Raw genomic sequence first — 72,089 nt, 5'->3', positions numbered from 1 at the left:
CATTTTGAGTATTCCGAAATGAATATGTATGTCAAGAAAATGAATATTTCTGAAAAATATCTCCTGAAAAGTTGATTATAAATTCACGCAGATGGACATGAAAGAATCAAGGTAGTATAAGTATATGACACATATAGTTCATGTTTGCAAATTCATAATATATATATATATATATATATATATATATATATATATATATATATATATATGATACATTAAAATGTAATAGTATGTATGCCAATCGAAATTCATAAGGGGATATATATATATCCTTCACATATGTACCCAAAATATTCATTTTAATCTACATTGTTTCAGGTCTAAACTAGTTGAAGTATAAAGCTCACCACAGCTTGAATTTTCGGTTACCTCAGTGAATTGGGGGGCAGTGATCTCTTCAGGAATTCGTATTTACCAAAGTGAGAGTACTCTCAAAAATATACCTGTGATGGCAGTAGGATTATGTATATGTGTATAAAAATATACATTGTGACCCAGGCGACAGAGACCGGGAGTCAGGAAGTTACATATTTGTTAATTTTGAAAATTCTTGGAGAAGTAAAATGAGAAAATATGTCACAGGTTTTATTATATGTATCTCTGATGAAGCAAAAGGCAATTCCAAGCATACACCATGCCTCTTATCAAATGCCTCTACTTGTATTTTTAGGATTATTTTTATCGATGTTAGGATAAGTAGTCAGAGCCTACAAGGTTATGGATTAGTGTCAGAGATTCAATATTTCACATGGAAAAACGGAAAATGAGTCTAATACATATGGGAACACGTGGCACATAAACATCTTCCACTGTCATCCACCACAATGCCTGGACATTACTATCACCCTAAGGAAGACACAATGAGAGAAGAGGAAAAAAAATCTGTGAATGCATATCTGGAATTGGAAATTCTGAGGAGCTCACAAACTTGGGTGTGGCAGAAGATATCCCAAAAGTAGAGGACAGGGTAAACATTCCACAAACATGGAACTTTGCTGGCCTAATGACTTCTTGACTATCTGCCTCTGACATTCGTCCACTAGAAATATAGCTTTGTGTTTTAGCTTACTTTGTAGTGAGATCATGAAAGCTTGCTCTGAGTCTATGTGAACAGGAGGACATGGGTTCATATTTTCCAATAGGAACAGGAGGCAGCAGAGCTGAATCCTCTCTATGGAGGTAACTGTGGCCGTTGGGGTATGAATGGCTCCCTGGGTGCATTGTGAAGCTTTTGGCTCACGGCCCAGTTTAATGGCATTTCTTACAGCTTCCCTGGAAAATTGGTGTTTGTTTTTGAAATACAAATAGGTCAACCAGGACACAGTGCTAGAGGGAGATCTGTCACATGGGGTGAGTCAGGGTCTGAAGGCAAAAACAAAAACTGGGCTGCTACCCCAAATATCTTTCCCACTTGAACAAAGCAACTTGTTTCTGATCATCGCACCAAATCCTCTCCCCACAACAACATGCCTTTATATTTTTGGGTCTCCTGGCTGCGCCTTGTCAGTAACATGTCATTTGGAAGCCAATGACAGATCCACAGGGGCCCACCACAGATGTTGGATCACACACCTGCACTCCATTGCTCCAGGCCCAGTTCCCTGCTGGCACCTACTCACTGGCATCTCTGTTCTTCACCATGGTCATGAATTCCACTCATTCAAAAATGGCACTTGCTGGTTCAGTCATGATGAGCAACAGGAGATCTAAAGGTTCTCCAGGGAATTCTGGTCATGGGATTCTCAAAAATTTCATGGTATTGGCCTAGCCATATTTCAAGAATGAAGAAGTTGGCACTGTGGGTTTTGATTCATTCTGGAGCCATTAACTGTTGAGGAATGTTTTTTCAGTAAAAGCTCTGGAGATCGCATGCATGCAATGTTCCCAAGGAGTGGCGAAAAGTCACAGGAATACAGGCATATTGGGGTCTAAAATATGAGGTTCCTGTGAGTTTTGGCTCTCAACTATAGCTGAAAAGGCTTTCACAGCAAAATCATGTGAAATCCTGGCTGAGATTCCCAGTGCTGTGAAGAAAGCCACCCTCGGCCTAGATCTCCATTTCCAAAGGCTCCTCTAATGCCTGGCCTTATAAAATCCCAACACAATTTATAGCAATAGTTCTCTGATATCAGTTCCAGAACTCAGTCTCTAATGGCATCACACCAGAGTTAAAGCTGAGGTGGACCCAGTTATGTTTTCTAACCAGCACACAAAAGACCATTATGCTAACACAAACATTCCCACATGGCCCTCATCTTCTTCCATACAGAGACTCATCATAACATTCTGGCTGGGGGTTTCTATAGGGTGAGCAGTCTTGGATGGTGTGCAAAGTAAGCTCTCATGCCCATGATATGCCAATGTCATGGTGGCCTGGACACCCTTCCTGAGAAACAGAATAGATAAAATGGGCCTGTAGTTAATTTTGCTCTGCTTGTCAAATTAGAGGCCTCCTGCCTGCCAGTGTACTGGACTCATGAAAAAAACTCAAACACCTGTGTGCTAGTTATTGGAGGGCTTGCAACAACTCATTTGACCCAGAGGATCCCTGTTCTTACTTCATAGGGGTCAGGAGCCTGACCAGAGGAAGGCAAGAGACTTCATTCAATATTACGCTTCTTTTTCACACTTTTAGATTTGGATGGACACATGGGATTTTTCTTGAGTTTCCTGGGGTGCTGAGAATGTAATTCACAGCCACACACAGGGCCAATAGTCTGATTCAGACACAGCTTTTACAAAGCACTTTATTAAAAGGCACAGATTAGGCCTCTTCATTTCCATTTGAAACTGTTTTCTTGAGGAGTTACAAAGGAGTGCGTGCCCTAAGGCAAACACCTCCCTGACATTCAGGGGAACAGAACAATAGGGAAGAAAGAAGCCTGGAGAAAAACTTTTCTTTAATTGAACACTGTGGCACTGGACAGCTCCTAATCATGCAACTTGGGTGACTATCTATCCAAGCAGGGATTCTCCAGAGAGATTCTTTCCAGTCATGCTAATTTTTGAGTTTTCTGAGATGCTTGGCATGCCCTTCAGCAATCCAGTCCATGGCCATGTCACAGAGCTTGAATGTGGTACACATCTTGGACACAAAACCATGAACCCCTTCAGAGAGTGGCCAAAATTCAGGAAGAATACAGGAACTTAGGATCTTGATAGGTGTTGCCCATCTGCAAGGCAAGCAGCAGTCCATTCATAAATTGGCCATGAGGAGTCCTGCAAAGATTTCCACTAGACAGGACACATTTATGGCTGCATTTTTCTCTCTACTCTCTTTAACCACAAACCCAGTGGGATCCACTGACATAGAAAGACTCACTAGTTAACAGTCCATTTCAAACCAACAACAACAACAACAACAACAAAACGTTTTTCCTTCATGTTCTCATAACATGAGACAAAACGACAAATTGAAACACACACCCACTGAGATACTCAAACCAACCCTGTATATGGTCTGCATCTATCCACTCTCTCCTCTGACTGGTGGGTGAAAATATGTTCCCCAGCAGTGGCCTGTCCTGTCTCAGCTCTGGTCTTCTTGGCCATCTCTGTGTAGTTGTCAGGAGCCAGCAATGAGCCAACACTTCTTTCTCAGGAAAGGCCCCTGTTCAGACCATTCAAGGCTTTTGGCTATTCACACATCACTAGGTGTCATGAAAGAATGACTCTGGCCTTGGTAGAGACAATCAAGTGAGCCCACTGGGAGTGGAACTGCCTCTGGATGCCTCGCCTCCTGGATCCCAAGTTCAGAGAGTTCCATCACCAAGGAAGTGAGGTGAGGTCACTTCCTTCAGGGAAGTGAATGAGGTCACTGCCTTGGCAACCACTTTGTCCTAACAGTTGTTTCCAAGGATCACATGAGATGGAGGCTGCCCCACCTTCCTGTGACATTTTCACAAGACATAAAGTTCTATACACCCTAGGAGCCCGGGATCAGCAATCCACACAGACCTGATTGTGTCCATCTTCCCTGCATTGAGAAGAGAGAGGCTGATTCAGCCTCATCCCTTCATCCTGACTGGGTTCTTGACCATGGAAGATGACTTTAGACCTCACAGGTCCTACCTAGCTGCCTACATTTGCTCCAGGGATCATTTCTGCATCTACCTTTGAGCTTCTCAGCAGCTGTAAGGATTCCCTACATACCTGTATGGCAAGATCAACTCAGGACCTGCTGTTATGTAAAAATATATTGGGGGAACAGAGTATGGTCAAGGGTCATATCATGTTCGATTTGGGTTAAAAGTCATTCTGCTGGATGAATACAGGTATTGGGCAACTGGGATATTTATAGAAATGTAAGGTGAAATGTAAGTATGAAAATAGAAAGCTAGGTAAGATGTGAAGCACACAAGTTTGTTGGGGCCTTGATTTGGATACATAGTTTTGAATTATGTTCTGCAGAGATGAATCCTCTAAATCCATAGACAATTGCCTGAGATCTTGTACCTCAGACTACTGAATGTAAAAGAGAACTTACAGTGAAATGGAGACAATAGGCAGGATTCCAGTGTAGGGTAAGGAAGAATAGTGAGTTTAGGATTTGGACCAAAGGCCGTTTTTGTAATCCAATGAATTTCTTTTAAAGTGTAAATGGGAATGTCAGCACACGTGAAGAGTCAGTCACAACGAGGCACTTGAGGAAATAGATATCAATAAGGATGTTAGTAGATCAGGCAAAGTACAAAATGAGTGATAAGATCAGGGATAATTTCAACAGGGGGGTAGTTGAACACACTATCCTTGAAAGACTCAAGTGTATACTCACCATAGGATTGAAATTTGAAAACAATCAGCAATGCAGATGTAGATGATTTCAGTAATCCATGCTCTCTTTAAAATGAGGCTTTGGGAGAAGAATAAGATAAGTGTGAGTTTTTCATTTTGTGTCCAGAACATGATGTGATGAAAGGAATATATGGATCAGGTGACATGCGTATTTCTTCCACCATTTCCGGGAGCATGTTTTGAAACCCTATCATTTAGAGTTTGGGGATAAAAATAGGTGTACCATGGGTTTATGTATATACAGATGATGCATGAATAGACCATAGGGTGAGTAAAAAATATAATAGGTTACTATTTTAAATAATGGATCGAATTGATATTTTAAAAAATACATGAAATCTGGTATTCATATACAAACATTCAATTCAAGTAGTTATACATGTAGTGGTAATATTAGGGTTACTAATTATAACCAACTCTGTTTGAGTTTTGCTTCAAAAATGATGATGGAATTCAAAAGTTATGTGATATAAAAGAAATCTTGTGAAACATCAAGTAAAGCAACATGGAGAAATACATGGGATCTGATACAAGGAGTGAATGAAAGTGAATCATATGCATATCAATTTGTGAATTGTGGATGAAATGATACATCCTATGATGTATATATACTGAAGAAATAGGAATATAACAAATTTGAATAAAAATTTAATTCAAAATACACATCATATCCCATATGAATATACTTTCATTGATGTTAAACTGCGTCACTTGCTGTAGAAATATTAGGGTTAGTACTCAATATTCACTGAAGTTCATTTTGAGTATCCCAAAATGAATAGGTATGTGAAGAAAATGAATACTTCTGAAAAATATCTCCTGAAAAGTTAATTAAAAATCCACACAGATGGACATGAAAGAATCAAGGTTGTAAAAGTATATGACACATATAGTTCATGTTTGCAAATTCATACTATATGTATGTATATATTTAATAAATTAAAATGTAATAGTATGTATGCCAATCGAAATTCATAAGGGGATATATATCCTTCACATATGTACCCAAAATATTCATTTTCCTCTACATTGTGTCATGTCTAAACTGGTTGAAGTATAAAGCTCACCACAGCTTGAATTTTCAGTTACCTCAGTGTATTGGGGGGCAGTGATCTCTTCATGAAATTCATATATACCAAAGTGAGAATACTCTCAAACATATACCTGTAATGGCAGAAGGATTATATATATGTATATAAAAATACCCATTGTGATCCAGGCGACAGAGACCGGGAGTCAGGAAGTTACATATTTGTTAATTTTGAAAATTCTTGGAGAAGTAAAATGAGAAAAATGTGTCACAGGTTTTATAATATGTATCTTTGATGAAGCAAAAGGCAAGTCCAAGTATATACCATGCCTCCTATCAAATGCCTCTAATTCTATTCCTTTAGGATTATTTTTATCGATGTTAGGATAAGTAGTCAGAGCCTAGAAGGTTATGGGTTAGTGTCAGAGATTCAATATTTCAAATGGCAAAATGGAAAATGAGCATAATACATATCGGAACACGTGGCACATAAAAAGCTTCCACTGTCATCCACCACAATGCCTGGACATTACTATCACCCCAAAGAAGACACAATGAGAGGAGAAGAGGAAAAAAAAAATCTGTGAATGCATATCTGGAATTGGAAATTCTGAGGAGCTCACAAACTTGGATGTGGCAGAAGAGATCCCAAAAGTAGAGGACAGGGTAAACATTCCACAAACATGGAACTTTGCTGGCCTAATGACTTCTTGACTATCTGCCTCTGACATTCGTCCACTAGAAATATAGCTTTGTGTTTTAGCTTTCTTTGTAGTGAGATCATGAAAGCTTGGTCTGAGTCTATGTGAACAGGAGGACATAAATTCATATTTTCCAATGGAACAGGAGGCAGCAGAACTGAATCCTCTCTATGCAGGTATCTGTGGCCGTTGGGGTATGAATGGCTCCCTGGGTGCATTGTGAAGCCTTTGGCTCACCGCCCAGTTTTAATTTCTTACAGCTTCCCTGGAAAATTGGTGTTTGTTTTTGAAATACAAAAAGGCCAACCAGGACACAATGCTGGAGGGAGCTCTGCCATGTGGGGTGAGTCAGGGTCTGAAGGCAAAAACAAAAACTGGGCCGCTACCCCATATATCTTTCCCACTTGAGCATAGCAAGATATTTTTGAGCATCACACCAAATCCTCTCCCCACAACAACATGCCTTTATATTTTCGGCTCTCCTGGCTGCACCTTGTCAGTTACATGTCATTTGGAAGCCAATGACAGAACCACAGGGGCCCACCACAGATGTTGGATCACACACCTGCACTCCATTGCTCCAGGCCCAGTTCCTTGCTGGCTCCTACTCACTGGCATCTCTGTTCTTCACCATGGTCATGAATTCCACTCAGTCAAAAATGGCACTCGCTGGTTTAGTCATGATGAGCAACAGGAGATCTAAAGGTTCTCCAGGGATTTCTGGTCATGGGATTCTCAAAAACTTCATGGTATTGGCCTAGCCATATTTCAAGAATGAAGAAGTTGACACTGTGGGTTTTGATTCATTCAGGAGCCATTAAGTGTTGAGGAATCTCCTTTCAGTAAAAGCTCTGGAGATCGCATGCAGGCAAGGTTCCCAAGGAGTGGCGAAAGGTCACAGGAATCCAGGCATATTGGGGTCTAAAATATGAGGTTCCTGTGAGTTTTGGCTCTCAACTATAGCAGAAAAGGCTTTCACAGCAAAATCATGTGAAATCCTGGCTGAGATTCCCAGTGTTGTGGAGAAAGCCACCCTCGGCCTAGATCTCCGTTTCCAAAGGCTCCTCTAATGCCTGGCCTTCTAAAATCCCAACACAATTCATAGCAATAGTTCTCTGATATCAATTCCAGAACTCAGTCTCTAATGGCATCACACCAGATTTCAAGCTGAGGTGGACCCAGTCATCTTCCAACCACCACACAAAAGACCGCTCTTCCAACAAAAACACTCCCACATGGACCTCATCTGCTTCCATAGAGACACTCATCATAACATTCTGGCTGGGGTTTCTATAGGGTGAGCAGTCTTAGATGGTGTGCAAAATAAGCTCTCATGCCCATCATATGCCAAATGTCATGGTGGCCTGGACACCCTTCCTGAGAAACAGGATAGATTAAATGGTCCTGTAGTTAATACTGCTCTGCTTCTCAAATTAGAGGCCTCCTGCCTACCAGGGGTAGATTCTTTATGTGTACTGGACTCATGAAAAAACCCAAACACCTGTGTGCTAGTTACTGGAGGGCTTACAACAACTCATTTGACCCAGAGGATCCCTGTTCTGACTTCATAGGGGTCAGCAGCCTGACCAGAGGAAGGCAAGAGACTTCATCCAATAGTATACTTCTTTTTCACACTTTTAGATTGGGATGGACATATGGGATTTTTCTTGAGTTTCCTGGGGTGCTGAGAATGTAATTCACAGCCACACCCAGGGCCAAGAGTCTGATTCAGACACAGCTTTTACAAAGCACTTTATTAAAAGGCACAGATTAGGCCTCTTCATTTCCATTTGAATCTGTTTTCTTGAGGAGTTACAAAGGAGTGCCCTAAGGCAAACACCTCCCTGACATTCAGGGGAACAGAACAATAGGGAAGAAAGAAGCCTGGAGAAAAACTTTTCTTTAATTGAACACTGTGGCACTGACAGCTCCTAATCATGCAACTTGGGTTACTATCTATCCACGCAGGGATTCTCCAGAGAGATCCTGACCAGTCATGCTAATTTTTGAGTTTTCTAAGATGCTCGGCATGCCCTTCAGCAATCCAGTCCATGGCCATGTCACAGAGCTTGAATGTGGTACACGTCTTGGACACAAAACCATGAACCCCTTCAGAGAGTGGCCAAAATTCAGGAAGAATACAGGAACTTAGGATCTTGGTAGGTGTAGCCCATCTGCAAGGCAAGTAGCAGTCCATTCATAAATTGGCCATGAGGAGTCCTGCAAAGTTTTCCACTAGACAGGAAACATTCACGGCTGCATTCTTCTCTCTACTCTCTTTAACCACAAACCCAGTGGGATCCACTGACATAAAAAGGATCACTAGTTAACAGTCCATTTCAAACCAACAACAACAAAAAAAAAAAAGAAAAAAAAAAGCGTTTTTCCTTCATGTTCTCAGAACATGAGACAAAACGACAAATTGAAACACACACCCACTGAGACACACAAACCACCCCTGTATTTGGTCTGCATCTATCCACTCTGTCCTCTGACTGGTGGGTGAAAATATGTTCCCCAGCAGTGGCCTGTCCTGTCTCAGCTCTGGTCTCCTTGGCCATCTCTGTGTAGTTGTCAGGAGCCAGCAATGAGCCAACACTTCTTTCTCAGGAAAGGCCCCTGTTCAGACCATTCAAGGCTTTTGACTATGCACACATCACTAGGTACCAACAAAGAATGACTCTGGCCTTGGTAGAGACAATCAAGTGAGCCCACTAGGAGTGGAACTGCCTCTGGATGCCTCGCCTCCTGGATCCCAAGTTCAGAGAGTTCCATCACCAAGGAAGTGAGGTGAGGTCACTTCCTTCAGGGAAGTGAATGAGGTCACTGCCTTGGCAACCACTTTGTCCTAACAGTTGTTTCCCAGGTGTGTTTGTGTGTGTGTGTGTGTGTGTGTGTGTGTGTGTGTTTGTGTGTTTCTTTAATGACCCAGGACTTGAACATAACATGTTTTGACTCAAAAATGGTTGTTTGTGTACCCTATTCAAGTTAAACAGAACCTGTATAGGTATAACACACATTGTTATAATCAGTCCTGAACAAATGTTGTGTCCCACATTGTCACTTTCTGCCTTACAGAAAGTGGCCAGAACCACTGTAAACCTCCTCTTCCTTTTTTCATCATCATTTTCTCCTCCACTCTCCCTTCTGTTTTCAACTTGGGCAGTCTCCTGTAGTCTGACAAAGAACTCTGGATCTACTTTTTGTCCGTCTTCAGGAAGGCTGAGAAATTTAGGTGAGCTTTTGAAGCAGAGTTAGTTGCAGGTTAAGTGGAGAGAAATAAAAGGCACCATTTCGTCTTTTCATTGGTAACAGGGGAAAAACTCTGTAGGTCAGCCCTGGCAGGCCAGTGCATCTGTTCTAACCCTTCTTGCCTCTAGTTCACCATCAAGTTCTTCTTAGATTGGACACATGTAATGTTAAAGCTGGAACAAAGCCAAAAAGTCTATTTGTTTCATGTTCCTTATTTCTGAGATGCAAATAGTGTCTTAACCAAAGAACAGAGAGAATATCTTGCTTGATATTCATGGTCCAAGACTGCTTTTCACTACTTAATTATCTTCTCTAATGCCTTTTCAAATAGAACACAGGTAAAGTGTATGTGAGTGTGTGTGTGTGTGCACACGTGCATGCACATGGGTAAGAACTAGAGAAATGTGTAAAATTTGTCATGATTTAAATAGCAGCATACCATTATTTTCAGTTCTCCTAAAAGCATTTGTTTGAAAGGGGCTCTTCGTATAAAATTCTCTTCCCATACACACTCTGAATTCAGTAAGGATTATTTATGTCTTGTCATCTAGATTTATAATTTTAAAATTCCTTAGGACTTGCCCCAAAAGTTTCTATAAACAACCAACTATATTTTTTCTTTATAAAAAAATGAATGTGGAATGAACATAACACTCTCTTGTCCCTCATATCTGCTATATTTATCTGACCCTTTATGAACATAGAGGCTTACTGAGTACACCCTCACCAACCTAGACACATTTCCATTAGCCTGAGGCAGATCCCCCACCCAGTGGCTGGAATGGAGCACTGAAATCAAAGAGGGCCTCACCACTCACAGCAGCATCTCCCCATGTACCAGAATATCCCTTGATATATCACTGGGAATCATTCTAAGACACGGGAAGTCCCAATTTCAGCCACTTTGAGAACAGCTCTCCATTCTTAATACCTGAAGTTTCCATGCAAGATATCTGTAATGTTTCATTGCTCTAAACTGTTCCCTTTTCTGAATTTCCTTGAATGTACTCCAACCCTATCCTCTCACATGGCCCTATGTCCATCCTTCTAGATTAAGATGTACAGCCATCCAAAAAGATTCTCCAGCTTACCTTTTGGTAACTCCTCTCATATACTCTCCAGTATATGATCTGGAAACCACTGATCAGTTTTCTGTTTCTATAATTTTGGCTTTTCCAAAATGTTTTATAAATGAATGATTTTATTCAGTTTTTATACTTAGGATAATACATTTGAGATTCATCTAAAATTAGTATGGCAAATAAATAGTAGCCTGACTCAACTTCTGATGACTAGTTTTGAGGTTCAATAGAGGGGACCTATAATTTGTATAAAGAGGGAGGTAAGAAAATAACACCAACTTAATGATTATTCGAGGGAGAAAGATCCAAAATTTATAAATGTAGATGAGCTTATAAAAACTAATCAAATTGTGGAAATCACACATGTAATCGAATAGAGGAAAAAGAATCTCCAGTACTACTAAAAACCACCTGCCATACTAGATCAAATACAGCAAGCACATCCTTTCAAATGCACAGCTGAACCAAGAAGAAAATAAGTGAATTCTTCAGTAGGGTGAAGAAAGAAGAATAGAGTGTTAAGCAAGTGCTAAAGTTTCAGTTGCCCTAGAGTTTTTTTTTTTTTTAATAAGAACATAAAAACAAAGGTTTAGACCTGAGAAAGAACATAGGAATTGGGATTCTCCACACAGAGAAGCACTTCTATAATACAATTCAACTTCTGTAATGGGCTAGGGTAAAAGGAAAAAAATCTACTTTCAACAAAGAGAGCCTGCAAGAACAATTGGTTTGTGCCAGCCTTATTTCCAGATGAAGATAAAAAAGTTTCCCCTGAGACTTCCTACAGGTTTGACTTAAATTTACACAACTTGGCAGGGTTTCAGAAACCAGCAGCAAGAACTTGGAGTGCATAGGTCTTTAGAGAGCCCCAGAACTCCTGGCAGAAACAAAAAAAATCCCTATGGAGAAGTACATTCTCAACAAAGGTTCCTGAGGATTCCCACAGAACAACCTTAACTGAGAATGAGCTCACAATCAAAAATTATAAAGTATGTTAGAAAACCTCACTGGGGGAAATGGTCAGTAGCAAAAGAAATAAAAATGAACTCTCCCTTCACCCAGAACTTCAGATGTTGAGAATTATCAGATATGTTTTATACCTAAATTTAAACAATTTAAAAATCAAATTAAAAACTTGAACATGAAAAAACCTGAACAGGGAAAACAGTATATTATATGCAACTGATTAGAGAATTAATTGAAATGAAAAAATTGAAATGAAAAAACCTGAACAGGGAAAACAGTATATTATATGCAACTGATTAGAGAATTAATTGAAATGAAAGATGACTCTGGAATAACTATCCAGACAGGAAAACAGAGGGACTAGCAGACAATATGAGTGTGTAACAACAAAAATTTAATGATATGTCATTACATTAGAGTTAGGAAATGATAGAAAAGAGAAAACTGGGGAAAGAAAGTATTCACAAGATAATGGCTAGGATATTTTTTCTGAAATTGATGAAGGATATGAAACTTCAAATTCAAGAAACATAATGAATACAAAACAGGTTAAATAAAAAGAACATCTTTCATTGTAATGGTTGAACTCATAAGGGGAGGGAGACAGCAACAACTGAAGAAAGCCTATAGGATAATATTTTCAAAAGGTGAAGGAAAAATGGGAAAATATACTCTGCCAAATTATTATCTGAAATGAAAACAAAATGGAGAATTTACCAACAAATTATCCTCTTAGAAAGAACTTATACAGTTTGTATTTCAAATGGAAACAAACAAAACTCAAGGGATGAAGCATGAGAAGGAAGATGATTTGATAAATTACTAAATATAGATAAGTAAAATAAAATAATAGTGTCTAATATGTGTCTTTATAAACATAGACAATAAAAATATAATGCTAGACCCTAATAAGAGATGGTACAAGTTTTGTAAGATTTAAAGCATTGTAATGTTTATGAATTGTTTTCCAGGTGAGTAAAATTAAAATTTAACTGTAAACTTTTAGTTAGATATCCAGAGTTAAATGTTGGTAGGCTGAGACAGGAGATCACAAGTTCAAGAAAAGCCTCAGCAGCTTAGTGAGGCCCTAAGCAACTTAGAAAGACCATGTCTCAAAATAAAAAAAAAATGGGGTCTGTGGATATAGCTCAGTGGCAGAGAGCCTCTGGGTTTAATTCCCAGTACCCAATAAATAAATAAATAAAAGTTAAAGAATCATTGACTTGGAAGTAAAAGCATAAAGTGTGAAGGTTCTTCAAATATCCCTGATGGTTAAAAAAAAAGGCATGAAGTCACCCTGCTGCAAGAGAGGCCATGCTAGCCATAAGTCAGGTACTCTGTGGTGTTCCTGGTGTGGGTTTGTGAAGAATCTGAAGGGCAGTGGGGTTCTTGTGAGGCACACTGCATGACTTGAGTGCAGTCAGTGAACTTTCTCTTCTCTCCCACCAAGAAACCCCACAGAGGGGCTAACTAGGACACCACAGGGTTGACTTAAAACCAGGAAAGCATTTTGCAAGTGTTCTGACCTACATGGGTAAACCTGGAGGAATGTCCTTTCTCTCACCTCAGTACTGGATGAAAGAATTGCTGTTGCTCCTGAGGAGGTTTGTCTCCCTTCCTGTGGCTCCAGCTCAATACTCAAAGCACCGAGAAGTCCAAATGTGGTGTACCAAAGCAGACTTCAGTGTCTTTACATCTGTTCTGTGTTCTATATTCAAATTCTTCTAATTTTCAATAATCCTAATGACTCAAATGAATCAGCCACCTCTTGTGAAGTCACACACAGGGTAATCCAACCCATGTGACCTTAAATGAAGTTGCAGAAAACTTTCAGAAGTATGGCAATACCACAGTGGTGAGCATAAGTGAAGCAATTCCCAACACTGCTTTTCTATTAAGGAAGGTTCTGGAATGGCCATCTGATGATGGTATGCTGCCATCCAACCAGACTGGAAGGTTGGAAGTGTCTTATAAAACAAAGTTTCCTGAGGAACCTGGTTGTGATGTTGCTGTCACTAGGCTGAAGGCCCTACGAGAGCACTAGTGCTTGGTGCCCTTGCATTATTTGAAGGTGGAACAACATATGAAGTTCAGAAGACAAAAGTGAAATAGAACTTTTCTATTATGAGAAGTATTGCCCTAAAATACAGCTGCACTTCATACACAGCAGTAGTCATAGAAGCAACTGTTACAGTCAATAAACTGAACTGTGTTATGCTATTAGCTTGGAGATGGAATTTAAGGTAGGACCAGGTTTATGGTATGTATTAGCCAAATGCAGGCTTACTGAATGATAAGTCTAATGAAACTTCCGTAGGCATATCAGTTATACCAGGCCTCAAGCTTGGCAGAATTGCAACTTCTGTCTTCAAATTATGATCAACTTAGCAGAAAATGCCTTGCTGTCCAATCTTTAAAATGTGCTTGCCCTTTCTATCAACTGACCTGCCTGATTTATGTCTTCTTCAAATCTATGCCCACAACCAAACCTTTTCAATGTGTAAGAAATAAAGAGAGACTAGTAACAAAATACTGAGCATCACATAGAGAATTAAAATCCCACAAGTCATGAACAACAGCCTAGACCTTCTGTGGTCTATCCCCTCAGTCAGTTCACATGTTGCTAGTAAGGCCTGTGTGGCTGTTTGCCTGCTACTTTATGTTTATATCTCCCACATTTAAAACAGTACACATCAGGTTTGTGTAACCGTTGATTTTGTTGGTCTTTGTCCAAGTCTTATGATGATTTCTTAATGTCTTTCTATAAATTCTGTTTTGTTCTGCGATGAAACTTCCATTGAGAAAATCACAAACCTGTAGTTGAAAAGTTCATGTAAAGTCCACATTGTACAGAAGCACATATCTTTAGTGTCTCCAGACAAAAGAAAAGTCTTAAAGTTTAATTTAATATTTGCACTTTTGGGCACAACTTGAAAGAGGTACTAAAGAAAAAGTTGGAGTGAACCATTGAACCATTAAATATTTTTAGCAAAATGTGTTTGCCTTCTGCAGTACATATGCCCTTTAATTTTGTAAATATTCCTTTAAAGTAGAGATGATTTGTGGCTGTAACCAAAATAATACTTAATCATAAATTTTTTTAAAATCCTGTAATTTTTTCCAGATCTATTGAAAGTTGTTTGCCAACTATTTTTGTTAGAAGTGTAACTTTTTCCCTTCTCTTCCCAAACTCTCTTGCAAAGATAGAAGTGAATTTCTACTGTTTAATTCAGCAGATATCTAATACTTTATATGCTGTTGAGCTATGTGATATAATAGCTGCATGTTTAATAGTGTGTTTTGCTGTATAACCCAAAAAAGGCTGATTTATATCGATGTCAGTTTATCTGTATACATGTACTACTTGGAAAGTGTTTATTTGTGATTGTAGTCCTGTGGATGAAATAATTTCTCAGTGTCCTCCAACTTGTAAAAACTTACTACAAGAGTTTACGCTCCTCAGGAAATAATGAAATAGGAAAAAAAGAGTTAAGGATCACTACTAAGTATATGGAAATATAATGTAGAACTTCTAAAATACAAGATGGAAGATATTGAATTTTAAAACTTGATTTGAAAAAAAAAGATGGGGAAAAGAAAAAAGGTAAAGGAGGATAAAATATAATACAAAATTAAGTGGGAAGCAGTAATTCCAAAAATATCAGGAATCACAAAATGTAAAAGGACTAAACTTTCTTCTTAAGAAGACAGGGATTAGATAAAAATTAAGACCAACTACACAATATTTACAAAAGAAACACCTTAAATTTAAGGATATGAGACAATAAAAGTAGGTAGTTGACATAAGGTATGCCAGGCAAATATTAAGCAAAAGAAAGCAGAGGTCATTACATTAATAGGAAATAAAACCCCAAACTTTGAGCTGAGAATATAGCTCAATTGGTAGAGTGCTTGTCTTGAATGCCCAAGGCCCTGGGTACAATCCCCAGCACCCAAACAAACAAACAAAACCCCCAAACTTTAGACAGTTTTGTTAAAGAAAAAAAATTACAATGTAAGGATTAAAGGTTTAATTTACCAGGAAGGTATAACATTGTTAAACTGTTAGGCCTTTAATTACACAGATTTGCAATATATAAAACAAAAATTGATAGTCTAACAAGGAAAGATTGAAAAAAATGTACATCACAATAGGATAATGAGAACAGTAATCATTCTAGCAATCTGATAAGCCACAATTAGGGTTTCAGATAAAACTTCTAATTAGGATAAAATGTAGATTCCCAAAAGTGTCAACCCACACTACTTATGTGGATTTAGCAAGTGGTTCTTACAATGTCCTTATATAGTTTGTCATTTTATAATGTCCTTTTCTGGTAAACAAATTTCTCTTTGCCAGGAAGAAACATTTTAAACCAAACTATTGGAGCTGGAGATTTAGTTTAGTGACAGCAAACTTTCCTAGGATGCAGCAGGCTCTGGGTTCAATCCCTAGGACCACAAAAACAAACACAAATAAAATAAATCAATCTGTTGATCTATTTGTAAATAAATAAACAGTCATCACAGTAACCATTGAACCCATTTGAATCTTCTATACATGAAGATTCAGAGCAGTTTCTTAGACTGGATCTGTGAGGTACTGTCTTTCTTTGCTTTTCTCCGTTTTGAAACCTATATTCATTACCTCCTTTCCTTTTTTTCAATCCTGACCACCTCCCCCCGTAATAATTTCAAATCAATACTAATGAGTTGCATGAGGAGAATTGTGTTGGTCATTGAGAAAAGATGTTTCTTTACTAATTGTGTGCTAATAGCTTGGAGGCTTTCCAAAAAGAAAAAAAAGCCCTCTCAACAGAAGCAACTTTCTCTCACCCGCTCCTAACTGTCTCTGAGGATCAAAGCACATACTGCACTGTGTTGCACAAACTCAGGGTCCTTGGCTGAATGCCCTTAGAGATGCTGGATTGTAACTGAGCAATCCATTACCATCTCTGACTCCTCCTTACTTTGTACTCCTAGAAAATGGGGACAGTTACCTTGTGGACCATAATAAACATGAGATTCTGAAAAATGCCTGGAAAAGTTCCTGAGTAGCTGTTATTAGGAATACTCTTCTTATCAGTATTATGTTAATCATAAGTATTTGATTGCTTCCAGCAGAAAAATAGAGACTCCCTGGAAACCAAGGCAGGACTGGGCTGAGTTTTGCTGCCTCTGGTTTGAAAGCTTATAAAAGACTTCACTTCTGTCCTTTCTTTCTTTCTTTTTTTTTTTTCGATAATCTTGAGACACGTATTTTCTATCTACTGTTGTTTCAACGGTCCTCTTGAATTGATTCTGCCCCATATCATTTCAGCATATCCCCTTTGTTAACCTGTAATATCATGATGGCTGATATTTGTCAGGGGCACTTGTTTTCATACTTTTATATTCAATGCAAGAAAATATAAACTCTTGAAGGATAGGTAATTTTTAGTAACTAGAGATTTTAATAGCAGTGCTATTTTAATTCTCCTAGTTATTTTGTATTAATTTCTTATAACTATATCCAGATGTCTATGCAGTATATAGAGCCTATGAACAAAATGCTGGCAACCATTTGGTAAATTGTCTCTGAAATTTTCTTTCTCTGGACTTAGTTTTATTCATTCTGAAAGTAGCAACCCTTTGCTTACAGTAGAAACATTTTAAATCATTGGTACTATGATACCTAATGTCACTGATACTAGAGTAAATGTCAGTTTGAGTAAAAGATACTCTGAGAACCAGTGTGAATTCAGCAGGTAATTTAAGTTGTCTTCCTGGCCAGGCACAAATTGAAATACAGAAAAATTACATTATTCTTATGTCTTATTTGGTAGATTTTCTTCTTTGGTCTGATTTCTTTTTTGGTTTGTATTTTCAGGCTCAGCTATGTGAATCATGCAGAAGATCTGGCCTCTAAGCTCCTACAGTGTTCCCCATAGAACAGACTATCAGCACAGGCTGCCTTGAGCCATGAGTATTATAGTGACCTTCCCCCATGGCTATGGGAACTGATAGTGAGTATGACACATCTGCATATCCAATCAAAGTACTTTACTATCTATAGAGAACATACATGAGGAGAGATTCATTTGCTTATGTTTGCACAAACACAAGATCATGTATATATGTGTTTGCATTTTGTGTGTGGGGGTGGGTAGGTGGGGGGAGGGAGAGAGAGAGAACAAGCACGTGAGTGCACAAGAGCAGGGGTGGGGGACACACACACACACACACACACACACACACACACACATATATATATATATATATATATATATATATATAGGAATCCTGCTATTCAATTTCTAGCTTACCAGACACAGGAAGAAAATGGATTCCTTCTTTGCTATCTCTGCTCTGCAGTCTGCAGCTGTGCATCTTTGTATTTGATTATGTGTCTGTCCAAAAAATGATCTGAGCAGTCATAAAGGAAAAAAGGAAAATATGATTTACATATTTAGTGCTTTATGCATACAGTACTATTTTAACTGGCTGCAGTACACAGCGGAGAAATGATTCATTTCTGTTTAATTCTCAGAAACCATATTGGTTGTAACAATGACCTTAAAAAGGACTGCTACTCAGTGAGCTGAGGAACAGAGTTGGCAATTGGCTAATGCACTGAATTGACATGTAAAGACTGAAGACATGTAGTTCATTTTAACTGCACATGCTCTTGCTATTTGTACAGACAGCTCTTCTCTAGATCTTTTAAAACAAAACACATTCCTGGGTGGGTTTGTGTTTTGTTTTTACAAAAGTATTCTTTTTTACACAGGCTTTTTCAATTACATTTAAAATATTTGGAAGAGGATTTATGGCTGGGAGGATCTCAGCTTTCTTCCCAAGTGTGAAACAGAATTCTTGTGAAATTATGCAGAACACTGTTGCAGTAGGAATATTTTTGTTCAATGGTGATGCATTTTTTTAAATGCCCATTATATTTTTTCTCATACTCTTCTGATTGCCTTAAAATAACATACTGCCTCTGTGCACAAATATTTGTGATATGTATATTAATCCTTGTGTATACAACATTTACAGTAGACACAAAGCTAATTTCCTTTGTCTCTTAAATTTTAGTTTTTTCCCCTCCTCTTTGCAGCACTGGTTTCTCCTTTACAGTAGCCCTTTACTTTATAACTAAACCCCAAGTAACAACTCCTGTTGAGTATTCCTACCCTAAATCTTTTTGCTATCCCACACTTACTTCCAACAACTTTTTTTTACCTGAAAGTGACTATAGATATATTAATCTACTACTCTCCTTGTGTCTAGCAAATTCTCATTAACATTTCATAATGTCCCTGACCATATTTACTCTATATTCTACTCTACTTCCTTTCTAAAAATCAACCCACTGGCCATCATTATAACAGTTATTCCCCCAAATAAAAAAAGAAAACATGAAATTTCTATGGAAAGTAATGATTTTGTGACACATCTTACTATACTGAGGAAAAAAAAAAGATGTATATAGGCTCATTCATTTACTGCTCACCACACTCAAGCATATGGCTTGTTTTCCCTCTTTTGTGGAACTTGTAACTTGATATCACTCCTCCTTTGTGACATCTCAATCCCATCTGACTTGATGATTGAGTTTAAGCCAGGATTTTGATGGTCTATGAATTCTAAATTCTGTAGTAATACTTTTCTGCTAATATGGACTTATTACCCACTTGCCACTTAGTTTATCAGCCAGTGGTTAAATCCAGTTTCTATCAGTGAGTAAATGCCTACACATTTATCAGCCAGTGGTTAAATCCAGTTTCTATCAGTGAGTAAATGCCTACACATTATCACTCCACAGCAGACTGCCAGTGGAGACAGCCTTGTCCCCATCATTAACAAGCACAATGTATGCAGAACACAAGAGGGGAATTAAAACCACAAAAAATACCTCAGGGTGGTATTTTTAATATGAGAATTTAATTTGTAATTTCACAGATTAAGAATTTTGGCTGCATTAATCCCTTTATCAGCTCACAGCAGGATATTTGCAGAAGCATAACCATAAGGCGATATTCATTGGCAGAAACACGTCTTTGCATAACGTTAAACATCAGGAGCAGTGAAACCTTTTGAACGGGGGAGAATAAAGATGAAAAATCATTATATTTTTAAGGCAAGATTCTACTAAATGCCTCCAGTAACAATTTTGAGTTACAGAAATGCTATTTCTGTGTCTAGAAGATAATCATTATGAAGCATAAATCCAGTCGCAAGCAAGGACAATCCCAGTGTTAAATACTATAGTCATTTCCATTTAGAACAACGCGGCTGTACTTGTAAACATGTTTACAAAACAAAGAATTCCCCGGTTCATAGACTTTGAGCATTATTTCTTTAAGTGAAGTGACTGGTTTTGGTGACTCTCTTGTCTGGGTTAATATTATGCAGACTACGTTTAGAAATTCTTAAAATTAAGTTTCGTGTTACTGTAGTCTTATGAAAGTTCTCCATCTGACTCCATGGCAGCCACAGTAGCAGCAGCTGAAAGCCCTCAAGTACTTCTCTTCCAAAGGGAGTTGGAAGAAGGTCCACATGGGAGGAAGAAGTGTTGCAGAATCAATAAATGGATTGTCTTAGCAACCAAGTCATTGTTCAGACTCACCAATTCCAGGAATCTCGCAGTCTTCATCAGCTCAGACTGCTATGACAAAATACGACAGAGTGGGTATCTTAAACAATAGACACTTATTACTCACAGCTCTGGGGATGGGAAGTTCAACATGAAGGTGCCCACAGAATGATTCCTGCTGAGGTCTCTCCTTCTGTCTGGCAGAGGGCCTGCTTGCTGTGTCCTCACAGAGTAGATAGAACACTTCGCTCTTCCTCTTCTGACAAAGCTACTAATCCCATCACTAGTGACCCACCCTTCTGAACTCCTTTAATCCTAACCACCTCTGTAGGCCCCATCTCCAAATAACATCACGTTGAGGTTTAGGGCATCAATACCTGGATTGGGAATGGGACTCAAATCGGTCCATAGCATTCTCATTCTCTAAGGTGGCTTATAGCCCTAAAAAGAAAAACTTATTCCAACAAGTAGTACAACCAGGTTAAAATAAAAGACTATAGGCATGGTGACACATGCCTGTAATCCCAGCCACTCAGGAGGCTGGGGCAGGACAATCCAAAGTTTGAGGCCACTCTCAGCAAATTAGCAAGGTTCTAAACAAACAGAGTATGAGACCCTGTGTCAAAATATGAAGGACTAGAGATGTAGTTCAGTGGTTAAGTGCCCTTGGGTTTAATCCCCACTATCATAGTAATATAATAATCATAATAATCATGATAATTTTAAAAAGAAGGTGGGGAACAAAAATATTAGTGCCCCCTAGCCTTCTTGGTGTGCTCTGATCTGTCAGACCCTTGAGAAGAGCATCTGGGTTATTGTAGAATAGGTACTGCAGGGAACGGCAGCTGTTTCATAGAATTGTATAAAAAAATAAAGTGTTATGCTTATGCTAGATTCTTATTTGCTTTGGAAGAAAACAATAATGTAATATCTTTGATATTTGACTATTCCTAAAAACTCATCAAGTTACTGATGTGAATGGAACTTTCAGGTTTCTTTATCAACTTAGAGGCCCAGGCAGTAGAGTACTCACAGAGGTCCACCTGCATGGGTCATTTCACAGAGGCTTTACCCTCAGGAGACAAATCTCAGAAATGGCTGCAGTTATACAAACACAATGTGAAATTTTACAAGTTCTAGTACTTATAGGTCCTGAGGGGTGCACTGCATGCCTGTAGTACAGAAGTCAGGGAGCACAGTCACCAAGAGGAGGGGACACTGAAGTCAATACCTTTGGGTAGTCCAGGGTTTTCTTCCAAACAGATTTTCCTTGGGGAGTTTTAATTGGCAGATTTAAAGCAAACAGACAAGAATTCCTTTTGTCTTATTGTAACTGGTGGTGGCTACTACATATGTCCCCACAGTCCATGCAGGGTGGGAGAGTCATGGGGCCAGTCCAGCAGGCCATGCCTGGATGTCCCATAGGGAAGTAGTCATCAGGGAGCAGCTATATAGGGCAGGTGCCTAGATGGACCAGATTGAGGAACTAGAGTGGGGGATGTGTAAGAACTGGAAATTGTGTCAGGGCAACTGAGCCCTGCTTTACATATGAGAAAATTCAGCTTATGTTCAAAATGGATGCTGAAGCACATTAAAACTGAGCATTCATTGCAGTTGCATAACATCAAAATTTAGAAGTAATGTATTGGTGGAATTATAAATGCATCAAGCAAGAATAAATGATATAGTTACCTGGGGTCTGGCAGTTCAAATTGGCTCATTCCACTGGCACCCTATCATTCTCCCTCTGTCCTAAAACCCCAACAGCCTTGCCCCACTTCTTCACAAAGATTTAATTGCAGGAAAGTAAATGGAGGGCTGATTTAGAAGAAATTCATTACTTTTCCCAAATACACCACAGGGCATTCTCCTGTGTATACTATCAAGTTACATAAATAATTGAGGCTGAACTACCCTTGTCAAAGTAAATGAACAAAATACACTTCATAGCACAGAGTCCTTGATTTTATTACATTCATTTGCTAATTCACAAAACTCAAATTCAGTAAAAGAAGGCCAACAAATTGGTACAGTCTAAAGAAAACTGAGCTGGGAATCAGACCACCTGGCTTCTCGCTTCAGCGCCAATGTTACCAAGTAGGGCCACCTTGGACAGGTGCCTCAGACTCCATGGACTTCACATTTCTCATTTACAGATGGACCTTTCCAGATCTGTAGTTTTTTCCTGCATCATCTTATATATTATCCTAAAACAACAAGATGCCACTATGTGACTCTGTGCCATTATTTCAAAAATAAAAAAGCACACCCATTTCAAATATATCTACATCCTCTAGGACAAACTTCTGTTCTGTCCTGAGTCCTTTGCAACCAGGCCCTTAAGTCCACAACGCCTGAGCTTCTTTTTTCAAAGCTTCTGGTATCTTTTCCCAGGCTTCATCATTTTATATATATATTTGTAGATGAACACAATACCTTTTATTTAGATTTCTTTTATGTGGTACTGAGCATCAGACTCAGTGCTTCATGCATGCTATGCAGGCACTTTAATACTGAGCCACAATCCCAGCCCCCCAGCCTTCATTTGATCAGCAGAATTTAACATGGTTGGCCACCTCCTCCTCATGGCACTGCCCTCCCTTGGCTTCCAGGCAGGATTTTCTCATGATTTTCCTTTTGCCTCTTAAACTCTCTTGTTCATACTCCTTTGCTGGTTTCTCTTCTGCTAGACCTCTCATTGTTCCAGTGTCCTGAGGCTTAATCTTCAGGTCGTTTTATCTGCATGCACTTCTTGGAGCCCTGATGATCTTATCCAATCTCAAGATTTAAATATCATCATCGAAACATAGTTCTATCTCTAGCTCTACCTCCTCTGATTCCAGACTTGCATATCCAAGAGACTTCCCAGTATCTCCACTAGTATTATCAAAACTGAACTCCTAATCTTATCCCCAAACTTACTCCTTGTGAATAAATTGTAATGCCATTCTCCCAGTTTAGGGTAGTTCTTTGACACCTTTTATCACACTTTATATCCAATTCATCCACCAACACTGTTGGTCATACCTTCAAGATATACCCAGGATCATACCAGTCCTCACCTCACTGCTATCACCCTGTCCCAAGCCACTCATCATCCTTTATTGACCTTTTGTCACAGTAGCCTCCTATCTGGTCTGCCTCTCTTCTGGCCTCCTCTTTTTGACGTTTGTACTTTCTCTTCCTCTAGAGGAAGGTCCAGGTCTTGCCCTCTCTCCTCTTTTTCATCCCTGCTCAAGTGTCCCGTGTCAGGAAAGCCTTTGCTGATGTCCTTCTACCCTCAAACTTTCAATGTCTCATCCCTGTTCTGTTTTTCTCCATGACACGTATCACTATTTATCATATTTATTTGGTTGATTTCTGTCTGTCTCCTACAGCCAGAACATGTAAGAACAAGAATTTCCTTTCACTCTGATTTGTGGGACTCAGTAAATACTTCTCCATTGAGTGAAGTGAAAGAATGGCATAAAGAAAGGGCAAAATATGTTGTTTCCAGATCCAAGTTAATTGTTCTAGATCCGAGACCTGTGGGAGACCTGAGCTGTGGTTCTGAGGAGAAGGCAGATTCTCCCATCCTGTGTGGGTGTGTGTGCACACGTGCCTGTGACCACTTGACATTTCAATGATAAGGCACTGTGGCAATCTATGTGCTTCAGATGAAGAATGACATCTGTTTCTACATTTTTTTTAAAAAAAAGATTATTAGCATACTTATAAGTATATAAACCATACACTGGAATCCTGCCTACTATCTCTATTTCACTGGAAGTTCTCTTTTACATTCAGTAGTCCCAGGTACATGATCTTATGCCATTGTCTATGGATTTAGAGGATTCATCTCTGCAGAACATAATTCAAAACTATGTATCAAAACCAAGGGCCCAACACTTTTGTGTGCTTCAGATCTTACCTCGATTTCTATTTTCATACTTACATTTCACCTTACATTCTTATAAATATCCCAGTTGCAAAATTCCTGTATTCATTCAGCAGAATGACTCCTAATCCAAATCAAACATGATATGTCCCTTAACCATACTCTGTTCCCTCTATCTATTTTCACATAACAGCATGTCCTGAGTTGATCTTTCCATACAGGTATGTGGGAATCCTACAGCTGCTGAGAAGCTCAAAGATAGATGCAGAAATGATCCCTGGAGAAAATGTAGGCAGCTAGGTAGGACCTGTGGGGTCTAAAGTCATCTTCCATGGCCAACAACCCAGTCAGGATGAAGGGATGTGGCTGAATCAGCCTCTCTCTTCTCAATGCAGGGAAGATGAACCCAATCAGGCCTGTGTGGATTGCTGATCCCGGGCTCCTAGGGTATATAAACCTTTCTGTCTTGTGAAAATGTCCCAGGAAGGTGGGGCAGCCTCAATCTCATGGGACCCTTGGAAACAACTGTTAGGACAAAGTGGTTGCCAAGGCAGTGACCTCATTCACTTCCCTGAAGGAAGTGACCTCACCTCACTTCCTTGGTGATGGAACTCTCTGAACTTGGAATCCAGGAGGTGAGGCACCCAGAGGCAGTTGCAGTCCCAGTGGGCTCACTTGTTTGTCTGTACCAAGGCCAGAGTCATTCTTTCATGACACCTAGTGATGTGTGGATAGCCAAATGCCTTGAATGGTCTGAACAGGGGCCTTTCCTGAGAAAGAAGTGTTGGCTCATTGCTGGCTCCTGACAACTACACAGAGATGGCCAAGGAGACCAGAGCTGAGACAGGACAGGCCACTGCTGGGGAACATATTTTCACCCACCAGTCAGAGGACAGAGTGGATAGATGCAGACCAAATACAGGGGTGGTTTGTGTGTCTTAGTGGGTGTGTGTTTCAATTTGTCATTTTGTCACATGTTCTGAGAACATGAAGGCAAATCGTTTTTTTTTTTTTTTTTTTTTTGGTTTGAAATGGACTGTTAACTAGTGAAATCTTTCTCTGTCAGTGGATCCCACTGGGTTTGTGGTTAACGAGAGTAGAGAGAAGAATGCAGCCGTGAATGTGTCCTGTCTAGTGAAAATCTTTGCAGGACTCCTCATGGCCAATTTATGAATGGACTGCTGCTTGCCTTGCAGATGGGCAACACCTACCAAGATCCTTAGTTCCTGTATTCTTCCTGAATTTTGGACACTCTCTGAAGGGGTTCCTGGTTTTGTGTCCAAGATGTGTACCACCTTCAAACTCTGTGACATGTCCATGGACTGCATTGCTGAAGGGAATGCCAAGCATCTCAGACTACTCAAAAATTAGCATGACTGGTAAGGATCTCTCTGGAGAATCCCTGCTTGGATAGATAGCAACCCAAGTTGCATGATTAGGAGCTGTCAGTGCCACAGTGTTCAATTAAAGAAAAGTTTTTCTCCAGGCTTCTTTCTTACCTATTGCTCTGTTCCCCGGAATGTCAGGGAGGTGTTTGCTTTGGCGCACTCCTGTGGGAATCCTCAAGAAAACAGTTTCAATGAAAATTAAGAGGCCTAACTTGTGCCTTTTTAGGTAAAGTGCTTTGTAAAAGCTGTGTCTGAATCAGACTCTTGGCCTTGGGTGTGGCTGTGAATCACATTCTCAGCACCCCAGGAAACTCAAGAAAAATCCCATGTGTCCATCCAAATCTAAAAGTGTGAAAAAGAAGTGTAATATTGGATGAAGTCTCTTGCCTTCCTCTGGTCAGGCTCCTGACCCCTATGAAGTAAGAACAGGGATCCTCTGGGTCAAATGAGTTGTTGCAAGCCCTCCAGTAACTAGCACACAGGTGTTTGGGTTTTTTCATGAGTCCAGTTCACATAAAGAATCTACCCCTGGCAGGCAGGAGGCCTCCAATTTGAGAAGCAGAGTAGTATTAACTACAGAACCATTTTAGCTATCCTGTTTCTCAGGAAGGGTGTCCAGGCCACCATGACATTTGGCATATGATGGGCATGAGAGCTTACTTTGCACACCATCTTAGACTTCTCCCACTATGGAAACCCCCAGCCAGAATGTTATGATGAGTGTCTGTATGGAAGAAGATGAGGGCCATGTGGGAGTGTTTTTCTTAGAATAGTGGTCTTTTGTGTGGTGTTTGGAAAAGATGACTGGGTCCAGCTCAGCTTGAACTCTGGTGTGATGCCATTAGAGACTGAGTTCTGGAACTGATCTCAGAGACTATTGCCATGAATTGAGTTGGGATTTTACAAGGTCAGCCATTTGAGGAGCCTTTGGAAACTGAGATCTAGGCCAAGGGTAGCTTTCTCCAGAGCACTGGGAATCTCAGCCAGGAGTTTACATGATTTTACAGTTAAAACCTTTTCAGCTAGAGTTGAGAGCCAAAACTCACATGAACCTCACATTTTAGACCCCAATGGGCCTGGATTCCTGGGACCTTTTGCCACTCCTTGAAAAGCCTTGCCTGCATGGGATCTCCAGAGCTTTTACTGAAAGGAGATTCCTCAACACTTAATGGCTCCTGAATGAATCAAAACCCACAGTGCCAACTTCTTCATTCTTGAAATATGGCTAGGCCAATACCTTGAAGTTTTTGAGAATCCCATGACCAGAATACCCTGGAGAACCTTTAGATCTCCTGTTGCTCATCATGACTGAACCAGCGAGTGCCATTTTTGACTGAGTGGAATTCATGACCATGGTGAAGAACAGAGATGCCAGTGAGTAGGATCCAGCAGGGAACTGGGCCTGGAGCAATGGAGTGCAGGTGTGTGATCCAACATCTATGGTGGGCCCCTGTGGCTCTGTCATTGGCTTCCAAATGACATGTGACTGACAGGGTGCAGCCAGCAGACCCTAAAATGTAAAGGCATGTTGTTGTGGGGAGAGGATTGGGTGCGATGCTCAGTATCAAGTTGCTTGGCTCCAGTGGGAAAGATATATAGGATAGCAGCCCAGTTTGTGTTTTTTCCTTCAGATCCTGACTCACCCCACGTGACAGAGCTCCCTCCAGCACTGTGTCCCAGTAGACTTTTTGTATTTCAAAAACAAACACCAATTTTCCAGGGAAGCTGCAAGAAATGCCATTAAAACTTGAGGGTGACCCAAGGGCTTCACAATCCACCCAGGGAGACATTCATACCCCAATGGCCACAGTTACCTACAAAGAGAGGATTCAGCTCTGCTGGCTCCTGTTCCTATTGGAAAATATAAACCCATGTCCTTCTGTTCACATAGAGTCAGACCAAGGTTTCATGGTCTCACTACAACAGAAGCTAAAGCACAAAGCTATATTTCGAGTGCACAAATGTCAGAGGCAGATAGTCAAGAAGTCATAAGGCCAGCAAAGCTCCCATGTTTGTGGAATGTTTACCCTGTCCCCTACTTTTGGGATCTCTTGTGCTACACCCAAGTTTGTGATCTGCTCAGAATTTCCAATTCCAGATATGTATTCACACATTTTTTCCTCTTCTCCTCTCATTGTGTCTTATTTGGGGTGGTAGTAAAGTCAAGGCATTGTGGTGGATGACAGTGGAAAATTTTTATTTGCCAAATGCTCGCATATATATTAGACTCATTTTCCTTTTTGCCATTTGAAATATTGAATCTCTGACACTAACCCATAACCTAATAGACTCTACTACTTATCCTAACATCGATAAAAATAATCCTAAAGGAATAGAAGTAGAGGCATTTGATAGGAGGCATGGTGTGTACTTGGACTTCCCTTTTGCTTCATCAGAGATACATATTATAAAACATGTCACACATTTTTCTCATTTTACTTCTCCATGAATTTTCAAATTTAACAAATATGTAACTTCCTTACTCCCTGTCTCTGTTGCCTGGGTCTCAATGTATATTTTTATGTACATATGTATAATCCTACTGCCATCACAGGTATAATGTTGGGAGTACTCTCACTTTGGAAAATACTGCCCCCCAATACACTGAGGTAACTGAATATTCAAGCTGTGGTGAGCTTTATACTTCAAAGAGTTTATACATGAAACAATGTATAGGAAAACGAATATTTGGGGTACATGTGTGAAGGATATATATCCCTTTATGAATTTCGATTGGCATACGTCCTATTACATTTTAATGTATTCAATATCATACTATATATATATATATATATATATATATATATATATATATATATATATATATATATATATATAGTATGGATTTGCCAACATGAAATATATGTGTCATATACTTATACTACCTTGATTCTTTCATGTTCTTCTGTGTGGATTTATAATCAACTTTTCACAAGATATTTCTCAGAAATATTCATTTTCTTGACATACATATTCATTTCTGAATACTCAAAATGAACTTCAGGGAATATTGAGTACTAACCCTAATATTTTTACAGTAAGTGACCCAGTTTAACATCAATGAAAGTATATTCATATGGAACATGATGTGTATTTTGAAGTAAATTTTTATTCAAAATTGTTATATTTCTTTTTATTCTGTATATATACATCATAGGATGTATCATTTCATCCACAATTCACAAATTGATATGCATATGATTCACTTTCATTCACTCCCTGTATCAGAATCCATGTATTTCTCCATGTTGCTTTACTTGCTTTTTCAAGAGATTTCTTTTATAACACATTGCTTTTGAATTCCATCATCATTTTTGAATAAAAACTCAAACACAGTTTGTTATAATTAGTAATCCTAATATTACCACTAGATGCATAACTCCTTGGATAGAGTGTTTGTATGTGAAGACCAGATTTCATGTATTTTTTAAAATATCAATTCAATCTATTATCTAAAATAGTAACCTGTTATATTTTGTATTCACCGTATGGTCTCTTCCTGCATCATCTCTATATACGTAGACCCAGGGTACACCTATTTTTATCCCCAAACTCTAAATGATACTGTTTCAAAACATGCTCCCAGAAATGATGGAAGAAATACGCATGTCACCTGCTCCATGTATTCCTTTCATCACATCATCTTCTGGACACAAAATGCAAAACTCACAGTTATCTTATTCTTCTACCAAAGACTAATTTTAATGAGAGCATGGATTACTAAAATCATCTACATCTGCGTTGCCAATTGTTTTCAAATTTCAATCCCATGGTGATAATACACATTTTTCTTCCTATTATAGTGTATTCAACCACCCCCTTTTGAAAATATCCCTGATCTTATCACTCATTTTGTACTTTGCCAGATCAACTAACATCAGTATTGATATTTCCCCAAGTGCCTTGTTGTGACTGACTCTTCATTTGTGCTGGCATTCCCATTTACACTCTAATAGAAATTTATTGGATGGCAAAAAGGGCCTCTGGTCCGAATCCTAAACTCACTCTTCTTCTTTAGCCTACACTGGTATCCTGCCTACTATCTCTATTTCACTGGAAGTTCTCTTTTACATTCAGTAGTCCCCGGTACATGATCTTATGCCATTGTCTATGGATTTAGAGGATTCATCTCTGCAGAACATAATTCAAAACTATGTATCCAAACCAAGGGCCCAACACTTTTGTGTGCTTCAGATCTTACCTAGTTTTTTTACCTAGTTATTTTCCTACTTACATTTCACCTTACATTCTTATAAATATCCCAGTTGCAAAATTCCTGTATTCATTCAGCAGAATGACTCCTAATCCAAATCAAACATGATATGTCCCTTAACCATACTCTGTTCCCTCTATCTATTTTCACATAACAGCATGTCCTGAGTTGATCTTTCCATACAGGTATGTGGGAATCCTACAGCTGCTGAGAAGCTCAAAGGTAGATGCAGAAATGATCCCTGGAGCAAATGTAGGCAGCTAGGTAGGACCTGTGGAGTCTAAAGTCATCTTCCATGGCCAACAACCCAGTCAGGATGAAGGAATGAAGCTGAATCAGCCTCTCTCTTCTCAATGCAGGGAAGATGGACTCAGTCAGGCCTCTGTGGATTGCTGATCCCGGGCTCCTAGGGTGTATAGACCTTTATGTCTTGTGAAAATGTCCCAGGAAGGTGGGGCAGCCTCAATCTCATGGGACCCTTGGAAACAACTGTTAGGACAAAGTGGTTGCCAAGACAGTAACCTCATTCACTTCCCTGAAGGAAGTGACCTCACCTCACTTCCTTGGTGATGGAACTCTCTGAACTTGGAATCCAGGAGGTGAGGCACCCAGAGGCAGTTGCAGTCCCAGTGGGCTCACTTGTTTGTCTGTACCAAGGCCAGAGTCATTCTTTCATGACACCTAGTGATGTGTGGATAGCCAAATGCCTTGAATGGTCTGAACAGGGGCCTTTCCTGAGAAAAAAGAGTTGGCTCATTGCTGGCTCCTGACAACTACACAGAGATGGCCAAGGAGACCAGAGCTGTGACAGGACAGGCCACTGCTAGGGAACATATTTTCACCCACCAGTCAGAGGACAGAGTGGATAGATGCAGACCAAATACAGGGGTGGTTTGTGTGTCTTAGTGGGTGTGTGTTTCAATTTGTCATTTTGTCTCGTGTTCTGAGAACATGAAGGCAAATCGTTATTGTTGTTGTTGTTGTTGTTGGTTTGAAATGGACTGTTAACTCGTGAGTCTTTCTATGTCAGTGGATCCCACTAGGTTTGTGGTTAACGAGAGTAGAGAGAAGAATGCAGCCGTGAATGTGTCCTGTCTAGTGGAAATCTTTGCAGGACTCCTCATGGCCAATTTATGAATGGACTGCCGCTGGCCTTGCAGATGGGCAACACCTACCAAGATCCTTAGTTCCTGTATTCTTCCTGAATTTTGGCCACTCTCTGAATGGGTTCCTGGCTTTGTGTCCAAGATGCGTACCACCTTTAAGCTCTGTGACATGGCCATGGACTGCATTGTTGAATGGAATGCCAAGCATCTCAGAAAACTCAAAAATTAGCATGACTGGTAAGGATCTCTCTGGATAATCCCTGCTTGGATAGATAGCAACCCAAGTTGCATGATTAGGAGCTGTCAGTGCCACAGTGTTCAATTAAAGAAAAGTTTTTCTCCAGGCTTCTTTCTTACCTATTGTTATGTTCCCCTGAATGTCAGGGAGGTGTTTGCTTTGGCGCACTCCTGTGGGAATCCTCAAGAAAACAGTTTCAAATGGAAATGAAGAGGCCTAATCTGTGCCTTTTTAGGTAAAGTGCTTTGTAAAAGCTGTGTCTGAATCAGACTCTTGGCCCTGGATGTGGCTGTGAATCACATTCTCAGCACCCCAGGAAACTCAAGAAAAATCCCATGTGTCCATCCAAATCTAAAAGTGTGAAAAAGAAGTGTAATATTGGATGAAGTCTCTTGCCTTCCTCTGGTCAGGCTCCTGACCCCTATGAAGTAAGAACAGGGATCCTCTGGGTCAAATGAGTTGTTGCAAGCCCTCCAGTAACTAGCACACAGGTGTTTGGGTTTTTTCATGAGTCCAGTTCACATAAAGAATCTACCCCTGGCAGGCAGGAGGCCTCTAATTGGAGAAACAGAGTAGTATTAACTACAGAACCATTTTAGCTATCCTGTTTCTCAGGAAGGGTGTCCAGGCCACCATGACATTTGGCATATGATGGGCATGAGAGCTTACTTTGCACACCATCTTAGACTTCTCCCACTATGGAAACCCCCAGCCAGAATGTTATGATGAGTGTCTGTATGGAAGAAGATGAGGGCCATGTGAGAGTGTTTTTCTTAGAATAGTGGTCTTTTGTGTGGTGTTTGGAAAAGATGACTGGGTCCAGCTCAGCTTGAACTCTGGTGTGATGCCATTAGAGACTGAGTTCTGGAACTGATCTCAGAGACTATTGCCATGAATTGAGTTGGGATTTTACAAGGTCAGCCATTTGAGGAGCCTTTGGAAACTGAGATCTAGGCCAAGGGTAGCTTTCTCCAGAGCACTGGGAATCTCAGCCAGGAGTTTACATGATTTTACAGTTAAAACCTTTTCAGCTAGAGTTGAGAGCCAAAACTCACATGAACCTCACATTTTAGACCCCAATGGGCCTGGATTCCTTGGACCTTTTGCCACTCCTTGAAAAGCCTTGCCTGCATGGGATCTCCAGAGCTTTTACTGAAAGGAGATTCCTCAACACTTAATGGCTCCTGAATGAATCAAAACCCACAGTGCCAACTTCTTCATTCTTGAAATATGGCTAGGCCAATACCTTGAAGTTTTTGAGAATCCCATGACCAGAATTCCCTGGAGAACCTTTAGATCTTCTGTTGCTCATCATGACTGAATCAGCAAGTGCTGTTTTTGACTGAGTGGAATTCATGACCATGGTGAAGAACAGAGATGCCAGTGAGTAGGATCCAGCAGGGAACTCGGCCTGGAGCAATGGAGTGCAGGTGTGTGATCCAACATCTGTGGTGGGGCCCTGTGGTTCTGTCATTGGCTTCCAAATGACATGTGACTGACAAGGTGCAGCCAGCAGACCCTAAAATGTAAAGGCATGTTGTTGTGGGGAGAGGATTGGGTGCGATGCTCAGTATCAAGTTGCTTGGCTTCAGTGGGAAAGATATATGGGATTGCAGCCCAGTTTGTGTTTTTTCCTTCAGACCCTGACTCACCCCACGTGACAGAGCTCCCTGCAGCACTGTGTCCTGGTTGACCTTTTTGTATTTCAAAAACAAACACCAATTTTCCAGGGAAGCTGCAAGAAATGCCATTAAAACTGGACGGTGAGCCAAAGGCTTCACAATCCACCCAGGGAGACATTCATACCTCAACGGCCACAGTTACCTGCAAAGAGAGGATTCAGCTCTGCTGGCTCCTGTTCCTATTGGAAAATATAAACCCATGTCCTTCTGTTCACATAGAGTCAGACCAAGGTTTCATGGTCTCACTACAACGGAAGCTAAAGCACAAAGCTATATTTCTAGTGCACAAATGTCAGAGGCAGATAGTCAAGAAGTCATTAGGCCAGCAAAGTTCCATGTTTGTGGAAATTTTGCCCTGTCCTCTACTTTTTGGATCTCTTCTGCCACACCCATGTTTGTGAGCTCCTCAGAATTTCCAATTCCAGATATGTATTCATAGACATTTTTTCCTCTTCTTCTCTCATATGTCTTCTTTGGGGTGATAGTAATGTCCAGGCATTGTGGTGGATGACAGTGGAAGATTTTTATGTGCCACATGTTAACATATATATTAGACTCATTTTCCGTTTTGCCATTTGAAATATTGAATCTCTGACTCTAACCTTCTAGGCTTTGACTACGTATGCTAACATCTATAAAAATAATCCTAAAAGAATAGAAGTAGGGGCATTTGATAGGAGGCATGGTGTATACTTGGACTTGCCTTTTGCTTCATCAGAGATACATATTATAAAACCTGTGACATATTTTTCTCATTTTACTTCCCATGAATTTTCAAAATTAACAAATATGTAACTTCCTGACTCTCTGTCTCTGTCACCTGGGTCACAATGTATATTTTTGGATACGTATATATAATCCTACTGCCATCACAGGTATATTCTTGAGAGTTCTCTCACTTTGGAAAATATGAATTTAATGAAGAGACCATTGCCCCCCAATACACTGAGGTAACTGAAAATTCAATCTGTGGTGAGCTGTATACTTCAACAAGTTTAGACATGAAACAATGTAGAGGAAAATGAATATTTTGGGTACATATGTGTTTTGCAAACATGAAATATATGTGTCATATACTTATACTACCTTGATTCTTTCATGTCCATCTGCGTGGATTTATAATCAACTTTTCACGAGATATTTTTCAGAAATATTCATTTTCTTGACATACATATGTATTTCGGAATACTCAAAATGAACTTCAGTGAATATTGAGTACCAACCCTCATATTTCTACTGTCAGTGACCCAGTTTAACATCAATGAAAGTATATTCATATGGGACATGATGTGTATTTTGATTTAAATTTTTATTCAAAATTGTTATATTCCTATTTTTTCAGTATATATACATCATATGATATATCATTTCATCCACAATTTAGAATTTGATATGCATATGATTCACTTTCATAAAGAATGAGATGTGAAGATATGGCAAGAGTATGAAGCCTGGGAACTTCTTGATGGACTTGGAATGAATGGAGGAGGGCCTGGTGTGTAAAGAAGTACTGGAGCTGGTGACCAGCTTTTATTGACATAGGGTAGGTTCTTAGAGAAAAATTTTACTGTAGTGGAGGACAACGGAGATCATGGAAGCATTCATAGCTGGCGGTTTACTAGGCAAGAGGCAGAACACTGAAAGTGGTGAAGCCTGACAAATTGGCTGAGTCAGATAATAATCAAGAGCTTTGCCTTTTGCCTTTCTCATTAAATAGTTTGAATTTTCCTCTGCAGTCTGTCAGGAATTATGGCAAGTATAACCAAGGGGGTCCCATTATTTTTTTTTATTTTTATTGATTTTTGTTTGTTTGTTTGTTTGCATGTAAGACATTACCCTATGGCAGTCTGGATACCGTATTGGAAAGTATTATTCCCTAAAGATAGGGAAACACAAACACACACATAAAATATTTCACACATATGCAACAGGGGAAATAAATAGGAACCTTTGCTTCTGACCATTTTTTTGGCATTCATTTTTGCACCCCCCAAAAGTAGCTTCAAATTTTATAGTTACATATTCTGAGCTGTTAACTCAAGTATTTTTCTTCCACTGTCTTGTACTGTTTTTTTTTTTTTTTCTTTTCTTTGGTGGTGGTGGGTGGGTATCGGGGATTGAACTCAGGCCAGGGATTGAACTCAGGGGCACTTGACCACTGACCCACATCCCCAGCCCTATTTTGTATTTTATTTAGAGACAGGGTGAGCACCCAAGTCCAATATCTTCACCGGATTCCTCCGGTGGGAAGAAGTCTCCTGGCCACTCCAAACAGTACATGCAATCACAGAGAGTCACAGGCTGCCAACTTGCCTACCTGCTCGTCTGTTTGGGGGACAGTGGTTGCAGGGGACCTCTCAGGGGTACACATTTGGAAGGAATATCCAGGAGCAGAGACCCTCCCATGAAGAGCTACTGCAAGAGGAGCTTCTCTGTCTGTGTCCTGGGAAGATTGACGTCTTCCAATCTTTGAAGCCTCCTTGCTAAGCAACCTGCAGGCTGAACCAATGGAGGGGGAAGGACACTAACCTTTTTAGCCAGCGTGGGGGCTAGGGGAAAAACACACATGGCCTGTCTGTCTCCCTCTCAGGAACGGAAATGATTTAAAATATGCCTGTGGTCGAATCCTGGTCCCCAGTTCCATTGGCACCAGGCGATATGGCATGGATCAAGGGGTCCCTCATATCTGAAGAACAAAGGTTCAGGTCACCCAAGAGATTAGATATTGCATTTGATGTTTTTGGCACTGGGGAGTTAATCCAGGGGTGCTTAACCACCTAGACATACCCTAGGCCCTTTTCTGTATTTATTGCATTTGGAGATAAGCTCTCATTGAGTTGCTTAGCACCTCACCAAGATGTTGGGGCTGGCTTTGAGTTCCCGATCCTCCTGCCTCAGGCTCCCAAGATGCTGGGATTACAGGCGTGCTCCAACGCATCTGGCTATATATATTATCTTAATGGTGTAATTGTATATGTAAAGAATAAATTGATATATTAATGCAATTTCATACATTAATAATGTAATTAGGTGTTATCTTAATAGACTTTTACATAAATAATAAAGTGTAATATTAGTACCATCACATACATTAAAAATATCATAGATCATCTTAACAATGCAATTATATATTGTATTAATATGATTAAATACAATATTAATAATACAATTACATAATATTAAAACACAATTATCTGCCATAAAACAATAAAATATTCAGTATTAAGATATAGAGTCATATATAATTGCATATGAGGTTATCATATTAATCATATGTGATAATCATGCAAAAATTCTTTATAATATTAACAACTTAATCAAGGAAGATATTTTCTTTGTGGTATTTATTTTTATGCACTTTCTTTCTGAGGTAGAAACCGAAGCACTTCATGGAAGCAAGCTCACTCCACCCAGAACCCACATCCCTGAACCATTTCCAAGGCACCGTCAAGGTCACACTGGGGCAGACATGGATTCTCCTGAGAATCATGCAGTTACTCACTTGGGGTGTTCAGATGGAAGAATCAGATTCCTTCTTCCTTTTTTCTCCTTTCTATACTTCCCTCACCCCAATTTCCTCGTCTCCCCGCTAAATATCCTCTGAAGGTATCCCTGAGAGATGAAGGAAAGGAGGACATAGATACATATTAGGGCATTTTTGTAAGATTTTTTTTTGCAGGAGGGTACCAGGGATGGAGCTCAGGGGCACTTGACCACTGAGCCCCATCCCCAGCCCTATTTTGCATTTTATTTAGAGACAGGGTCTCCCTGAGTTGCTTTTGGCCTCGCTTTGGCTGAGGCTGGCTTTGAACTCACCATCCTCCTGCCTCAGCCTCCTGAGCCACTAGGATTATAGGACTGCACCACCACGCCTGGCCAGAATGTCTTTTTAAATGCTGAATAGAATTCCATTCTGTAGCTATAGTACATTTTCCTTATTGGGTTATTTGTTGTTATTCTTGATATCAACATTATTCAAAGCTATACTGTCACAGAAAACAAAGTCACATAGAACATGTGCTGAGTCTCTCTGCATTAGCATCTTTGGGATCCATCTAGTGACATGGACACGGTATCATTCAACCCACAAAGAGATCAGTTGACACACGTGTAGCAAATTCCTCATGTTCTCATTATTGCCCCAGTCACATAAATCCCATTTTTTTGCTAATATAAGAAGACCATAGTATAAAGGACCACTTGCATGTTCCAGCTCAACTGACATGTATGTCACCTCCTACAAGAAAACCAAAGGTGGTCTTCTCCTTCCTCTGGCAGAGGTGACTTTTAATGGCTCAGGGTGCCCATAAGCCATATCTACAGCTGACCACATGCATGTGTGCAAACGATCTAGTACAAGAAAACAGCATGTATGCCTCACGAGGATAAATTGCATGGATTTACAATCATGCATGATTATATCTATAATTACATATGTGCACATATAATCATTGATAACCCCATTTGTTTCAATGATTCAAAACGGAAGGTCAGTCTAAGACTAAGTATAACAAAAAAGGATTTCCTGGTAAAAACATGTTCTTTCTGCCTTCCATAAGCCAAAGCCAATGTATAAAGCAGAAGCCATTGGTGTATACATCAGGGAACAGAGTCTCACCTCTTGTGGGTCTGGAGGGTATTTTCGAAAGCCATTAAAGATACTTTGTATCACTTTATGCAGGTCCTTTAAATAGCTGTCCCAATAAGAACATGGGACAATGATTTGCTCATTCATTCTCATCTCCCCACATCTGGAGGCAATATTTTGGGAGAGCGCGTGGTCTAGATCCTGCCTGAATTCCATGTTCTCAGCTGCTTAACTTTGGATAATTGACTGACCTTCTTCATTGATTCCTCATAAGATTTTAGGATAGGAATATCAATAAGATCCATAAGTGATATCAACATCCTATGCATATTTATCTGTTTCTATTTTTTTTCACGCCTATACATCCATATTTCAATGAGAAACATCTTTTAGCAAAGAAATAAAACAGAACAAAACAAAACCCATCAATCAAACACCAATTCCATGCCACGGGTTCCATGAAGCAACCAGAGCTGACCAGTAGGTGGCGCCCTCTGCTCTGTGTCCAGAGAGCAACCTTCTGAGGCAGGAAAGGAGGAATTGCAGAATAGCAAGATGGTGTGCCTGGGAAGAGTGTCACCAAGGGCCACCCGAGCGGCCAGATGTCCGGTGTCCATCTTCCTGCACACTCACCCCTGGCCCTCGCAGCGCAGGAGAGTGCACTGTGGAGTTGCATGGCCCAGGAGCACCCTGTGCTTCTGAAGAATCCCTCCCAGTTCCCTAGGCATCGCCTCCATCCCATCTGGGATCTTTTCCTCCATCAGTGAAGAAGTGGAGCTTTGGAGAAAGACGCGCCTGGGTCCACCCCCTTTAATTCACTGCACATCGTCCCGAGTATCATACTGGGAGCTGGCAACGAGTCAGCCTGGGGTAATGGCCACTCTGCAGAACCCAAGGTGGAGATTTTGTTTTTCTTTTTTTCTTTTTTGTTTTGTATTTGCAGGACTGGGATTTGAACCGTGGACCTTGGGCCTGCAAGAAGGGGCTTTATCAGGAGCTAACCCCAACTGCCCTATTGAATTAGTCATCCTTACTGAACCCACTTGTAGAAAAAGATGATGATGACTTTGAAATGATGGGACGTGGTGTATACAAAGGTATCTATACATATAGTTTTTATACATATAGTTTATAATATGTAAATATATAAATAGATAAATTGACAAATACATAAATAAATATATAAACAGTATTTTATACATATAGTTTTTATACGTATAGTTTATAATATATAAATAGATAATACATAAAATAAATTCTATATTAAATATATGAGTATATATGATTTATAGATATGTTTACATATTACATATCTATATATTTAATATAGAATGTATTACATATTACATATCTATATATTTGATATATAATATTTTATATATTCTGTATCTCTATATAAATGTATTTCTATATTTTATGAATTTATATGATATATAAAAAATACAATATATGATAATTATATAATATATAAAATCCATCAATGATAAATTTATCTAATATTTAAAATATATTATATATTTAAATATATAAATATATTTGTATATTTATATTTTTATATAAATATATTACATATATAATATATTTAATATACTAAATATATTTAAATATATACTTTTATTTATATATATATATATATATTTAATATATTGTGTATCTACACATAAAATATGGGAACATTTATATTTTGATATATACACATTACATATGATTATATATGATGTATAAATGTATTATGATTATAATTTATACATGTAATATATAAATATGTATTACATATAATATGATAATATGATACATTATATAAATATATATACAAAATTTAATGATATATTTTAATATATTATATAATAAGTGCTATTATATATGAATACATGTTCATATATAAATATTACATATTGCTCAACTATAGCAATATAATATATAATATTGTACATTACATATAATATATATTATACTGCTGTAGTTGAGAAGTACATATAATGCATATTATTATGTCATATGCATTCTATAAATACACATAAATATCATATATATATGATATATATATTTTTTTTCAACTACAACAGTTACAAGCAATTGAGAACCAAAATAGGGATTTAGTTGTTTTGCATCACAGTGAAAACTCTGATGTCAAAGTAATTTCTTTTCTCCTTTTATTAAAGATTCCACATGAAAATTTATTATGTCTTATAATATATTGTTTTCCACTGAAAGAAAAAAAATTCGCCTTGCATTAGAATGTACTATAATCCTTTTTGATTCATTCTTTTAAAGCTAAGAGAGCAAATTCCACTACCAAATGATTTCTTAGAATTCTTTTAACTTCAGTGAAATTGAGGGACATGGGTTCAAGTGTTTTTTTTGTTGTTGTTGTTGTTTTGTTTTTTTTGGGGGGGGAGGTTTAGGTACCAGGGATTGAACTCAGGGACCCTTGACGACTGAGTCCCATCCCCAGCCCTGTTTTGTATTTTATTTAGAGACAGGGTCTCCCTGAGTTGCTTAGGGCCTCACTTTGGTTGAAGCTGGCTTTGAACTTGTGCTCCTCCTGCGTCAGCCTCCTGAGCCACTGGTATTGTCGGCATGTACCATTATTTCTGGCTCTTTTTCTTTCTTTCCTTCTTTTTTTCATTCATATGAGTGCAGAAATGAAAGGGTGATTATTTCTGCCATATTCAGATTCTCAGAATGTGACCACCCTCGCCCCAATCAAGTTTTTAAAAGAATCAAGCTTTTAACTCATTTTTGCTTAAACGTGAGCCTGAGTTTTCTCAATTCACCTTTTGCAATAAGGGAAAAAGTCTGGCCTCTCCCGCCTTCTGAATACCTCCTCATGTAGCTAAATGCTTGTGATGACACTTGTGGTCACTACAGATGGAGCCCCCTGAAGTATAAACGAGAATACCCTCCTTTGCTCTTTAACAGGCGGAACTGAGAGAAGCCACTCGCTGCCATTCAGTTCCTTATTGTGCCCAAGGTGTTACAAGCTTGGAGCTTGTTATTGCAGAAACCAAGGAGGAAGGGAAGTCTGGTGATTGTTGTTTTATTGAGCACTACACCAATCGAGTCAGCTTTGATTAAAAGTGTGAAATGCAGAGTAATACTCCATTGTGTATAAATGCCACATTTTTTTTACCCATTCATCTATTGAAGGGCATCTATGTAGGTTCCACAGTCTAGCTATTGTGAATTGTGCTGCTATGAACATCGATGTAGCAGTATCCCTGTAGTATGCTCTTTTTAGGTCTTTAGGGAAATTAGGAACAATGTAAAGGGCAATATTTTGGTTTTGTGGGTCACTAATTCAAATATTTACACATATTCCATTTTTCTGCACTAAAACATTTTTAAAAAATTTAAAATGTTGAATCTGTTCAGTAGGCCTTTACAATCTAAAAAGGGAGGTAAGACACAACCATACAGATGTTAAGTCATGTTACTTAGAGTAAATGATTAAATGGTAAGTAATGAGAAATCAGAGGGGGTACTAGGAGTATGGGGGCAGAGAGGGGGAGGTAAGGCAGACCTTTAGACCAGGTTACAAAAAAGCTGGAGGAGTCATTTTGTATTTGAGTGATTATACTTTTGGACTGCCACTGATTAGTATAAAGGGGACAAAGTTCTATCTCTAGTTTTAGATTTGAAACTGTACAACTTTTTAAATTCAAAAATTTAAAGAAAGCTCATCTGTTCTCAGTATTTATCAGAAAATTACCACTTCTAGGGAGGAAAAAAAAACAAATCTATTGTAGAGTTAAAATATAGTTACAGTAAATTTAAGTAAAAACTTAATTATTAAGATTTATACTGAATAAAATTGCAGGAATTGTAGGGAAACAGTTATTCCCATTCCCATTATGTAGGTGTGTTGGTCAGCTTTTCATCCCCGAGATCAAAATACCTGGAAAGAACAACTTGGAGGAGGAAAGATTGATTTTGGCTCAAGGTTTCTGAGGTTCAGTCCATGGTCCACAGCTCCAAGGCAGAAACATCAGGTGAAAGAGTATATTGGAGAAAAACTGCTCAGCTCAAGAAGGTGGCAGAAGTGGAGGAGTGGGGAAGGAGGAAGGGGCCAGGGCCAGATACAGTTTTTTAATCTTTTTTAGTTTTTGCTTTTAAAACCCTTCCCTAAACCTTGCTGCATGGGGGGATCATGATTTTATCACAAAAGCTTTTGGGGTACATTCCACATCCAAACCATAATGGCATACCAGATAATGTAAATGCATAAGCTTAGAGGGGCAGGATGATAAAGTAATTATCACTGCCTGGATGGAAGGCAATAGGCAGTGTTAAGAACTGTGTGTCTGTGTTTGTGTAGGGGGCTGGGGATGGAACCTCTGGCACTGTGCACATTAGGCCAGCACTCTACCAGTGAACTATATCACCAGCCCTGTGTTTTTAAAATAGAAGATACAATGACATAAAAAATAGGCTGTTTTCCCCCACTGACACCATAAAATTACAGTTTCTTTTCATGCATTTAGTGTGAAATCATGCATTGTTCTCTGTGAATAATATTCTATTGGAAATATTTCAAACACTTGTTCTGTTTGGCAAAAGCATTATGCTGGATGAAACACAGTCACACATGCACATTCATAACCTGTTTTAGTCTTGATAAATTATTCAGTTTGGTTTTAGTTTCTATTTAAGACCTAAAAATAAAGTTATTTCTTTAATTAAATTCCATTTATATCTGTTTAAATGGTCTTCTACCAAATGACAACCTATCATATTAAAGTAGAAGAATACCAAAATATCCAGTATTTACTAGAATCAACAAAGCCTAACTTTTAAATTTATGGATTTTGAGGCAGCACTTTTAAACTTTTTATATGAAAATAAATTTGGTCTTACAACAGGTGAGCACATACTATTATTGAGAGTTTCCCTGTACCTTTCACCCATATTCCTCTTAGTTATAACCATGGTGCATTAACACATAACCATGTATAAACATTTATATAACCAAGGCACATTTATCAAAACTAAGAAACTAACATGGCACAACACTGTTAACTTAACTGCAGACTTCATCTGAATTTCTGCAGTCTTTCCATCGATAGCCTATACTATCCTGTGCTACTATACTGCTTTTATCTTCCTCCTAAGACTCCTTTGATCTGCAATGGTTTCTTAGTCTTTACTTCTGGATCCTTTGTACTATCTAGATGAAACATTGTTTCCCAAAGTTATTTAGGTTAAGTCCTTTCTTCCATGTCCCTTCCAGAGAGGTTATTTTTGTAACATATTTCGATCCATTTGTTAGTCTGCTTTCCATACTGGTTAATTTTTAAAATTTGCATCCAAGAAAAATTACTTTATGGGTATACAGTTCTATGTGTTTTGAAAAATGCAGAGTCATGTAATTCAACAGCATGGCACCAGACTAGCCCATCACCCCCAAGACTTCTTATAAAATGGGGCAGCATTTTTATGCAAACACTTTACTCTTTAAAAATCAAATATAATATTGACTATAATAATTATTTCTAGACTAATATTCTTTCACATTCACTACATTTAGTTTTTTTTTCCACAAAATATCATATTCTACTTAAAGGAATCTCCATTTATCAAATTCTAAAATTCTCTCCTGAAGAGATATCAAGACTTAATCACTAAGGACACATATAGATCAAATAAATACACATAGAATCCCAAAACAATTTCCCAACACATCTGATTTCTCTCTTGAAACAGTTATTGCAAAAATATTTTTATGCTAATTCAGAAAAAATAAAATCATAAAATACATACAAAGCAACTTCATAATATAAATCACAGTCAAAGATAATATTTTTTATTGTCCAGTTCTCTGAATCTCTCACATCACTGCTCTTTCCTTGAGCTAATATTGACAAAAGTTGATTATCACTCTGTTCACCTTTCCTTTTAAAATTTAAACAACTCTTTCTCGAAGCCAGAATGTTTTCATTGCTTTCCTAAATTCTTATATTCAAAAAGTTAATAAATGAAGGTGAGTCCTTTAAAAGAAGGGGTGCCAAAAGCCAGACATGGATGAAATAAATTATTTTCTGGTTAAAAATCTAAAGGAGATCTCTTAGGAAGCCAAGGCTTGTAGAACCACAGTAGCTAGAAGCCTAAGTTAGTGACTTGGTTAGTCAATAGGTAGAAATCCAGAAAATGTTCAATTGGCAGGCTGGAAAGACTAGCAGGCACCAAGGGATACTTCTTCTGAGTCCATTGCTCCTTAGAATGGTAAGGAAAAAAAGGATTTCTCCTAAGGCCTCCATGAGTTTAAACCTACTAAGAGTTGAAGAGAGATAATAATTCTTAATCCTCAAGCATATCACCTGTCCTCAGAGACCAAGCATTGTTTGTGATCTGATGGTGGAACCATACTTGTAATGTGGAAGTCCATTTAAAAGCTTGAGTGGGGATGGTTTAGGGGTAGTGGTAGAGAGAACCATGAGAAATTATAAGTAAAATTGCACATGTATGTGTACCCAGGTGCATTTTCCTAAGGATAGATAGTCATTAGATTTTATGAGATTTTTCAAAAAGTTATGTGTCTCAAAAAGGCCAAGAACTACTTGGGTTTAGATTATTGCTAAAGGGATTGGAGCCTCCATTAATTTATCCAGGTTGATTCCTGGAGATGTTGGTTCCTTTTTTGTGGATGCTGCTTCCCAGAGTAGGTGTCACCAGAGAGAAACTTCACAAGACCCCTTGCCACCTGGAATACTAGTTCCATCGCATCTCTGCTTTCAAAACACTCCTTTTTCTGGTTTTTATACATTATGCTGGCTCTCCTTCTACAAATCTTTTGTCTACTTAACTCCTGAATGTCTGCTTTTTGAAGGCAGATGTTGCCCTAATGATTGGTCTTCAGTCCTTTGTTCTTCCTATATATACTTTATTTTTGGAATTTCACCTACCTTTTTTTAATTAAGTTTTCCAGCATGTAGTGTAATTTCATATTTTTAAAACATGTTGCAATGTTTCCATTTGGAAAGATGGCACCCTCCCCAAATTCAGCAAGTATAAAACACACTTTTGTGATTAAACAAAATAAATTACTTTTGTTTTAGGTCTGTCTAACCTAAAACAGCTAATCTCATAGAAATTCATAGTAGGTTTGAGGTTACCAGAGGCCAGGGAGAGTAGGGGAGAAGAAAGGATGGGGATATTAAGTGCCATTTGATAAGAGAAAGATATTCTCATGAGCTACTGTATAGTAGTGTGACTATACAATAATGTACTATACATTTTAAAAAGCTAGAAGATTTAAATGTTTTCACCATAAAGGAATAGTAAATATTTGAAGAAATAGATATGTTTACCTCCATTTGAACATGACACAAAGAGTGTATGTGTGTGTGTGTGTGTGTGTGTGTACAAAAACATCACATGGTACCCCATAAATATATATGGTTTTATGTAGCAGTTAAAGTTTCTTTAAAAATATATATATTTTTTTCAATATTGACGTATTTTGATGTTAGCTTCTGTTAAGAATAATTCTCTGAATTTCTTGAAGTCAAAAAACTAAATTAAATCAAAGTATTATAAAATTTTAAAATCTAGAGGACATAGGTAACAATTATAGACCTATTAAAACAATTAATTATAGTATAACACAGCAAGCTTAGTAAGAAAAATACATAGCAACCTTGATAATAAAAAAAGAGTCCAAACCCAGCAGAGTAAGGAGTCAGAGTAATCTCCAAAGAGATAATCCCCACATTGAGAGATTTGCTGATTGCTTTCAAAACTTCAAGTTTTTTTTTTTAAGAGAGAGCACTAGAGTGGGCTGGGTTGTGGCTCAGTGGTAGAGCACTGGCCTAGCATGTGTGAGACCTTCGGTTCAATTCTCAGCACCACATATAAATTAAATAAAAGGTCCATTTACAACACAGAGAGAGAGAGAGAGAGAGAGAGAGAGAGAGAGAGAGAGAGCACACTGGAGAAGGTAAAATGGCGAGGCATTCTAAAAAGACAGGAGAAAACTAAGCATAGGCACACAATTTAGGAATAATTGGTCTCTTCTGGAAATTTTCAGAAGTTTGGAGTATAAGAAGTTAAAGTAACAAAATAGAGCTTGGTGAAAGATGAGATTAGAGAAACAGGGATACTTCATAAAGTGGCTTTGTATACCATATTAAGGGTCAAGCCCTTTGGTAGAAGAATATGTCTCAGAATGGAGAAAAGGGGTCAGGGAAAAAAGAAATGGTGGAGAGAACAAAGAGTTTCTTTCCCAAGATTCTAAACACTGTTCCAAGGGGAATATATAGGCTGAAAATCACCATGTAGAATACTCATCGAAGGACCTGCCTGTGTTATAGTGGTAAAAGTTGTGGAGCAAGGAGGTAAAAAAGGATTGAAGATGTTGGAAAAGATAAAGGCAGAAGCATTTGACATGGTCATATTTGTATTGCTGGAAGATCACCAGGTTTCCCTTGGGGAGGATAACTGAAAAGGAAGTAATTCAAGTGACCTGTGACTAGTGTCATAGTAGTGGGTATGGAGAGAAAAGTCATATTTGAAAAAAATTAAGACAGTGGTTTCTAAACTTGTCTGCACATACTACTCAAACTGGCATTCAAACATCTTAACATTCTGATTCTAACTTACTTTTGTAGTCCTACTTTCTATTCATACCCAGTATGACACCAATTTTTTTGATGATTTCCCAAATATATTTTATACTTCCTTATCCTCTGAGCCCTGAATACTCTACCTATACCCTACAAGCCTACAATGTGCCTTTTTCTGCCAAGCCAAAATCTACCATCTTTCAAAATCTAGGCCTGACACCTGAGGGCTTCCTTGGCCACTCTTTAAGAAACTTTTGGAGTTGGGGTTGTGGCTCAGCAATGAAAGCCCTCATCTAGCTGGGTTTGATTCTCAGCACCACATAAAAATAAATAAATAAATAAATAAATAAATAAATAAAGGTATTGTGTCTAACTACAACTATAAATAGATAAATAAATAAAATAAAGTAATGTCTTCACTTTTTGAAACCATATAGTACTGCAACATTAAAGCCATTCAGTATCTAGCATTCCCAAAGATGCTCTTAAGTACATTCCTATCAGGAATCTGGAGAGAAAAACTGTACAACTTTTTTTGGCACACTTTCATGGCTGGAATTAAAAAGAAGAGAAAAAGAAAGCCTGGCAGTGACATTAAAGTTTGGGGGTGTGATGGATGGAGTCGTCTGTCCTGATGGGTTGAAGTATTTATCAGTGACATCACTTAGAATTGCCAGCACATGGTGATAAAAAAAGACCAGAATATTTTAGTCAGCTTTATTATTTTCAAATTCTTTACACAGAAATTGTCTCTTTATTTCCTGATCCCAGAGTGGACCCAGCTTCAGTTTGCAATCACAAGTGCTTTTGAAATACTGTCAAGTATCTCAATAATTTTGTGAACCAATAGCTGAGAATATATTAATTACAAAGAACATAAGACTGTAACATAGGCTATGGCAATCAATAAAAGTGTAGTGGCCATGGAAATGGGAGTCTCATATCTACTGCAGAAGCAGGATTTTATCTGAGGCCACCCTGCCAGTGGCCTACTTCTTGCTTGTGGTTCAGCACAGAAGGGATTCTAAAGCAGGCCCATAACTGCAAGTGGACACCTCTGCAATTTTGGTTGGAAACTCATCAGACTGGTGGAACTTTTCTTTGAACTGCATTGTAATAAGACTCTTACTACCAAACTGTAATCCTTCTCTTCTCTCCTCCACAGGGACCAGACTTGCATCATGATCTCTTGGGATTCATTGGCTTCATTCCCATTTACCCCCAGGCGATGACCCAAATAACCTCTTGAATGATTAATATTATTTTAGTGTCTGTTTCTTAGAGTATCGAATCAGACATAATAAAGTGATAACTTTTGAGAATTTTTTGTAATTCATTCTTATGAAATGTGAGGAATAATTTCCCATCATTTCCACCAAAGACAACTTACATAAGTTTCCAAGAGACATATTAACCAAGCATCAAATTTAATGAGGTAAAACAGCCAGAGAAAACCAAAATGTTCCTGAATTAATTTATGAAATTCAAATGGAAGAGTTCTGCAAAATAAAAACAAAAAAACTGGTTATACTAAATGTTCTATCTACATCATTAAAAGATAGTCAATCCTTAAAGCATCACCTATTTTCAGATAGATATCTGATCATGCAGCTTCCAAAGACCCAATGTTTTACAAAACAACAGCAAAATAACACTACAATTGAGTGAAGAAAATGTCAAATACTTGACAGTATTTCAAAAGCACTTGTGATGGCAAACTGAGGCTGGGTCCACTCTGGGATCAGGAAAAAATGGCGAATTCTCTGTAACTGCACGAAATATTGGGAAAATTGTACATGGGTATGTCTGGTGAGCATTTTACTGAGAGATACTTTCTCTGATTCACCTTTTAGATTTAGCTGTGTGGGCATTTGCATCTCATCCTATACCAAAGGAGAAAAGCCTTTGGCTGAGGGAGTGGGAGCTATAGACAGGTAGGTGTTAGGTGTTTGTTTTGGTAAATTTATTCAAACTAAGAAGGGCATATACTACTTCCGTTATTAATAAGTAAAATCAAATGACATAATAAGCAATTCCATGTGCCAAACATTGTATTAGGTACTTTACATAATTAATCTTTGCATCCAACTATGGACTAAGCTTTATTGGGCCCATTTTTTAGAAGAATTAACTGAGGCTTAAGGGGGTTAAGACTTGTCTGAGTCCCCACAAAACATGTACTCAAACTCTGGTGAGTCGCTACTGCTCTCCTGAGTCCTGCTACCTCCCAGCAGGAGCTGGGCATGGCCCATAGGAAGACTCCCTGAAGGAAGCTGTTTTTATTTCACACATACCCTTCTACAAAGGAAATGCTGCTGCTCTCTCTGTCCTTAGTAGAGATTAGTAACCAACATCTGCACCCTAAAATTACAAAAATTAATCACTCAGAATAATAAAGTGTTAGCATACAAAAGAGGTTTTGAGATCATCCAGGATAGGGTCTTTATTGAACAGATAAAACTGGTGAGCATTTTACTGAGAGACACTTTCTCTGATTCACCTTTTAGATTTATCTGTGTGAGCACTTTGCATCTCAGCCTACACCAAGGGAGGAAAGCCTTTTGCTGAGGAAGTGGGAGCTGTAGACAGGTAGGGGTTAGGTGGTTGTTTTGGTAAATTTAATCAAACTAAGAAAACATTCCACTCCCACACCACCCTTTGTTGCCACTAAAAAGGAACAATGAGAGATTCCATCTCCCTCTGGCCCTCAGGTGTTTCACAGGGTCATAAAAGCTAGGCTGGAGAGGCTTCTCCTTTTTCTAAGTTCTGTGATGATTCTATCAGCTACAAGAACATGAAGGAGAAAAGGGAAACAGGGTGGGTGGAAGAGCTCTGCAGTTTCTAGGAAAAAAATAAGGTAGGGTTCCTTGCCAACTTTTGTCCCTGCACATACAGCACAGCTTTCTTTTGGTTGACAGATAATTATATGTATTCTCAATTTTAAGAGGAAATCCATGACACTGCTGTCCTTTCTGAAAAATATTTTCTCTCAGGCATACTGCCATTATTAACAGTAGGTAGGTAAAGTAGCTTTGGGGTGGAGCATGTTTTTCTCAAGCCAACATTTGATTTAATTTAGGATATTAATGGGCAATAGTAAGAACACAAATATTGTTTTCTGTTTGAATAAAGAAAATTTAGTTTTTAGTTTTAAAGTCTAATTGTTGTAAACTACTCCATACTTTTGTTATTCCCCTGGGCCATGGGTATCATAGTAAGCAAGTCAATGAGAGTGTAAACACTGAATTGCCAATTAGTTCACTGGAAATTTGTTTTTCAAATAAATAGCCCATTTTTGTCACCTCAGTCTTTGAGGTCACAGAAATATAGTATTTATAATTTACAAAATATACTATTTTTAATATTAAAAGCCTCAAAGTATATTTTTCCATGAAATACTTAAAATTTTCTTTACAAATGATTAATAATTTTCAAATTTCCTTTGTAATTTTGTATTAATGTGTCAATGTGTGCAAACCCTCTGAAAATCCCTTTGTTGTTCAACAGCTTACATATCATCTGAGGTTGTTCTTTGAAAGAAAAAAAAAAAGGTTACATGTGGAAATACACCTGAGTTCTGAGTCTATTATTAATTCTTCAAAGTTCTGTTTAGATTGGTGACTCATCCTGAGTCTGTTTAATAACTCTTAGGGCCACCTCCTCATAGGGTAAGTATAAGATTAATTGTTGTTATCTCTGATGGCATGTATTAAGCTCTTACAGTTTTCAGATTAGGACAATCTTGTTCACCCAGAATCTAGCACCATGTTAGGGATGCAGTAAATAGCAGAAGTTCTCACTCATTCTCCCTGAACCTTAGCTTTACTTGGTGCTACAGAACACCTGCTGCTCACCCTTACTGAATGTACCCACTCTCACTATAGGATATCTCTCTTCGTGTCCTCCTCCCACCACTTTTGGTGCTCTTCAATGGCTTCTTTGCCTCTGCCTTACCTCTAGCTCCTTCCTCACGTTCCATACAAGTCTGTCATCTTCTTGCCAGCACACAGTGGACGCTTGATAGTTACATGTTGAGTGAATAAATGAAATAATGTCATGCTTCAGACTCCTTGGGATATGCTTCAATAATGATATTAATCTGATTAGGTCTAAATATCTATCACTAAGTGAAATTTCTCAACTCTGGCAACAAACCTCTATCTCCACAAGCATATCTATAGCAATATGTTCAAAATGAAACTTAAGATTTCCAATTAAAAATAGCAGATTAATCACACACACAGATTAATCTGTCCCATTCCTTAGAATGATAGCTAAGAAATATCCTGAAGGAAATATATACAAATTTACAAGGACAAAGAGTACAGAAGAGAATACAGTGGTTAACTAAAAATTCCAACAAACTTTTGTAAGAAAGCAGATATAAGTGAAATGTCTGAATTAGAAGTCAGTATGAATGCAGTATTTTTTTCTCATCTTTAAGGACTTTACAATAGTTGATTTTTTTTTCTTCTTTTTAATTAGTTGCTTCCACAGGGTGCTTTTTTCCTTGCTTTTCTCATTAACCATCTAAAGTTTTCTAAGCATTGATTACTAAAGGAAAGAAGAAAGGAAGATGAGGAGGAGGAGGAGAAGGAGGAGAACAACAACTAATTTGGCCTACAGAACCAAGGAGAGCACAGTTTATGTACTGGCAAGACAGAAACCCAGATAAACTGACAGTACATAATGTATAATGAACTCGTTCAGTTTAACTGTCAGTTTATCTGGAACCTGGAACCAGGCCCTGGAACAAGGCCTATGTCCCCCTAGAAAATTAGAAGCTGCTTCTCCAAGAAACTTGACAGCCCCAGGGGGAATGACTTCTCAAAGTTTGGAGGCACCACAAACAACAAAAATATCCACCACTGACAAGCCCTACCTATGCCCACACTGCTTCTATTCAGCTCTTTAATGACCTGTTGCTAAATACCAACATATAGGGATTTGTATTGTGAATATAAAGTCAGACAGAGATTAATAAACAATTGAGGGAAACTTCTGAATATGATAAAATGAAAGGGAAAAAGGTATACAGAGCAAACAGAGCCAATGAAAATAGAAGAAAAATTGTAATTAATGTCTTTAGAAATGAGAAGATGTTATATCCATAAATAACTATAGGATGCTATGAAAATGGAATAAGCAAAAGAACGCTTGGAATTTAAAAATAAGGTACCATAAAAAGTTATCTAAGAATTTAAAGATAATATTAAAGAAATCTCTCAGAAAATAGTCTCCTCACTAGGTAGAGATTTATGGTGGTAGGAGTAAGATAGAAGAAAAGCAACATTTAAAATACAGAATTAAGTCAGAAAGGCCGACAACTGCCAAACAGGATTCTAAGGGGGAAATGAACAAAAAATATTATAGGAGACAATTACCACAGAAAAAAATATAATATCCTCCTGAGAGAAGCACTAAGAGATAGTGAGAAGTGAAACAAAATGCTGCTTTCCTAACAAAAAAAATTTAGTACTATTTGACTTAAAAAAAAAAAAAGCTGGTCACGGTGGTGCACACCTGTAATGCCAGCAGCTGAGGGGTCCCAGACAGGAGAATCAAGAGTTCAAAGCCAGCTTCAACAACACCAAGGCTCTAAGCAACTCAGCAAGACCCTGTCTCTAAATAAAATACAAAATAGGGCTGGGGATGTGCCTCATTGGCCGAGCACTCCTGAGAGTTCTGTTCCTAGTACCCTCCCCCAAAAAGACCTTCAGTTTCCTCCCCTGAAATCTGTCCTTCATTTCTGTGTTCTCTTTCTCTGCCAATATTATTACCAATTATCTTACCGTTTTTTTCTAAAACAGTCCTGAAAGTTATGCTTCTGATGGATCTTTCAAACATCTCTCTCCAACCCTATTGGCTTTGTCTGATCCTCACCTCTCCCTGAAATAGTTCCACAGTCTTATTACTGGTGGCTCTACCTTTGGTCTCTACCCATCCAAACCATCCTACTACAGGCATGCTTTTGAAAGTTGCTCATGCCTGTAGTAACCTCCTGAAAATACTGTTTTCCCTCTGAAACTTTGAGGCTTGATACTGGTAGATAGGTGTTTTCCCACCTACCTTGTTTCCAATATTATTTCAAAACAACTTCAACCCCCCTCTTCCTTCAAAACTGCCAGATATTCTGAAGATTATTTTATCTGACCACACTAGCCAATACTTTTCCTCTTGACTGTCATTTGGCTAAGACATGACCTCATTTCACTAAAATTCCAGTACCTGGCTTACTGTCTTCCTCTTTTCCACTACTTTGTGTCACATTCTCGGCAATTTTAGTACCCATCTTTAAAAATAATAATCCTCTTCCTCATACTGTGGCCTCCCAAATTCTTAATTTCCTCAACACACTCTCTCTCTCTCTCTCTCTCTCTCTCTCTCTCTCTCTCTCATATAAGTGTGTTTATGAATAAAATGTGTTTATGAATAAGATCTGTAATTTTAACCTCAGCAACATAAACTTGACAATTAACCTTTCAATATTAAAAAATATTGCAATGACAATCCCAATTTCAAAGCTAACAAAGAAGTACAATTAATGTATAATTATTTTTACAAAATAAAGCACAATATTACTAAGGTCTCAAGATTATGACACATCAATCTAAGACACAGAGCATAAAACAATGTGTTTAGATTTTCCTTTGGAAGTCCCAACTCTTATATCTGTAACAAAATAAACTTTTACTCAGTTATTTTTAAAATATCAAAAATGGAAAAAGTATACTAAAAGACATCAATAAAGACTGTTTTGATTATTCTTGGTTTGTAACCCATTTAATAAAGCATGCAGTTTAGAAATGCATATTTAGACAAATTAATCTTAATGTTATGTTCTTGAACATAAACATCAGCAAACAATATAGAGTATGAAATAATATAGGAAAAATTTTTGGTTTTATGGGTATTACAGTGTGGTTTTAATATAAGCTAAACATAAGCAAAATTGTTAGATTTATCATGCAAAACAATATGCCAAGATCAATCTTAGAAGAAAAACCAAAATGTAAAAAATACCTTTCTCAATTAATCATTTAGACTCTATATAAAATACAAAAATAATCACATCAAGTACTAACTTGCTGATTGATAGGTAAAAAATCTTTTTGATTTCAAAATTAAGTAGCTTTAGGTAAAAGCATAGTATTTTCCACATATACTATCTTTCCATTTTGCACAGAGTTCCCAGGCAGAGATTGCTTCTGGCTTTATGAATTACCAGAGATTACCTGTGTGGCTGACCTATCACAGGTCTTGTATTTTTCTTTCCTGATAGATCCTTAGCTTCTTTGGGAGGTGGCATATGAATTGGTTTCCATGGAATTGAATTACAAAAGGCTGGTTCTGGATAGGAAGTTCCACTGTAAAAACCTACAATCACTGAAAAATCAGAACAAAACAAAACAACTAAACTTCTTGACAATAATTACTTATTTTAAAATTCCTAGAAAATATTAAACTGTCAAAAAGGCGAACTATCACTGACACACCAAGCTAATCTGAATACTTTTAAAAATCTAACACTTTCAAATATAGCAATGTAGTAAAAGATAATTCTGAGAAGCCAAAAAATAGTTAAAACATATACAAAAAATAATGCTGAGAACCCAAATAATATTGTTAAAATCAATGCAAATAATAACACCTGCAAAGTTTTTAATATGGAATTAATTTCAGAACCATAATATTGAATAAAACCTTCATTTTCTTAACCCTGTCTAGGAAATGACTTATTTGTGAACTAGTTTTCCCTTGTCAGAGACTAAAATTTACAGAAAATTTATTTTGCTTATACAGTTAAAGTGAATCAGATTTTTTAGAACAAGGGAATTTTGATTTATTATTATTCAAGTTAATAAGATTTCACAGAATCAGTGAAATTTTATTACTAATTAGAGAGAGCATCTTTTGATGAACATACTGTTTAAAAATTGTGATGCCTGACAATAATAACTATGTGAAGGAAGAACATTCTGTAAATTATCTTCAAATCCTTTGGTCATAATAGGCACACAGATTCCTTTATTTCATAATTTATAAAAATGATAGGATAAAGAATAAAGACTTAACAGAAGTACAGCATGCAGCCAAATATGTTGCTTATTAGAATGAAGGGAAGGGATGGGGATAGGAAAAAAATAGAGTGAAATGAATTTAAAATAATTTTCATATGATGTATATAATTGCACCATTATGTACATCCATAAGAATGGTATGTCCCATATTTGTTTAGTTATATCAAAATGAATTCTACAAGCATGTATGACTAAAGAGAACCAATCAAATAAAAAATAATTAAACTCATTCAAAAAGCAAAGTAATTTAATAAAATAGTCCATTGTTTTAGCAATTAATTTCTAGTCAATATGTATATTCCCACCTAAAGTCTTAGCTTTTCTATCTAATCAGTAGGTCAAAATCATTGCTTATTGCCCTTTTTTTAAGCAAGAGAGAAAGAAAGAAAGGGAGGGTGGCAGGGAGGAAGGTTGGGGTAGGAGGAGGAGGAGAAGGAGAACAAAGAAGCCATCCTCAGTAGCTAAAATGGACTAATGGATACAATGGATGAACTCTATGACATATAAGAGAGGTCTAATCCTGACAGAAGGAATGTTTCTTTCAGACCCTGGCAGCCCACTTTGACTGCATAATATGTCAACACACACTTCACCAAGATGGTCAAAACAAAGTCTGGAATATGTTCCACTGTGTGAACAAAAGAGAATGGGAGTATTTTTAAAAATAAATCATTTAAACAAGTGAAGGCAGCTGTCATCAAGGTATGAGCTTTCAACATAAAACACAACGAAAAATATGCAATGCCATTTATCATCAGACCAAGCCTAAAGGCCAATTGGTTTTGTTTGATCATGTGCTATTTATAACCCACCCTGTAAAAATAATGTGCCAAAGACACTGGAAGCTCTGCCTTAGAGAGGTTAGAAAAAGGGTAGGCAAGATGAACCATTAAAAACATCCTGAGTAAGGCTTTTTCATCCAAGAATGTGAGAGCACTACCAGGGATGCTAACAATTGAACGCAGGGCTGTATGCATGCTAAGAACATTCTCTGTGACTGAACTACAATTCCATTCCTGAGAATTTAACTTATTTCCAAATGTTAGAAATCATTGCTTAAAAGTGTAAGTTTGAAGTTCTACAACCATTACCTCTATATATCATTTATGGAGAATGAATAAATTCCTACCAACATAGTATAATTTTCTAAAAGATAGTAATTTGAAAGAAAAATAAATTTTATGTTTCTATTTCTGTGAAAAAGAAACAAAATGTATAAAATTTGCTTTTGCAAACCATACTTACGTAAGCCACATAACATTAAAACTAACCTGTAAGTTTTCCATTGGCATACCCATAGCTCTTTACAGCTGGACAAGGTTTACTTTTTGCATTTTCCAACCATTCCTTAAACTTTTATCTGCTATTTCCTTTTTCTCTTGCAATTCAGCTTGCCATTGTTTTTCTTTTTCCTTAAAATGACAAGACCAAAGCATTCCCAAGGATATTCTATAACTAAACTTTCCATTCAAATTCTACTGAGTCTTTTCTCCCAGCTGTTTCCTCTCTCAATGGCTTACTGGCCATAATATTGAATTATATTTCTGTAATTTGGGAGTAAAATTGAACATGATCAGGGATGTGATATTAATGTGTCTTCCTCTAAACAATAAGATATCAAACCCAAGAAAAAGGAATCCACCTTCTTTTTAAAGTAATTTATTATACAGTAATATGACTAGATAAAAGTATATTGAAAAAATATTTAAAACAACTAACAACAATTTTGAATATGACTGAAAAATATATAAGCTTATTGAAATTACTCAATGTAAGGAAACCAAAAATACATATTCATTTTGAAGCTTAAAGACAGCATAATATAAGTAAGGATAGTTTCATATCTTTATGCTATGATACGGTCAATTTTCTAATCTTATACTTTTTCTAAAATATAGTTGGCACCTATGAACACCAAAAACATATTCTAACTGGATACTTTAATAAAAATACCTTTTCTTTCTTCTTCTTCTCACATTCTTCAGCAATTTTTTTCTTTAAACATTCTTGATATTTTTTTTTTGCTTTTTCTTGCAAATGTTCTTTCTCTAGTTCTTTTGCTGCTTTCTTCTCCATTTCTTTATTCATTTTTTGTTCTCTTTCTTTCCTTTTCTTAAATAAAAATAGAAATTTTAATTGAAATACCTGTAATTATTCTCACATAAGGAAGGATTGTTATATGAAATAATTTTCTAAACTTCTATTATTCTTAAAATAAGTGGTGTAACAGTGGTTGGCACAATGCGGTTTATGAGAATATATAACATACTGCAATTACCTGTTCAATGTCAATAACAGATAGTTACTGCTTGGCTGTAAGTTTCATTAGGACACTGACAAAGATCTTGCTCACCAACATATACCTGCAACTGGGATAGTACTGAGTAAATAACAGGTTCTCAATAAATATTCTTTAAATAAATAAGTGAATAAATATTTCTATCTGTTAGACTGCTGAATCCTAGTATTTTTAATGGATGTTTACCCTCATATATATGCACATTTCCTAGATAGACAATTTGTCAATACAAATACTTGGATAAGTATTCACCAAAAGTGTGTTATAGAATTTAAATGAATAATGCCTGCTGAAGATTGCATATAAGAACATAATTGGGCAAATATTTAGGTATACTGTTTTATAGAGATCAGAGATTTGCAAACAAGGCTAAATGTCAAATTCGGCCCACAGGCCATCTGTATTTGTAAACAACATTCTATGTAAGTACGGCCAACTAATTTTGCTTATATATTTGCATATGGTTTCTTTTATTCTACAATAGCAAAGTTGAATAGTTGCCATAGAGACTGCATGAGCAGAAAACCTGAGATGTTTAAGATCTGGCCCTTTTCAGAAAAAAAAATAATTTTTGACATAAAATATAACTCAATGCTTTTCTTCTCCTTACTCAAATGATAACCTACCACCTGTAGTTAAATTTTAAATAAATAATGACATGGAGATTTCTCTTTATCAAACTTTTAGAAATTAACCTGAAAGGTATAAAAGGAATATGGAATACAAATATGTATATATGTATATATATATATAAATATATATATACATGTAAGTTTTCATGGAGCAAAGAGAGATGATCCCAAAAGAGAAATTCCTTCCCTGAAAGTATCTTGTAAAATACTGTATTATAAATTAACACCTAATTAATAAACATCAGTTACATATAATACATGTCCTGTTCAGTGCTGAGCAGCACAAGCAAGTCTTGAAAATCAGGGCTTGTACCATTCCTCAAGTTGATTTATATCTTTCTTGCTCTGCAGTCAATAGTTGTGAAAAGGAATCCTTTCATAACAAAACCTCAAAAGCCAATGGAACAATAATGGGTTTTAATTACTCCTCACTGACAGAAAATCTACAAACTGAAAATGGTCTTGGAATATATCTCTCTTAATCTGTGTGATTTATGACTCTCCTGCCTAACCTCACCAACAAGAAATCATCCAGTCCCTACAATGTTTTTAATGACAGAAACTAACACTTCATTGGTATCTATACCTCGCACTACTCTATGTACTTTATTATACATATGGACCATCAGTTAATTCTTACAATCCCAGTATGAGGTAGGTACTATTATTATCCTATTTACAAAGGAGGAAAGGAAGGCACAAGAGGGTAAGTAATTTGTCTAAGATCACACAGTAAGTAGTAGATCACTATAGACCACAAAGACTTCAAAATGGAGGAATGCTAAAAATAATGTTATGCCAAAAAATTTAAACCAAAGCGAAATGTCAAAACTTTTTAAAACATACTACTTCTCAAAATTAATTTAAGAAGAAATAGTATCTGGATAACCATTTATTATAAAAAAAAATCAAAATTTAAAAATTTACCACAAAGTACTCTAGCTTTTGATAGCTCCATTGGTAGTTTGCAATGTACATTTAAGAAAGAAATAATACCAAATGACTACACAAATTAATTTTATGATTCAAGATAATATCAGAAACAAGGCAAGATAACTGCTCTATAGCCCAAAATGTGAAATAATTAGAAATACATGTACAAATGAGGCATAATACCATCAAAAACTAAATAAAACTGAGGAGAAATAAGACAAATAAATGGAAAAAAACATATTCATAAATTTTAAACTTGATATTACTAAAAGCCATTTTCTCCAAAACGAACTACACATTTAACAAAATCCCAATAGTGCCAGGCACTATTCAAGCAGGCATAATTAGCAAATCTGATAATCAGATGCTGAATTACATATAGAAAGGTGCAAAGGAACTAAAATAAGTTTGGAAAAGAAGACAAAAGTTGATTTATATGTCTATTTTTTAAAAACTATAAGTTCAATAATTATAGAGGTGTAGTAATAAGTTATTACTGCTGACACAGGATATAAAATCAATAGAAGAGAATAGAATTCAGAAATAGATCTATGTGTGTGTGTGTGTGAGTGTGTGTGTGTTTGTGTCTGTGTGTGTGTTCAATTGATTTTAAACAAAGTGCCAAGGTAATTTGAAAGGGAAAGGATTATCTATTCAATTAACAGTGGAACAATTGAATATATGTATGCAAATGAATGAACCCCAACCTTTAACTCAACAAGATATTAAAATGAACTCAAAATAAACATACAGGTAAAGCTGAAGTTATAACTTCTAGAAGAAAACAATAAATATTTTATACTCTTGAATTACACCATGTTTCTTAAATAAAGACATACAAACCATAACCATAAAAGGAAAAAATTGAAATATGGAATATTGTCAAAATTTAAAACTTGTATTCTTTAAGTTGGGCACAGAGGTGCATGCCTATAATCCCAGTGAATAGGGAGGTTGAAGCAGGAGGATCACAAGTTCAAGGCCAGCCTCAGCAACTTAGGGAGGCCCTACACAATTTAGCAAGATTGTGTCTCAAAAAAAAAGGATGGGGATATATCTAAGTGGTAAAGACTACATGGGTTAAATCCCCAGGGAAGGAAGGAGGGAAGGAAGGAAGGAAGGAAGGAAGGAAGAAAGGAAGGAAGGAAGGAAGATCATTTTGCTCTTTAAAACATAGTATTTAGAAAAATTAAATGGGCCATGAGTGATGGCACACACCTGTAATCCCAATGACTCAGCAGACTGAGGCAGGAGGATTTCAATTTCAAAGTCAGCCTCAGCAACTTAGCAAGGCCCTCCTACACCACTTAGTAAGAAACTGTCTCAAAACAAAAAATAAAAAAAAAAACTGGCTGGAGATGTGACTCAGTAGTTAAACATCCCTGGATTTAGTCCTTGGCAAAAAAAGGAAGAAAAAAATAAATGGGAGAAAAAATTTGCAATGCATTTATCTGACATTGGACTTGTGGTCTGAATATATAAAGAACTCAAAGACTGGGGATTAGCTCATTGATAGGTGCTAGAGTAGCCTGAGTGAGGCCCTGAGTTCAATCTCCAGCACCACATTAAAAAAAGAAAAGAAAAATTGAAGAGAAATGTACAAAATTCACCCAGTGTCACATGTACCTATATTCCCAGCTACTTGGGAGACTCAGACAAGAGGATCACCTGACAAGCCCAGGAATTTGAGGTCAACTGGGGTAAAAAAGTGATGTCACCAAGATCCCCATCTCAAAAAAAGAAAGAAAGAAAGATAGAAAGAAAAGAAAAGAAAGAATAATTCCTACATGTCTTTTGACGGAGAAAGGAGACTTGTTGAGGACTGAACCCAGAGCCTGCTAAGCATGCTCTCTGCCACTAAGTTTTACTCAACCGTGAATTCTTACAAATTCTTATATCTTAATAAGAAGTCATGTAACCCCTTCAAAAAAATGGGCAAAAGACTTAAACTGACACAAAACAAGTCCAAAAGAAGCTAACAACAAATGTAGCTCAGTTGTAGAATGCTGCCTACCATGGTCAACAAGTATAATAAACTAAATTATGTCCCTTCACCTCCTATGTTGAAGGCCTATCTCCCAGTGTGAGGAGATAAAACCTTCCAAGAGTAAATCAAACTTAAATGAGGTCTTAATCCAATAAGACTGAAGTCCTTTAAAGAGGAAAATACACCAAAGATATGTGTGCACAGAGAAAAAGCCAGAAGACAAGCCATCTGCAGGCCAGAGGCCTAAATAGAGTCCAAACCTGCAGACACTGGGATGTGAGAAAATTTTCTGTTGTTTAAACCACCAAAGTCTGTGGTATTTGGTTATGGCATCCCTGAAAGACTAATACAATGAGCTTATAAAAAGATGTGAAACAGCATTAGATCTCATGGAAATGAATATTAAAACAATGGCATATACTACACATACACTGGAAGAACAAAAATGAAAGACTGACATTATAAGGTTTGCCAAAGATGTAAAATATCTGGAACTTTTATAAATAGTCATGGGAATATATATTGGTATAAGCACCTGAGAAAATACTTTGGCTATTTCTCATAAACACATTCTTACCACATAGCCCAGCAATTCAGCTCCTAAACATTTACCCAAAACAAATGAAAACAAATGTCCAAAAAAGACTTGTATATAAATGGTCATGGAATTTTATTCATAATATCTCCTAATGGAAAACAATCCACTGACCATCAACTAGTGAATGGATAAACAATTTGTGCTATTCCATGGGAGACTACTCATCAATAAAAATGAATCAACAATATATGAAATATCAGGATATATTTAAAAACAAAAAAAGTCCAACACAAAGAAGTCCAACACATTCTTTCATTCTGCTTTTAAGAAAGTATAGACAGTACAATCTTATGTACAGAATAGAAAGATTACCAAGATATTTGGAGCTGTGGCTGGCTATGGGAAGGGGAATGGGGGTTGGATGTGAAGGGAAATTTCCGGAGTGATGAAAATTTTGTATTCTTGACTGTGGTGCTTATTAATCATACAGGTATGCACATCTGTCAAACTCATAAACTTAAAATAGGTGTATTTTATTGCACAGCAGGCAGTCAGAATAGTCACTGCTACTGAGAAAGCAGTCTGCCATTAAGTGGTTTCGGAATTTCTAGCACACTGGTTCTATATCACAGAGGACAATAATTAATCATTCTTTTCTAAAATGGTGCCCTGAAAGAACCTTTGTTTCTTACAAGTAAAAGAAATTAACAACTGGATACTTAAAGTTTTTGACTTTCTATTTTAATTCTTCTAATAGGGCCTACTTGGCACATAGAAAAAGCTAAGTAAACATTTGTTGAAATCATGAATGATACACTGATAACAGTGTTATCAATCATACACCTTGTTGATTTGAATTAAGTCTTTCAAATAAAATATCAGTGTGCTTTGAGAATTAAAAACAATTTTATTTTTAAATAACTTTTTAAAACATTGAAAGTAGAGGTCTTTTTCAAAATTCGTATTAATGTGTAAAAGCATTAATCTGGAAAATAATTTAGCATAGCAACACAAATATTAAGTGTACTCAATGAGATAAGATATTTGTTTTAAAAGAATTTCACAATTTACAGTCATATTAGAAGAAAGCAATCTTACTAATGTGTACATAAATTCTTTTGTCTGATTTTTTTGATAAAACACAGTGAAAATGATTTAGAGAAAATAGCAGCCCAAGATAAAACTAAAATGAAGCTGTAGGCAGCAGAGGACCACACACCATGAAATGTAAACAGAAAGCTAGATGGCAGACAGGAAGAGAAGAACCAGGAGAGCAGTCTTTACAAATACAAGTAAATGTAACTAAGGCTGAATAAGAAATCTGATAGTTTTTAAGAAAAAAAAGGAGGCATCAATTATTTTTTAACATGCACAAGAATGCTGCAGAATAGGTAAATTAATTTTTCAGGGTTCATATCTGAATCATTTTCTACCTTATGGAATCTTGCTTTCAATAATTAGTGATTTATGTCATGGCAAGCCACTTACTCCAAAAGAATTTTTACCTCAAAAATAATTGGATGAGGTCTACTACCACTAACTAAAACAGTGAATATATATCAGATATTCCTCAGCAGCATCTTACATTCTTAGAAAAAACAACGATTATGTTTGATTGGCATGGTAAAATTAGCTTAATGAAGTTAGAAGGTAAGAGAAGCTTCTTGAGGAGAGAGCACACCATACATGGAGAACTATTTTTATATAAACTTCAAAAATGTGTCAACCAAAATTTTGTAGTGGTCATATAGACTTATTTTGATTGTGACATTTATTCAAAGTACTCTTTTGGGGATGAAGTAAACAAACACAATCCATAGTAATTGATTTCTAAACAAACACAATCTAAGTAAGGATTGAATACTTTTATGGTTATAATACACACACACACACACACACACACACACACACACAGACACCTCTCTAACCAATTTCCTTCTTCTAATGCCTGGATGATGAAGATTATGTTATCTTCAACTTACTGAAATTATTTGATACTCATAATAATATCACTTGGCATCACATTCAACAATAGGTAAGGACAAAAGCTATAATTAAAAATTTAAATCTTTGTCCTATAATTTGAGAATTTATCTAAATTCATAGTTATATTTTAATAATAAAATCAATTTGAAACATACAGAATCACAATATAAAACAAAGTGATAGCAGAGTATTTTTTTAAATGGAGGTTGGGGGGCAGTATTAGGGATTCCACTCAAGCCCTCACGCATGCTAGATAAGCAGTCTATCACAGAGCTACACCCTATCCTAGACCTTTTTTCATTTCATTTTGAGTCAGGGTCTCAGAAAATTCTCCAGACTGGCCTCAACTTTGTGATTCTCCCATCTCAGCTTCTAAAGTACTTGGAGTCAACAGGCATGTGCCACTATGCCCAGTTATTTTAAAATTTCTAATGTATCAGGCTGGGGTTGTGGCTCAGTGGCAGAGAACTTGCCTTGTACATGTGAGGCACTGGGTTCGATCCTCAGCACCATATAAAAATTAATAAACAAAATAAAGACCTTTAAAAAAATTCTAATGTGTGATCCAACATTAGAATGTATTAAAATTGAAAGTAGGGATATGAAGGATAGCTCAATGGTTGCATGCTAGCCTAACATGCTTAGGGCCATGGGTTCAATTAGCACCATAAATTAAAAAGTAATAATAATAATAATAATAATAATAATAATAACAACAACAACAACAACAACAAAAATTGAAAGGAAGAATAGGAATATAGCTCAGTGGTAAAACCCAGCATGAGTGAAACCCTAGGTTTGATCCCCAGCACTGCAAAAAAAAAAAGAAAAAAGAAAATTCATTCACTCATTCAATTAACAAAAGCTTACTATATACAAAGGATTATAAACCTTGTAATGGATAAAAAATAATATAAAAAAGAATTCTTGATCTTAAGGATCTTAAAATTACAAGGAAAGCAAAGGGATGTACATAATACAAAACAGCCATTTTTTTTCGTTTTTTATAAAACATACAGAAAATACAAAGCACCATATGATAAAGTGCTATTAAAGTTAATATAAATTGAACAAAGATTCACAGGGAAGAATCTCTAACATGTGAACAGCCAATCTGTATATAGAAAGTAATCTGAGTTAGATGACAAATTGAAAAGTAGAACAGAGGATATGATGAGATTCCATCCTGATAAAATACCATATGTAAAAATTAGGAAATAAAAAATAGTAAAAAGATAAGTATTCTCAAAATTTCTCAAGAATACATACTCTTGAGGCCTGGGAAGTACAGCCAAAAGCTCAAGATTTCTAGGAAATTTATTTGTATCTTTAAAATAATGTAAAAAATTTAGTGCTCTCTTAGTATATGCAAGGCCCTGGGTTTGATCATGAACACTTTGAAAAATAAAATAAAAATAAAACTTACAGTCTACTTCTTTATATACCTATGTTTGCTTTACTATAAAAATATAACATTTTCCTCTCAAAACATTTCCAGTAAAACTAATACTCCAAGAAGATTGGGGGCGGCTGTGATTATCTTGTGTGAGCTCCCTAAATAATCTCAGTAAAAAGAATCAGCATAGAATAAAGAGAAAACAGATGGTAGACATGGCTGAAATGCTACTTTGGCTCAGGGAATAGAGTGGAGACACTTTAACCAGTCAGTCTAGAGTTGGTAAAATCTCAGTCAGAAGACAGTACAGGTGTGGAACATAAAAAAAATAGACATAAGGAATGACAGTCAGATCTATGCAGCAAAGATTAATCTTGCAGAGACATACAGGAAGGGTTTATTCATTTAACAAATATTCCTGGGTACCTCTAATGTGTGGTAATGACTAAGCTGTTGGATAACTGAAAAAAAGAAGCAAAATTCCTGATCTTATAAGAACTTATATCCTAGTGTGGAGAAGTAAACAATAAAGTTGAAGGAAGTAATGAGACCATTCAGAAAATAAAATAGAAGCAGCAATTATATATAGTAAAGAAAGGGATGTTTTGGAGCAACATAATAATTATTATTATTAAGTGGCTGAAGACACAGTAGAAGTAATAGAAATAAAGGAATAATAGGAAAAAGTCTATGAAGAGGAATGGAGCAAAGGTATTTTTTTTAGGTGTACACATTTGGAGTTTCCTGATGATCTAATGGATAGAAATCCAAGACTCAAAAAATTCAAGTCTAAAGATTCAGACTTGGTGGGGCTGGCATTGTAGCTCAGGGGTAGAGCACTTGCCTAGCACATGTGAGGTGCTGGGTTCCATCTTCAGCACCACATAAAAATAAATAAATACAATAAAGATATTGTGTCCATATACAACTAAAAATATTTTTAAAATATTTAGAATTGCTGAATTCAGGCAGACACTAGTAGAGTTCACAGGGACAGAAAAGAATAAAATTAGAGGGCATCCAGGCTCTGTAGTGCATGCCTTTAATCCCAGTGACTCAAGGGGACAAAGGCAGGAGGATGGCAAATTAGAGACAGTCTCAGCAGCTTAGTGAGACCCTGTTTCAAAACAAAATAAAAAGGGCAGAGATGTAGTTCAGTGGTAAAGCATGCCTGGGATCAATCCTTAGTACCAAAAACAAAAGAAGAGTAAAGGGCAAAGGGCAGAAGACAAGAGACTTGATAAATATTCATGAGGGTAGGGGTAAAAAACAAAAGCAAAACCCCAAAAGAGAAAGAACCAAAGAGAAATATAAGAAAAATATAGCTAAGGACTAATTGGAAGAAAGACTTTGAAAAGAGATGTTAGGATTTGTGTATGCATTTTTTTCCTTTTAACCTGTTCATTCTTTTTCTGAACCCATTCCTTGTGCTTTTCTTCAGCAATTATCTTTTTTTTCACATTCTTCCATTTTTTTCTTTTTTCTAGTTGTTGATTTAATTCCTGTGGATTTCATTTAAACAAAAGGCAATGTTTAAGGGAAGTTCCCAAATCACATATTTTAAAAAAGGTTGAGCTTAACCAAATTAAACAAGAATATAGTTTCCATTATACAATATATACCACTACTGATAATAACTTACTTAAGTAACTAGTCTACAATGAAAGAAAGCATTGGTAAAAATATAAGTCATTTTTTAGAAATGCAAATAATTGCTTGGCAGCAAAACACTAGTTTCTTAGACTAAATTTCAGCTAAATTACCCTCATTGAAATCAACTTTCCCATACATAAATTTTGGCACCACTGTAAGCTATTGGCAGTGGCTCAAGAGAATTGCAACTTTTTTTTACAGTTATAAAAAGGTTCAAGATTCTTACTGAAGCTACAGAATAGGAATTAAGTAATCCCTAAATTAAAATTTTAAATCAGAGTTACACCCAAGAAGAAATCTAAAAAAGGTATTCAGTTTTCCTTAGAGAAAAAAAGAATCAGTTTTCTTCACAGATTTTATAGCTACTGGGATATAAAACAAAACCAAATTCATACCTCAGATTATTTAACTGTCTTGCTGTCACCAGAATCTACACGTCTGGGCATTTCCTTAGAAGAAAGAATGTGGAAGGTACGGCCAAATAAAACTACAAGTTGAATGCTACCACTCTGTCACTCATCAACTAAATTATGGCTTTAGTTGAGAAAGCTATTCAAACTAGACTTCTCTAGGACTCTACAATCATAATTACTGGTTAGTTTTCTTTCTTCCTTAGATACTAATAATCAGATACATTTATGAATCTTCCATTGTTCTCCCTTTCTCCTTCCCATCTTTCCTTTCTCTCCAAATACTTACCTCCATGGGCAATTTTCCAACTCTCAGGTTAATTCCAGGGTCTTAAATGAAGATAAAACTTTACACCAAGAACATATTTTTTTGCATTTTAGAATGACTAATCAAAAGATACTTGTTTACTATGACTTCTGATCTTAAAATTCCACTGCAAAGAAAATAGTTGCCCTGTCTCACTTAGAAAATCTTCAAACCTTGAAATACCATATCCCACAAAACAAATATCCACCTTGATAGGATTCTTCACTACCTCATAGCTGTTATTCCTTCATTACTCACTCAATACACTCTAATTGAGTGCCTGCTATTGATCTAACAAGAACTGTGCATGTACACACACACACACACACACACACACACACACACACAGAGAAAGATGAAATTTTAGAAGTCTCTCATCTAATCTTTTCAATATATACCAAAGAATAAAGTGCTACACTGTGAGTTACTGGGTATAAAAAAAGGAGTTTGGAGAAAAGAACAAAAAGGGAAGACAAAGAGAAATGGTTTGAACCAGGATAGTCAGAAATGAGCAGTTTCTTAAAATAGTGAGAGAAGATGACTTTAAAAGAAGTGAAAGATGTGGGTGGGGATGACGATTAATTTAAAGTGTGGTACTAATTTCCTCTTTAGATAGAAAGAGGTTTTTTGAAGACAGTAAATTGAACACTATGATGAAGAATAAAAGTCAAAAGTGATGATTTAGAGCTCTTATTAAGACTGAAGGCTGAGTTTGAAATGATCAATACTATTCTGAGGGAGATTGACTAGAAGGTTATGACAATATACCCTATAAGGGGAAGACATTCTGGACTTGTGCCAGAAAACAAGTAAAAGGAGAAAAACACAGAGTGTGTGTGGGTGTGCTGATACGCATGTGTGTATGTATGTGTATATACATGTGTATAAATTTACATATAGTAAAAGGCTAGATATAAATCTGACAACTATACATTCAAAATTTTCCAAACCAGTTCTAAATTTTTGTTTAAAAAAAGTTTAAGTGTATGATTAAGCATAATTGATTATATTTATATACTTTTTAACAGTCTTCAAGTAACTCAAAAGGGGGAAAATTAAGATGTTGCATTACTATTTTATGAATACCAAATTTTAGTTAATGTTGATATAGGTGATAATAAATAAAAGATCCAAAAGTAGCTAGAAAATGCTACCACTGACCTGAATAGTACTGTATTCTTATAATGTCTATTTAAGTATTTGGCTACCCAGAATATACATCACATTCTCATACACTACCCTCTCTTCCAAGGCTAGCTACTCTTAGAATTTCCCATGCTGAATGGCTCCATCTATTCACCACTGAGGCAGGCCTCCTCCAGGATACAGCAGGAGTCTTCTTTCCAAAAGACCCTGTGTGTTCTTCTGGCACACCACTGAATTTCAACAGGATTATAGCTATTTTCCCTTAGAATAAACATTTGGTAATGGAAAACAAAACTCCAAAGAGGGTCCTAAACATGCATCATTATTTCAATACACTTTGCCTATTTTCAAATGATTTTTTACTATTGAAGGTAACAAAAACAAAAACAAAAACAAAAACAAAAAACAAACTGACAATTTTGAGTTTCACCAACTCTATATCCTACCCTATTCCTTCCTTAATGGCTGATAAATTAAATAGCTGAAGATTAAATGGTGAGGTTAAAAAATAACAGGAAAAAAAGTACCTGGACTAGTCACAAAATAAATAATTTTTATAATTTTGAACAGATTACATTAAAATGTTAAGTCAAATGTTAAAAATTAGAATTAGCCAAAGACCACAGAGAACTTAGAAGAATTAAAGAATTATTTTAAATAATAAAAATGTAACTATATTTAATAACCTACAAAACCAATATGCTAGCTTGCATAATGTCAATGTTAATTTTCAGTGTTTACCATGTTTATCATTTCAACATTATTACAAATGTATAACATTTTTAATAGGGTAACTGTAAAGGGTTAAAACAATTTTTTAACTCAATCTCACAGAGATGTCTAAAACAAATTTAAATGTCTGTTACTGAAAACAAATTCATGAATGAAATGAGCTTTTTACTGATTCAACTATCCTTTAAGTGGGGCATGGTGGCACTTGCCAGTAATCCCAGCAGTTTGAGAGGCTGAGGCAGGAGGATTACTAGTTCAAAGCAATCAGCAACTTAGTGAGGCCCCCAGTAATTTAGTGAGACCCTGTTTCTAAATAAACTACAAAAAAGGACTGGAGATGTGACTCAGTGGTTAAGTACCTCTGCGTGGTACTGAAAAAAAATTTTCTTTAAATGTTAAAGGAAGAAAATAAGAAAACAAGAATAAGTTAAAAAGCAAATACTAAGTCTGATCTATTTATTTCTAGAATGTTTCTTAATAAAAAGCACATAAATTGGAAATCTAAAGAACTTAATACCAGTTCCAGCTCTGCTACTAACCGAAACCTTGGCAAAGTTACTTCTCTCGCCTTCATGCTTCTTAGCTTTTATAAGGATCTGAAATAAACAATTCCTTATGGTCAAAAATCTGTCCTTTTAATGACATGGTTTGTAAGCAAATTAGGGAATAGAAAAATAAGGGAAAGCAGGACTTAGGAAATAAAGAGAAAGGCATGAAAATCCAAATAGATTTTGGCTGAAATTTATGATGATAAGCCATCTTCTAATTCTGCATTGTTTTCTACCAATATCATCAGTCCCCCAACACCAAATGTCCCTCATATATCCTGCAAAGCAAACTGATCCTACTTCCAATGAAAGTACCTCCAATTTACACTTTCTGGATGACAGAAGTTAAATATTATTTCTGCAGAAAGCTATAATAGTTTTAGGCAGTATTCTTTAAAAGAAAAAAAATAAATAAAGTTTTCACTCAAAAGAAATAAAATATAAAGACCATCATAGCTCAAAATAAGCTAACAAAACATTGAGTATATGATGCGTATGTTATGGTTGATAGGTACAATTCCTTGGCATAACTAACAGGCAAGGTTCATTCAAAAATATCTTAAATTGCTTCAAAGTTAAGTAATGAAGTTGCCATAAGAAATGTCAAATTACTCAAAACATTAAAAGGCTTTAATACATACAAATAATTACACCCTGCGATATGCTTAATGGTTGTGGTAAGGGCTTTATATTTATTATTTTAATCTGTTCTTGAAACAAATCTTCAGAGTAGTTATTATATACTTTCATATGTAATAACTAACTCGTATTGAATTCTTTATATATAGTAGGCCATATCCTGATATTCATTTAGACCTCATAATAACAATAAGAGGTAAATATTATTCTCCCCCTTTTACTGATAGTGATTCTCCTTACAAGTGACTTCTATAGTAGCTAGAAAAAAACACAAATGAACTGTGCTTTACCACTAATTTACTCTACCAGTGTTTTCCAAGTTGTAAGTCTAAAATCAATTTAACAGATTATAATTGACTTTCATAAAAAAGAATACCATGTTTTGAATAAAGTAAGATACTTTTTCAAATATATATGTATATACATCTATGTATAGGTTTATAGTTATGTTCAACATGAAAAAATTAGATTTCTCACTGTGAACAGATATTTTTCAAAAACACTACCCAAGGATGGATGAACAGTGGTAGAATCCTTGCCTAGCATGTGCAGGGCTCTGGGTTTGATCTCTAGCAGTCTAAGAAAAAAAAGAAGCAGGAAAAATAAAAGCCACACTAAACATTGGAACTAGTAATGTTAAAAGAACTAGTAATGTTAAAATCTAAAGTTGAGGTAATGGGAAGAGACTGGGGTCTCAAAAATAAACATTAATTATGAAAACAAATTTAAAAAAATCTTCCCCAAAGGCTAAAACTAGCAATGATAGAAATGCCAATACCAATAAAAAACCAAATCAGCCATCTTTATACTTTGTTTCATTTAATCCTCACAAAAATCCCATGACAGGTACTATTTTTCCCACCTTGTCCAGATGGGGAAACTGAAGTATGAAATCTAAATAAATTGGCTAAGATCATCCAGCAAGTAAAAAGACTAGAACTAGAGCTTTTATTAAGCCTGGCTGAAACCAAACCACAAAGTCTTTTTCAAGCCCTGTGCTTGCTAAGAGGAAATAAATACTACTCTCACAGTGTACATTTCCAGGAATAAATTTGTATTCTAGAATACAAAGTATCATGTAAAAGGGAAATGCCAGAATATACTAATTTACACAATCATTTGAATCATTCCAAGTCTCCTGAACAGATGATTGCCTACCTGGTATAAACTCATCACAAAAATAACAACTAATTTCAAAACCAATATGAAAAATTTCAAGGAAGATCATAAAGGGCAAAGAAAGTGCAAAGCTTTAGTTCCCATGATTTTTTATAATAACATGGTTACTAACAGACTAGAATAAACTAAAATATCCAACCATAGTGTACCAGTTTACTATATTTTAATACACATTAATACATTTTAATTATATTTTAATAATAAGCAATCTTTTTCTTTTCTTTGCTTTTCTTTTTTTGTGGTGCTAGGGATTGAACCCAGAGCATTGTGCATGAGAGGCAAGCACTATACCAAATGAGCTATATCCCCAGCCAATAATAAACAATCATTTTATAGTGATGTTGAAAAATATTTAATGAGGGCTGGGATATAGCTCAGTGGTAACATGTTTTCCTAGCAAGCACAAAGCCTTGGGTTAGATCCCCAATGCAGCTCCAAAAAGTACAAAAAAAATTAAAATAACATGGAAACATATTAATAATATAACAGGCAAAAAAAACAGATTAAAAAGATTGAAACTATTTCACTAAAAACAAGAAGTATCTTTCACCATTTCTGTGATAAAAAGAAATCAGAGAGTGAGTCTGGATAGGGAGCTTAGGTGATGGCAAGTTACACAAATCTATTTACTTGCCAGGGCACATGCTCTTTGGTAGGTAGAATAGATTCCTGTCACTATTTCAATTTTTCTCTTCTTTCCTAGAACTTTTCCTGAGTATATAGTTTAATTTACCTAAGAGCAAAATTCTATTGTATGTCTCTCTAGATATACATTTGTACATATAATCAGCCCTCTGTATCCATGGGTTCTGCAACCATGGATTTAATCAAGCATAAATTGAAAATATGCCAAAAAAATTGTGCCTATACTGAGCAGGGACACATTGTTTTCTTGTCATTATGCTGTGAGCAATTCAGTATAATAACTACTTAGGTAGTGTTCACATTGTATTAGGTGATATAAGTAATTAGAAAAGATTAAAAGTAGATTGGGAGATATATACGTTAAATGCCTTTATATAGAAAGACTTGAGCATTGAGTATTTTGGAATCCAAGAAAGTCTTGGAATCAAACCTCTTGGATACTTAAGATGACTGCTTTTATTTTTTAAAAAACTTACATAGAAGAAAGTTTAGAAGGCTATATTCCATAATTTTAACAAAGATTATTATTAGGTGGTGAAATTAAAAGAGCTTTTCATTTTCTTAATTATATTTAGCTATATTTTCTAAATGTACTTCTAATAAATATACTGCTTCTACAATTAGATTTATTAAGATTAATATAGTAAACAAATACAAATAAATGCACACACATTGTTTTCAGGAACAATAAGATTAACATTTTAATTTACAACAGCAACTCTACTCTGTGAGCTCACTGTCATATAGAAAGAATACTGTCTACTTGTACCTCTAGAGCTTTCTGTTGCAGCCGGTCATGTTCTTCTTTTTCTTTGCCAACAAACCACACCTCCCATGGTGTCAGGCTGCTTTCTCCTAAGTGGACCTGTTTCTGTTCTTCTTGGTTATCTTCTGATTCAACTTTACTGTTATGAAAGAAAGGATA

At 36.7% G+C, this 72,089-nt stretch overlaps 1 long non-coding RNA gene and 1 pseudogene across 1 annotated transcript; one reads left to right on the top strand and one right to left on the bottom strand.

Moving 5' to 3' along the window:
* Positions 1–32,571: 32,571 nt before the first annotated feature.
* LOC143640491 (uncharacterized) lies at positions 32,572–47,299 on the top strand. The gene is made up of 3 exons (XR_013154956.1): positions 32,572–32,652; positions 38,436–38,589; positions 47,219–47,299. It is a non-coding gene; the product is annotated as an uncharacterized LOC143640491 (long non-coding RNA).
* A 5,919-nt stretch (positions 47,300–53,218) lies between these two features.
* The window catches only part of LOC143640495 (coiled-coil domain-containing protein 34-like), a 24,376-nt pseudogene continuing 5,505 nt past the window's right edge, over positions 53,219–72,089 (bottom strand).

The sequence above is a fragment of the Callospermophilus lateralis genome, unplaced genomic scaffold, assembly GCF_048772815.1.
Source record: "Callospermophilus lateralis isolate mCalLat2 unplaced genomic scaffold, mCalLat2.hap1 Scaffold_312, whole genome shotgun sequence".
Lineage (NCBI taxonomy): Eukaryota > Metazoa > Chordata > Mammalia > Rodentia > Sciuridae > Callospermophilus > Callospermophilus lateralis.
This window is presented reverse-complemented; position numbering and strand designations above follow the sequence as displayed.